This window comes from Gobio gobio (genome assembly GCF_949357685.1).
Source record: "Gobio gobio genome assembly, chromosome: 1".
NCBI classification, from domain to species: domain Eukaryota; kingdom Metazoa; phylum Chordata; class Actinopteri; order Cypriniformes; family Gobionidae; genus Gobio; species Gobio gobio.
Window position 1 is genome coordinate 71,452,532 of NC_137097.1, and position 72,089 is coordinate 71,524,620.

At 38.0% G+C, this 72,089-nt stretch overlaps 1 protein-coding gene across 2 annotated transcripts; it reads left to right on the plus strand.

The window, feature by feature from the left end:
• The first annotated feature begins 7,610 nt into the window (after positions 1–7,610).
• On the plus strand, positions 7,611–49,093 carry elac2 (elaC ribonuclease Z 2). Of its 2 annotated transcripts, none has more exons than XM_079813662.1 (24): positions 7,611–8,006; positions 8,772–8,822; positions 8,929–8,999; positions 19,891–19,955; positions 20,089–20,146; positions 21,721–21,789; positions 21,980–22,126; positions 25,006–25,061; positions 25,163–25,221; positions 25,344–25,416; positions 25,524–25,636; positions 25,717–25,815; positions 25,896–26,034; positions 29,996–30,081; positions 30,192–30,313; positions 30,630–30,720; positions 32,062–32,200; positions 32,485–32,523; positions 35,558–35,667; positions 35,832–35,931; positions 36,953–37,073; positions 41,606–41,684; positions 44,143–44,287; positions 47,291–49,092. In XM_079813662.1, the coding sequence occupies exons 1-24, from the start codon at positions 7,753–7,755 to the stop codon at positions 47,531–47,533; spliced, it is 2,529 nt and encodes an 842-aa protein (XP_079669788.1). In that variant the 5' UTR covers positions 7,611–7,752; the 3' UTR covers positions 47,534–49,092. The 2 variants fall into 2 exon arrangements, with proteins under 2 accessions (XP_079669788.1, XP_079669787.1); XM_079813661.1 differs by lacking the exons at positions 7,611–8,006; positions 8,772–8,822; positions 8,929–8,999 and adding exons at positions 13,610–14,403; positions 15,169–15,219; positions 15,326–15,396 and having other exon boundaries at positions 47,291–49,093.
• Positions 49,094–72,089: the final 22,996 nt, after the last annotated feature.

Below are 72,089 nucleotides of genomic sequence, written 5' to 3' on the forward strand. Positions count from 1 at the left end.
TATTTTGGATTAATGTAGAATATTGATTTAATATGTTAAGTAGAACCAAAATTAACAGAGAAAAGCTTCTGATTCAACGAGGCTGTGAATATTAATGATTTTAAATTAGGGTTGAAAGTTTTTATTATTTTAATAATATAAAGTGCTCGCCTTTAAATTATGCACAATCTATTTCTATATAATATAACACAAATATTAGAAAATCACATTTCATATTATTTTCTTAATATTACCTTAAAAAGACAAAACATAGGGTAAATCATCTCAATAAAAAAATCGCATATTATACATCTGCGTTATAAATCACATTACATATTTAAGGCTTTGTTTTTTCTTTCTGTTGATAAATAAAAAATTTAATATGACTAATTAAAATATGTTTTTTTATTTTTTTGATCTTTTTATTTATTTATTATTGCTGATAACGGAACCATACAAAAAAGAGGTGTACATCACATAATATCAACTATGACAATAATAAATGTGACAACCGCAAAAATAAAAAAGAAAGAAAGAAAAAAGATAAAGAAAAAAGTCTATGGCTGCGTTCGAAACCGCATACTCATTGAGTAGGTACTCATTTTCAATAAGTACTTACTCAACGAGCTCTAAAAGAGTAGGTACTATATTGCCTGATCTCGTTAAGTATGAATGCGATCCGCACTTTATGCGCCATGTTGACGTTATCATGTGACCTACGACGTTATCTCAAGCGCAACAACTTGAAAGACGAGTGACAGGTTTAATTCATCGATCTATAAATATCTTAATATTGATTAAACTTGCTAATTGTGTGGGCTTGTTGAAGAAACAGCTGCCCATTTATTTTGTGATATTAACCCTACTAATCTGACCCAGTTTTATCCTTACCAAAACCCACAATCGTGATCTCTTAAATAGGTTGTTAATTTCTTTATTTTATATGCAAAACATGTCATCCACAAGCAAAATTGGCCTAAATCTCCTTTATATTTTCCTTTTTAAATTTAACTCCTGTTTTATCCCTCAATCCCTTATTCAAATATATCTAACCTTGTTATTGTTTTTTCTTTGTATATAATGTATGCAAACCCATGATATTTGTTTTATTATTAGGATTGTTAAAGATACAACCATGTAATTATAAAATAAAAGATAGGCCTATGAGTGACAGGTGCAGTAACAGCTCAAAGCATCAGTAACTCCACCGCCCGACCTGTGCGGTTTCCCGCAGTCTGCAACGAGGACCTCTTTCAGCTGCTCGAGGATCTCACCTTGGGAGAAAACTGTTGATTTTATACTCTTAAAATGTAAGTTATCACTATTCAAAATTAAGATTTCCTCAGAATGAATTGCATTGCTAGCCCACTAAAACACTTACAATAATAATAATAACAAATGCTGACCAATACTTAATTATATTACTTTTTCTTTTTACTGAAAATTATATTGTTTTAGTAAAACAAGCAAAATGCAACTTGTTGTCATATGACATAGCGATGCATGAATACACACTAGAACAAATGCAGCCGATGTGAATACCAATTTTCAGTCAAGCAATGAATAAATGCATGAGTTAATAAAATATTTTATTTACTGACAACAATAGGAAACATGAATTAATGAGTAAAAGAATGAATAAAAGTAAACATCACAAATGAATAAGTCACCATGAAACAAAGCTTTATTCAAACGTATTGTTCTAACAAACCATCACACATTTCCCGGTAAAAAGGAGTGATGAGATAGTTAGCAGACTATCATCACTCAATGGCTGGTTGTCTAAGTGGTGTCTGCAAAATAACATAGGGTTCATAGACAATTGGAAAAGTTTTTGGGGCAGACCTGACCTGTTGAAGAAGGATGGCATCCATCCCTCTTGGGGTGGTGCCGCTCTTCTCTCTAGTAATCTGGCACATAGTCTTAGAGCTAAACCTTGACTCACTAGGGCCCAGGTCAGGAAGCAGACAAACTGGCTAAACCGACCGTCTGCTAGCTGTCTCACGTTACCGGAGTCAGATAAATCCCAGCACATAGAGACTCTTTCACCTAGATATTATCATATAGAGACTGTGTCTGTTCCCCGAATTAGTAAATACAAAAAAACATCAAAACCATTCAACAGTAAAAATTTAATTGACGTCCAACAAATAAACAAAATATATAATACAGATGAACAATTGATAAAGCTTGGGTTGCTGAATATTAGATCCCTTTCCCCAAAAGCGCTTATTGTTAATGATATTATTACAGATAATAATCTAGATGTGCTCTGTTTGACAGAAACCTGGCTAAAACCTGACGACTACATTACCTTAAATGAGTCCACCCCCCAAGATTATTGTTATAAACATGAGCCGCGTCTGGAAGGTAAAGGGGGAGGGGTTGCTGTAATTTATAATAATATCTTCAGTATTACTCAGAAGTCTAGTTTCAAATATAATTCCTTCGAAGTTTTGGTGCTTTATGTAACGCTATGTAGTGTACATGATAAAACCCGTTCAACATTTGTGTTAGCTACTGTATACAGGCCACCTGGGCATAATACAGACTTTATCAAAGAATTTGCTGATTTTCTATCAGAGTTAGTACTGGCCGTAGATAAAGTACTAATTGTTGGTGATTTTAATATCCATGTTGACAACGGAAAAGACGTATTGGGATTAGCATTTAAAGACACACTAAACTCTATTGGAGTTAGGCAACACGTGTCAGGAGCCACTCATCGCCATAATCATACTTTAGACCTAATATTGTCACATGGAATAAATGTTGATACCGTTGAAATTCTGCAGCAGAGCGATGACATCTCAGATCATTACTTAGTATCATGTATACTTAATTTAGCTAAGGTTGCAAAGCCGCCCCCTCGCTTTAAAAATGGCAGGACAATCACTGCCGCTACTAAAGATTGCTTTTTAAATAATCTCCCTCATCAGTATCATCTGCTCAGCATCCCAGATAGTATAGAAGAACTCGATGTTGCAACAGAAACTATTGACTCTCTCTTTTGCAGTACTTTAGACACAGTTGCTCCTCTGCGCTTAAAGAAGATTAAAGAAAATAGTCCAACGCCGTGGTACAACGAGCACACCCGGGCCCTTAAAACAGCAGCCAGAAAAATGGAGCGCAGCTGGAAGAAAACAAAATTAGAGGTATTTCGTAATTCGTGGAAAGAGCACATGATCACATACAGAAAGGCTGTAAAAACTGCTAGATCTGCTTATTTCTCAACTCTCTTGGAAGAAAACAAACACAACCCAAGGTATTTATTCGATACAGTGGCTAAATTAACCAAAAATAAAGCTTCAACTTCTGATGATTGTAAACAGCACAGCAGTAATGACTTTATGAACTTCTTCACATGTAAGATTGATAATATTAGGAAATTTTTTTTAACCATGCAGCCGTCTAATACAGCATCACATCAGACAGAGCATTGTAGTGTCACTGAGGAAAAATTACACTCATTCACTGCTATAGGAGAAGAAGAATTGGCTAAACTCGTTAAATCATCAAAATCGACAACATGTATGCTCGACCCTATACCAACTAGGCTATTAAAAGAGATGCTACCAGAGGTCATAGATCCTCTTCTTAATATCATTAATTCATCTTTGTCATTAGGATATGTACCGAAAACTTTTAAGTTGGCAATTATTAAACCACTTATTAAAAAACCGCAACTTGATCCTACAGATTTAGTCAATTATAGACCAATCTCAAATCTACCCTTTCTGTCAAAAATACTTGAAAAGGCAGTGTCTTCACAATTATGTTCCTTTTTAGAAAGAAATGGTATCTGTGAGGATTTCCAGTCAGGATTTAGACCGTATCATAGCACTGAGACTGCTCTCGTCAGAGTTACAAATGATTTGCTCTTATCATCCGATCGTGGCTGTATCTCTCTATTAGTGTTACTCGATCTTAGCGCTGCATTTGATACTATCGACCACAACATTCTTTTGAATAGACTCGAAAATTATGTAGGTATTAGTGGAATTGCATTATCATGGTTTAAATCATACCTATGCGACCGTTATCAGTTTGTAGTAGTAAATGAAGATATGTCACACCGATCGCAAGTTCAGTATGGAGTACCGCAAGGCTCAGTGCTAGGACCGCTACTCTTCACCCTGTACATGCTACCACTGGGAGATATCATTAGGAAGCATGGCGTTAGTTTTCATTGTTATGCTGACGATACTCAGCTCTATATTTCTTCACGCCCTAAAGAAACTTACCAATTCACAAGATTAACGGAATGCATAGCTGATATAAAACATTGGATGACTGGTAATTTCCTGCAACTCAATTCAGAAAAAACTGAATTTTTAATTATTGGACAAAAAAGCTCCACAAGTAGTAACCTAGAATACTGTCTAACACTTGATGGCTGTTCTGTCAAGTCCTCGTCGTCAGTGAGGAACCTGGGTGTGCTCTTTGATACCAATCTTTCGTTTGAAAGCCACGTTTCTAGCATCTGTAAAACTGCTTTCTACCATCTTAAAAATATATCTAAATTACGGCACATGCTCTCAATGCAAAATGCTGAACAGTTAGTTCATGCGTTCATGACCTCAAGGTTAGATTATTGTAATGCTCTACTGGGTGGTTGCCCTGCTCGCTTAATAAATAAACTCCAGCTGGTCCAAAACGCAGCAGCTCGAGTTCTTACTAGAACCAGGAAGTATGACCATATTAGCCCAGTTCTGTCAACACTGCACTGGCTGCCTATTAAACATCGCATACATTTTAAAATCTTACTTATTACTTACAAAGCACTAAATGGTTTAGCTCCCCAATACTTGAGCGAGCTCTTAACATATTATACTCCATCACGTCTACTGCGGTCTCAAAATTCTGGCCAGTTGATCATACCGAGAATATCCAAATCAACTGGAGGCGGTCGATCGTTTTCCTATTTAGCACCTAAACTCTGGAACAGTCTTCCTAACATTGTTCGGGAAGCAGACACACTCTGTCAGTTTAAATCTAGACTAAAAACACATCTCTTTACTGTGGCATACACATAAATCACTTTTTCAATGAAATGATTGTTAGGCTGCATTAACTAGGTCAGCCGGAACCGGGAACACTTCCCATAACACCTGATGTACTCGTTACATCATCAGAAGAATGGCATCTACGCTAATGTTAGTCTCTCTGTTTTATCCCGAGGTTTACTGCAGTCAGCTGGATCCGGGCCGTATCCAGATCAGATGGTGGACCTGCGCCCAGAGAAGACCAACACAGGACCCCGAAGTGTCTGGGAGACCGTGATTAGACGCCCCCTGAAACTGCCTCATCGACACGGCATCTCAATAAACCCGTCTCCTGCGTGTTGCCTCCGATCATTCGAATATTGCACTTTAATAATTATTTAATCAACATCATCCTCAATAAACCCGTCTCCAGCATGTTGCCCCCGGTCCCTCGAATATTCTGATCTATTATGACCTCCGAGCTGTAAAACTGCCAGAATAATAATAATAATACGCTGTTTGTTAATTGGCCAGAGGAGAACTGGCACCCCGACTGAGCCTGGTTTCTCCCAAGGTTTATTTTTCTCCATTGGGTCACCTAATGGGGTTTTGGTTTCCTTGCCACTGTTGCCTCTGGCTTGGCGTGCTCAGTTGGGGACACTAAATTTTTCAACTAAACATCGAAATACATCTAAATAATAAACTAAATTAACCATTTAAACTAAATTACTGATCAAATTATTGATCTAAAGCCCACACTGTCACTGTATGATACTTGAAATTTTTCCAGAATGGCTATACAGCTGAATAAAATTATGCTGCATTATTTTTCTGTTTAACACTGTAAAGCTGCTTTGAAACAATCTACATTGTTAAAAGCGCTATATAAATAAAGTTGACTTGACTTGACTTGACATTTACAGACGGTGAACCCCACATCTGCTGCCATCTCAACACAGCTGTGCCAATTCTGTGGCTTTATGTTGATGAAGCAGTTGAGCACCGTGAACACCTTCGCCTGTCCTAGCCGTCCATCATGTTCCTCCTGAACCCCACAAACCTGAAGCACGAGTGGAGAACATGTGCGGGACAATCTCTGACTGCTGATGTGTCTGCTCCAAACATCCGTGTGCCTGCTCTCCATCAGCATGACTACTTAAAACATTTTACAATTCATGTTGTCAGCATCCCATTTCTTGCCATATTTGATTTAATATTTTTACAATTACATGCTACTTGTATTGTAGCTTTATGACTTTTGTGGTGTAGTGGGCTAAACACTGAACTGATAAGCAGAAGGTTTCTGCTTGGATCTCCGCAGTCGTCACCACCAGTGTGTCCTTGAGCAAGGCTCAACCACAGAAGCTCTGCAGCAAATGCACAGACATCAAGAATCAGAAAAGTGCTGAAATAACTCTGTTTGAAATTAAAATAAAATACAACTTAAGATTTAAATGTATGTTTTATTCATTTCTGTAGTGTACTCAAAGCCTTTGATGACAGGCTTCCTTCATCAGCCTCTCTCCAGTCTCCACCAGATAAACACACACACACACACACACACACACACACACACACACACACACACACACACACACACACACACACACGTGCTCTTCTGCCCCTGTAACATCAGACAACTTTCATGTTACCTGTATCTTAAACAACACCTTGATAAAAGCATAAACGTTTATGTGCTCAATAGCCTTAAATGTTGAGGTAGTTGCTGATGTGTTAATGTTCCTCAATTCATCAACAGTACTAATGGACAAATAAAAAAAGATAACTTATGTTTAGTTACTTTATGTAGATCTATTAACATTACTGACGTTCATGTAAAGTAAGCAGTGATGACAACAGGGAACTCTACATTATAGCACACACACATCACTCTGATGATCAGATGTCTATTTCATGCTGTGATGTTATCGAAAATGTTCCTGTCAGATGTTAAATAAACATTTAGTAAGCATCTTTATCTTTAAGTATATCGTTTATGTAAATCCACTTTGGAGACGTGTGTGTGTGTGTTACTGGAGCTCATACATAATAAAACGTGTTTTTACAGCCCAATCACAACTACACTATACTGTCTGTCGTCTTTACACTTTTAACAATTCAACAGTTTAACTTTACTCTACAGTAGTCCAACAAATGCGATTTTTAACACAAGGAACGGTGATTTTGGTTTGTAATACTCACATTTGATTGGCTTTTCTCCGCCTGACGTATCCTTTCCTGTGGCCTCATGGGAAGGCAGGGATAGAAAAGTATCCGACGATGGGTACTTCACAATCTGGGCGGAATCAGTAAGCCATCCGGGAACTTCTCGCCTACTCTTTTATGATTACTGAGGTTTCGAACATACTTCTCCTTTCACGTACTGTTTTCGCCTACTATATAGTAGGTAAGTAGGCATATTCGAACGCAACATCAGTATACGCACGTCCGAATCTCGCGAGAAATAGTCCAAAACCCTGGTAGTTCTCGCCTACTCTTTTATGAATACAAAGGATTCGAGCATACTCTTCGCTCGCCTACTGCTTTTTACATACTATATAGTAGGGAAGTATGCGGTTTCGAACGCAGCCTATAAAAATATGTACGCGTCATTCCACCCCTAGCGTCTCGACGTCATAGTCACGCGCCGGAAGCGCGTCCAGCATCGATGATCAACACACACACATGTGTGAGTCCTCCACAGAAACTAGCAGATCATTCTCCCGACAGTTGTTTAGCGTCCGTCGAGCGGATGTTATGAGCCGCTTCCCGTAGCCGCTCGGTGTTTATGATGCTCGCGCGCCTGCGCTGCTCTTTCCTCACACACAGAGCGCGGAGAGTCGGCGCACACACTCTCACACTGATGGACACACACACCTCCGGGAAGAGCAAGCCGCTGAAAGACACGCGGAGGCATGTGAAGAGCCGGGAGAACCGCCGGCAGGGCGAGCTGCACGGGCCCTCCACCGTCTATGTGCAGGTGGCGGGCGCCGGGAGTCGCGATAACGGCGCGTCGCTGTACGTCTTCTCCGAGTATAACAGGTACGCGCCGGTGTCACGTGACAAACTAACTGTCATGACAACCATTACTTTATAACAACACTCATCGATAATCATGATGATTAATAAATAATAATAATTAATAATTATAGTGCCTAATGTTACTATACATGTAGTAACAAATAAAGTGAAGGTAACGCTACATAAGTTAAGTTTCAAAAATAACAGTATCAGACATTTGCACTCTTTGTAATGATTAAATCAGTGTTTTATAAACATAAATGTGCATTACATACATGTATGAGGAAATCTATTCATATATTAATATATTTGAATATACATGAACCACTGACAATCTAAGCAGTATATAATCTTCAATTAATTAATAATAGAAGTTACTAATAAAAGAGAAACAAATATAAAGGTAAAAATTCACGAGTTTCTTAAATAAAATTAACAAACATTGTCACATTTTGTAATGCTTAACAAATCTGTAGTTTAATAACATGCGTATGCATTATATACTTTTATATAAATATGTGAATAAATGAATAAAATTTATGAATATGATTATAAATGTAGTAACAAATAAAGTGAAGGTAACACTGTTTGATTTATATATGTTAAGAGATCAGTAATGAATGATCACAAATAAACTTTGATTCATATGTTTATTTTCCAGTGTAAATGCATTTCTATATTTTCATAAATATTCATTTATGATTATATACATGAACCTCTGAACAGCTAAGCAGTTTATATCTGTTGAGTTATTAATGATATTGATTATATCTGTGTGGCGTTCAGGTATCTGTTTAACTGTGGTGAAGGAACACAGAGACTGATGCAGGAACACAAGTAAGAGATCGACTGTCACTGCAGATTCATTGTGATGTGACGGAATGACTCTTCTGTGTTTGTATGGCATGTTCATGTCATGTGTGTGTTTTGATTGTGTATCCAGGATGAAAATTGCACGCTTGGACAACATCTTCCTCACCAGGATGAGCTGGGAGACGGTCGGCGGTTTATCAGGTGCTTAAGGATTTTATTCTGTCGCATTTGAAGCTTTTACAGTTTTTATTTTCTTAAAGGGTTAGTTCACCCAAAAATGAAAATTCTGTCATTAATTCCTCACCCTCATGTCGTTCGACACCCGTCAGACCTCCGTTCATCTTCAGAACACAAATGAAGATATTTTAGTTGAAATCTGATGGCTCTGAAAGGCCTCCATTGGCACAATGGCACTTTACACTCTCAAGACCCTTAAAAGGCACTAAAGACGTCGTTACAAAGTCCATCTCACTACAGTGGTTCTACAATAACTTTATGAATTGGCGAGAATAGTTTTTGTGCGCAAAAAAAAACCTAAATAACGACTTATATAGTGATGACGATTTCAAAACACAGCATCATGAAGCTTTGAAGCGTTATGAATCAGTAGCCACGTTTCCATTACCCTTCAAATTGCGCAAATTGAAATTGCGAATTGAAAATATGCCCAATGGAAACGCGTCGATTTCGCAAAAACTCCCATATATCGCAAAAAAGTTTTTACGCTCGCATGAGGTGGTTTTTCAGGCAATTCGAAAAAGGAAATTTTCGCAAAACTGCAATGGAAACAGTTTTTTCGCATTTACAGGTCACCTGGTACGGTCACGCATTGCTCTCACATAGGGCCAACATATCATTTTTTTCCCACTCAAGTATGTACTAGATCTTACGTCGTTAAAACGACATATATTTTCTCCTAATAAGGAAAGTGGCGTAACTTCTTCACATGTAAGATTGATAATATTAGGAAATTTTTTTTAACCATGCAGCCGTCTAATACAGCATCACATCAGACAGAGCATTGTAGTGTCACTGAGGAAAAATTACACTCATTCACTGCTATAGGAGAAGAAGAATTGGCTAAACTCGTTAAATCATCAAAATCGACAACATGTATGCTCCACCCTATACCAACTAGGCTATTAAAAGAGATGCTACCAGAGGTCATAGATCCTCTTCTTAATATCATTAATTCATCTTTGTCATTAGGATATGTACCGAAAACTTTTAAGTTGGCAATTATTAAACCACTTATTAAAAAACCGCAACTTGATCCTACAGATTTAGTCAATTATAGACCAATCTCAAATCTACCCTTTCTGTCAAAAATACTTGAAAAGGCAGTGTCTTCACAATTATGTTCCTTTTTAGAAAGAAATGGTATCTGTGAGGATTTCCAGTCAGGATTTAGACCGTATCATAGCACTGAGACTGCTCTCGTCAGAGTTACAAATGATTTGCTCTTATCATCCGATCGTGGCTGTATCTCTCTATTAGTGTTACTCGATCTTAGCGCTGCATTTGATACTATCGACCACAACATTCTTTTGAATAGACTCGAAAATTATGTAGGTATTAGTGGAATTGCATTATCATGGTTTAAATCATACCTATGCGACCGTTATCAGTTTGTAGTAGTAAATGAAGATATGTCACACCGATCGCAAGTTCAGTATGGAGTACCGCAAGGCTCAGTGCTAGGACCGCTACTCTTCACCCTGTACATGCTACCACTGGGAGATATCATTAGGAAGCATGGCGTTAGTTTTCATTGTTATGCTGACGATACTCAGCTCTATATTTCTTCACGCCCTAAAGAAACTTACCAATTCACAAGATTAACGGAATGCATAGCTGATATAAAACATTGGATGACTGGTAATTTCCTGCAACTCAATTCAGAAAAAACTGAATTTTTAATTATTGGACAAAAAAGCTCCACAAGTAGTAACCTAGAATACTGTCTAACACTTGATGGCTGTTCTGTCAAGTCCTCGTCGTCAGTGAGGAACCTGGGTGTGCTCTTTGATACCAATCTTTCGTTTGAAAGCCACGTTTCTAGCATCTGTAAAACTGCTTTCTACCATCTTAAAAATATATCTAAATTACGGCACATGCTCTCAATGCAAAATGCTGAACAGTTAGTTCATGCGTTCATGACCTCAAGGTTAGATTATTGTAATGCTCTACTGGGTGGTTGCCCTGCTCGCTTAATAAATAAACTCCAGCTGGTCCAAAACGCAGCAGCTCGAGTTCTTACTAGAACCAGGAAGTATGACCATATTAGCCCAGTTCTGTCAACACTGCACTGGCTGCCTATTAAACATCGCATACATTTTAAAATCTTACTTATTACTTACAAAGCACTAAATGGTTTAGCTCCCCAATACTTGAGCGAGCTCTTAACATATTATACTCCATCACGTCTACTGCGGTCTCAAAATTCTGGCCAGTTGATCATACCGAGAATATCCAAATCAACTGGAGGCGGTCGATCGTTTTCCTATTTAGCACCTAAACTCTGGAACAGTCTTCCTAACATTGTTCGGGAAGCAGACACACTCTGTCAGTTTAAATCTAGACTAAAAACACATCTCTTTACTGTGGCATACACATAAATCACTTTTTCAATGAAATGATTGTTAGGCTGCATTAACTAGGTCAGCCGGAACCGGGAACACTTCCCATAACACCTGATGTACTCGTTACATCATCAGAAGAATGGCATCTACGCTAATGTTAGTCTCTCTGTTTTATCCCGAGGTTTACTGCAGTCAGCTGGATCCGGGCCGTATCCAGATCAGATGGTGGACCTGCGCCCAGAGAAGACCAACACAGGACCCCGAAGTGTCTGGGAGACCGTGATTAGACGCCCCCTGAAACTGCCTCATCGACACGGCATCTCAATAAACCCGTCTCCTGCGTGTTGCCTCCGATCATTCGAATATTGCACTTTAATAATTATTTAATCAACATCATCCTCAATAAACCCGTCTCCAGCATGTTGCCCCCGGTCCCTCGAATATTCTGATCTATTATGACCTCCGAGCTGTAAAACTGCCAGAATAATAATAATAATACGCTGTTTGTTAATTGGCCAGAGGAGAACTGGCACCCCGACTGAGCCTGGTTTCTCCCAAGGTTTATTTTTCTCCATTGGGTCACCTAATGGGGTTTTGGTTTCCTTGCCACTGTTGCCTCTGGCTTGGCGTGCTCAGTTGGGGACACTAAATTTTTCAACTAAACATCGAAATACATCTAAATAATAAACTAAATTAACCATTTAAACTAAATTACTGATCAAATTATTGATCTAAAGCCCACACTGTCACTGTATGATACTTGAAATTTTTCCAGAATGGCTATACAGCTGAATAAAATTATGCTGCATTATTTTTCTGTTTAACACTGTAAAGCTGCTTTGAAACAATCTACATTGTTAAAAGCGCTATATAAATAAAGTTGACTTGACTTGACTTGACATTTACAGACGGTGAACCCCACATCTGCTGCCATCTCAACACAGCTGTGCCAATTCTGTGGCTTTATGTTGATGAAGCAGTTGAGCACCGTGAACACCTTCGCCTGTCCTAGCCGTCCATCATGTTCCTCCTGAACCCCACAAACCTGAAGCACGAGTGGAGAACATGTGCGGGACAATCTCTGACTGCTGATGTCTGCTCCAAACATCCGTGTGCCTGCTCTCCATCAGCATGACTACTGAAAACGTTTTACAATTCATGTTGTCAGCATCCCATTTCTTGCCATATTTGATTTAATATTTTTACAATTACATGCTACTTGTATTGTAGCTTTATGACTTTTGTGGTGTAGTGGGCTAAACACTGAACTGATAAGCAGAAGGTTTCTGCTTGGATCTCCGCAGTCGTCACCACCAGTGTGTCCTTGAGCAAGGCTCAACCACAGAAGCTCTGCAGCAAATGCACAGACATCAAGAATCAGAAAAGTGCTGAAATAACTCTGTTTGAAATTAAAATAAAATACAACTTAAGATTTAAATGTATGTTTTATTCATTTCTGTAGTGTACTCAAAGCCTTTGATGACAGGCTTCCTTCATCAGCCTCTCTCCAGTCTCCACCAGATAAACACACACACACACACACACACACACACACACACACACACACACACACACACACACACACACACACGTGCTCTTCTGCCCCTGTAACATCAGACAACTTTCATGTTACCTGTATCTTAAACAACACCTTGATAAAAGCATAAACGTTTATGTGCTCAATAGCCTTAAATGTTCAGGTAGTTGCTGATGTGTTAATGTTCCTCAATTCATCAACAGTACTAATGGACAAATAAAAAAAGATAACTTATGTTTAGTTACTTTATGTAGATCTATTAACATTACTGACGTTCATGTAAAGTAAGCAGTGATGACAACAGGGAACTCTACATTATAGCACACACACATCACTCTGATGATCAGATGTCTATTTCATGCTGTGATGTTATCGAAAATGTTCCTGTCAGATGTTAAATAAACATTTAGTAAGCATCTTTATCTTTAAGTATATCGTTTATGTAAATCCACTTTGGAGACGTGTGTGTGTGTGTTACTGGAGCTCATACATAATAAAACGTGTTTTTACAGCCCAATCACAACTACACTATACTGTCTGTCGTCTTTACACTTTTAACAATTCAACAGTTTAACGTTACTCTACAGTAGTCCAACAAATGCGATTTTTAACACAAGGAACGGTGATTTTGGTTTGTAATACTCACATTTGATTGGCTTTTCTCCGCCTGACGTATCCTTTCCTGTGGCCTCATGGGAAGGCAGGGATAGAAAAGTATCCGACGATGGGTACTTCACAATCTGGGCGGAATCAGTAAGCCATCCGGGAACTTCTCGCCTACTCTTTTATGATTACTGAGGTTTCGAACATACTTCTCCTTTCACGTACTGTTTTCGCCTACTATATAGTAGGTAAGTAGGCATATTCGAACGCAACATCAGTATACGCACGTCCGAATCTCGCGAGAAATAGTCCAAAACCCTGGTAGTTCTCGCCTACTCTTTTATGAATACAAAGGATTCGAGCATACTCTTCGCTCGCCTACTGCTTTTTACATACTATATAGTAGGGAAGTATGCGGTTTCGAACGCAGCCTATAAAAATATGCACGCGTCATTCCACCCCTAGCGTCTCGACGTCATAGTCACGCGCCGGAAGCGCGTCCAGCATCGATGATCAACACACACACATGTGTGAGTCCTCCACAGAAACTAGCAGATCATTCTCCCGACAGTTGTTTAGCGTCCGTCGAGCGGATGTTATGAGCCGCTTCCCGTAGCCGCTCGGTGTTTATGATGCTCGCGCGCCTGCGCTGCTCTTTCCTCACACACAGAGCGCGGAGAGTCGGCGCACACACTCTCACACTGATGGACACACACACCTCCGGGAAGAGCAAGCCGCTGAAAGACACGCGGAGGCATGTGAAGAGCCGGGAGAACCGCCGGCAGGGCGAGCTGCACGGGCCCTCCACCGTCTATGTGCAGGTGGCGGGCGCCGGGAGTCGCGATAACGGCGCGTCGCTGTACGTCTTCTCCGAGTATAACAGGTACGCGCCGGTGTCACGTGACAAACTAACTGTCATGACAACCATTACTTTATAACAACACTCATCGATAATCATGATGATTAATAAATAATAATAATTAATAATTATAGTGCCTAATGTTACTATACATGTAGTAACAAATAAAGTGAAGGTAACGCTACATAAGTTAAGTTTCAAAAATAACAGTATCAGACATTTGCACTCTTTGTAATGATTAAATCAGTGTTTTATAAACATAAATGTGCATTACATACATGTATGAGGAAATCTATTCATATATTAATATATTTGAATATACATGAACCACTGACAATCTAAGCAGTATATAATCTTCAATTAATTAATAATAGAAGTTACTAATAAAAGAGAAACAAATATAAAGGTAAAAATTCACGAGTTTCTTAAATAAAATTAACAAACATTGTCACATTTTGTAATGCTTAACAAATCTGTAGTTTAATAACATGCGTATGCATTATATACTTTTATATAAATATGTGAATAAATGAATCAAATTTATGAATATGATTATAAATGTAGTAACAAATAAAGTGAAGGTAACACTGTTTGATTTATATATGTTAAGAGATCAGTAATGAATGATCACAAATAAACTTTGATTCATATGTTTATTTTCCAGTGTAAATGCATTTCTATATTTTCATAAATATTCATTTATGATTATATACATGAACCTCTGACCAGCTAAGCAGTTTATATGTGTTGAATTATTAATGATATTGATTAAATCTGTGTGGCGTGCAGGTATCTGTTCAACTGTGGTGAAGGAACACAGAGACTGATGCAGGAACACAAGTAAGAGATCGACTGTCACTGCAGATTCATTGTGATGTGACGGAATGACTCTTCTGTGTTTGTATGGCATGTTCATGTCATGTGTGTGTTTTGATTGTGTATCCAGGATGAAAATTGCACGCTTGGACAACATCTTCCTCACCAGGATGAGCTGGGAGACGGTCGGCGGTTTATCAGGTGCTTTAGGATTTTATTCTGTCGCATTTGAAGCTTTTACAGTTTTTATTTTCTTAAAGGGTTAGTTCACCCAAAAATGAAAATTCTGTCATTAATTACTCACCCTCATGTCGTTCGACACCCGTCAGACCTCCGTTCATCTTCAGAACACAAATGAAGATATTTTAGTGTAAATCTGATGGCTCTGAAAGGCCTCCATTGACACAATGGCACTTTACACTCTCAAGACCCTTAAAAGGTACTAAAGACGTCGTTACAAAGTCCATCTCACTACAGTGGTTCTACAATAACTTTATGAATTGGCGAGAATAGTTTTTGTGCGCAAAAAAAACCCTAAATAACGACTTATATAGTGATGACGATTTCAAAACACAGCATCATGAAGCTTTGAAGCGTTATGAATCAGTAGCCACGTTTCCATTACACTTCAAATTGCGCAAATTGAAATTGCGAATTGAAAATATGCCCAATGGAAACGCGTCGATTTCGCAAAAACTCCCATATATCGCAAAAAAGTTTTTACGCTCGCATGAGGTGGTTTTTCAGGCAATTCGAAAAAGGAAATTTTCGCAAAACTGCAATGGAAACAGTTTTTTCGCATTTACAGGTCACCTGGTACGGTCACGCATTGCTCTCACATAGGGCCAACATATCATTTTTTTCCCACTCAAGTATGTACTAGATCTTACGTCGTTAAAACGACATATATTTTCTCCTAATAAGGAAAGTGGCGTAACTTTATAATGACGGACCCCGGTGCAAACACAAATATCATAACTATCTATAGGCCTGTAATTATGACGTATGTTCAAGAAATGTATTAAAACAGAAAGACGCTATAGTTTCAGCCTTGCTCAAAGACTAGGTCAATCCATTCCCGACGATCTTGGTTTGCTTCTTATTTATTAAATATAGCCTACAGCCAAATAGTTGATTAAATATTGATCAAAATTAAAAGACAATTTATTCAAAACGAAATTCATTTTAAAGAAAGACTTTCCAGAAAACAATTCAATTGTGCTCAAAATCCATGTCTCCAGACATATGCGCATCTGATTTGCCTTACTCATGCTGCTCACTTTTCATAATCAACATATGAAATATATAATATAATATAAACGATTATAATAAATATTTAGATATTATAAATAAATATTATTATAATATGTAGACATAGCCTAACTATATATGAAACTAGGCTACGTTTTCTTTAACCCCCGACGTTGGCGCCTTTTGATGGATTTTTTCCTTATTCCAGGAAACTCTCAATATTCAGATTCATTTTTAGCCATACAGATGTGCAAGACATAATTATAAACAGTAAACTCTCTACTTTTATTTGTGTACACTCACGATAACAGCAAAGGCCGTGGACTCAGGGAACAGATTATTTTGCACTCCACTCCAAACGCTGTCTTCATTTCAAAAATATATTTTGTTTATTAAACGCAAAGTTTTTCATTTCAAAAGCATTTCTAAATTCAGTTTATATTTCCAAAAAACGAAATTCCGAGCCAAAATAACGAAGTGGTAAAAAAAACCTTTGAGCTACCACCATGCAAATTCAAACTTTTTGCTCGTCTCTGTATGTGGCAATGCGTCACAATAACCTGGCGTATGTAAAAGTGTATCATTCTATACAGATGATGGTATGTTTGGACAGAAGACGAGTTCTTTATTAAACTCATAAAAAAACAATAGAATACAAAATGCCACAATTTATCATAACACCTCATATGTGCCGCTCAAGTATAAGGTGCTTTCTTTGCCATCAGTGCTTGGATAACACGCACGTCTCTTACCAGTAAAAATAATGGCGTGCGGTGGCTGGGATATACATAAACCTAACAACATACGTAGCATGATTTTTGGAATGATTTATCACGAGAGGGAAAAAATGGTTTTAGTCGCATAATGGAAACGCTGTCATTTCGCAATATTTTTTTGTCGACTTTTAGAAAATATCGCAAAAGTTTTGCGCAAATCTGTAATGGAAACGCAGCTAGTGAGTCGATTCAGCATTTTGAATCGCCAAAGTCACGGAATTTCAGCAGTTTGGCGGTTTGACACGCGATCCGAATGATTCGACTCACTGATTCATAACGCTTCGAAGCTTTACACTTAGTTTTTTTAAGGTTTTAGTTTTTGTTAACTATAATAACACTGTTAGTTGTAGAGGTCTTCACGGGTCTAAAAATCAATACCCGAACCCGAAGAGACCCGTAATGTGCTTAACGGAACCGACCCAGACCCGTCTTTTATTTAAAAGCTGGAACCGAACCCGGCGTGAAGACACAGACCCGACTGGACCCGATTGTCACATATTCCACAATAACTGATATTAACAAGTCAATAAACAAGTTATGAAAAATATAACTTTTTGTCTTACCTATAGCCGTCGTCCCCCTTCCTTGTAACGTTACTTGTGATGCATTAACGTTACATCCTTGCCAAAAAGTTAAATCCATGTTATTCCTCGCTTGTTATTCCAAGCATGCTTAATTCACTCATCATTTGAGCTTTAAAAGTCCACTTTATGTCACAGTGACGGGTGACAAATGCGTCTTTGCAGATTTGCATTTCGCCAAGTTAACTCGCATAATAACTTTGACTGTTTGCCTTTTTGAACTATAATAACGATTGCTCGTTCGGTGGCCGCTGACGTCCGCATTATTTATTTGCTATAATGTGAGCCGAGTCTGACCACCAAAACTTTAAGAAATAAGACGGTTCATTCATATTATTATTAAAGTCAATCACAGAGGAAGCTCGGGTTGCCATAGAAACATGACACGCGCTTGAGACTGCACATGCGCGGTGGCTGGAGCAACCTGAAATATGAGCTTTTTTACGCAATTTGAGCATCATAGAAAACATTTGTGACAGTTCACCTGAGATTTTGTTGCTGATTTGAAATATATTATTTAAATATAAGTTCAAATCAAACTTCAACAGTGCGTCACACGTAGACAGCACTTACTTCTTTCTCATGTTTGTCCACAATATGCATGAAGGATGCCCGGACAGAAGAGGTGCCCGTGGGTTTAACTTCTTTATATTCGTAGTTTTTTTAGCTTTTTTCGCACATCACTCATGAAGGTAACCATTATTATTACCTTGCGCTTGCAGAGAGAGCGAGCGCGTGAGGCGAGCGAGCAAGAGAGAGAGATCGCTCGTGTTTTTCTTCTTTCTTTTTTTTAAACCTTATTTCCCAGCTCACACTTTTCTTATCCTAATTTTACAGTTGCAAGTTACAAAAAGCACACAAGCAGTGCTGACTCAGTGCTGAGTATATGCTTCATTAAAGGGATAGTTCACCCAAAAATGAAAATTAGCCCATGATTTACTCACCCTCAAGCAGGGTTCCCACTTGTCCTGGAAAACCTGGAAAGTTGATGACAAATTTTCCAGTCCTGGAAAACACATGGAAAATTAGAGAAAATGTCAAATGTCCTGGAAATTATTGTTGTTGTCTGGGAAAATTCTTTAAAAAAAAGTTATTTCTTTAGCAGAGTATAAAGAGTTTATCGCTGGCCCAAACTATTTGCGCTAGTTGCAGAAAGCACATGATTTGATACGTGTGAGTAGTATTTTCAATAATGATGTTTAGTCTTGTGTTGCCGCTTGCAGCCGTTAGCTAATGCTATTAACTGCTCAAATGTATGCAGTGAATGTTAACTCGTAAGCTGCTACCTAATCGCATAATTTTGATACAAAGTCACATTTGTGTGTTTAAAGTCAGAATTGCAAAATATAGTCAGAATTGCGTGATATAAACTCGCAAGTCTTTTCTTCACAATTGACTTTTTTGCGCAGTTGCGAGTTTATATCTTGCAATCCTGACTTCTTTTCTCAGAATTGTGAGATCTAAACTGCAATTGCAAGTTATAAAGTAAAATTCTGAGGAAAGAAGAATTGTGACAATTTTCGCGTTTATATCACAAATATGTAAACTCGCAATTGCGAGAAAGTCATGCCTTGCCTTGCCTTTATTAAAGTAAAATTTTATTAAAGTCGTAGTAAAATTGAAAATGTCCTGGAAAAGTACTGGAAAATGGTTGCTGAAAAAGAGTGGGAACCCTGTCAAGTCATCCTAGGTGTATATATGACAATCTTCTTTCAGACGTCATGGGCTAATTTTCATTTTTGGGTGAACTATGCCTTTAATGCAGCTGCTCATTCAAATTCGGATGAGGGAGATAAAATATGCGTTCTTACAACCGTATACAACATATAAAAATATAAACACCATAAAGTAAACCTGACAAACCTGTATTGTGGCCATCCACGTGATGTAAAAGATCTTATGATCTTACATTTAAGAAAAAACTTGCACGCATGCTCCAAAATACATTGTACAGTTCGCACGCATGTATCTTTAGTCACACATGGGTGAAATGTTTGTTGAAGCAGGATTTTGCATTAATGTGTAAAGACTGTTGTAAATCTCGACAAAGGTTCATGACTCTTTAACTCTGTGTTTTGTGTGTGCAGGGATGATCCTGACCCTCAAAGACACGGGAGTCCCTCAGTGTGTCCTGTCAGGACCGCCACAGCTGGTACGTCACACATCTGACAAGCCAAACTATCCTTTAACAGCTCTCTCTATAATGCATGTGTGTTTTATGCAGATCTTTGTGTCCGTTTGGATATGAATTGGCTTTACTGAATTGTGTTGTTCGGTTGTTTCAGGAGAAATACTTACAGGCCATACGAGTGTTTTCAGGACCGCTGGAAGACATTAAACTTGGTGAAGTCCACTGTTATCATTCTGCTCATATTGATTATATATGCAGTGTTGGTATAGTTTAATAAAAGAGCATTCACTTTAACCTCTTAACTGTCTCCCCCCTTTTGGAAATGGTCAAGAAAATGCACTATCCAAACTTAAAGGGCTGTAATTCAAGAATGCTTTGGAATATGCTTTGAAACCTAAGTTTGGTCTTGATTTAAAGAAGACCGACTATTGCTGAAGTGAAAGCAATTCAAAATATGAAAGTATGAAAAAGTTATGGAAGTTTAAATGTACTGTAAATGAAAAATACTGTAATAAACATTTTTATTGTATAAAAATATATATTTTACAAAAAATGTTTTACTCTAAAATTGCTATAAAATCAAAGCCATATGTCTGACCAAGTTGTGTTCCAAATTTGAAGTTTATATCACAAAAATTAAAGTCCCCATGAGATTTTGTTTAGGCGCTGTACCAAAAACAGCCACCGGGTGTCATCCACATTCCATTGATTGTTTTTTGATGATCAATTTCTGTCCAAATATCACTTCCATCACAAAACAGTCACCAAATATGGACCCTTGAGACTCAGACCTTTCCGACGATATGTCAAGATTAGAAAAGATTTTGATTATAAAGTAGTTAAAATACATTTTGTCATATGAAACATGACGCCGCCCACTAGGGGGAGGAGCCCGCTAGAATAATTTAGAGTTCCGTTTCCATGGTAACGCAACATCAGATTTCAAAACGGGTTTCACAGGATGAATTTTGCGTTTGCAAGCTTTCAAATGATACCTAATTTATGATAATTACTAAAATATATGAAATGAAAAAAGGCGATCAAAAAAGAGCGCCAGGCTTCCCGCCAGTGAGACGGTGACAGTTAAGGGGTTAAAATTAATAAAGCTGACATAAAATATAAATGTCAGATGAAAAAGCTCAACCTAAAACTAAGTTGATGTACTAAAATGAGATGAAAATAAAGAAAAAAGTAATACAAATGACACAAGCACATAACAGAATTACTAAAACTAAAATTAAATGATTAATAACATACACTGCCTTGCAGAATTTTTAAATCTGTAAGGTTTTTAATGAAGTCTCTTATGCTCACCAAGGCTGCATTTATTTAATTAAAAATACAAAAAAAAGTAATATTGTGAAATATTATTAAAATGTAAAATAACTGTTTACTATGTGAACACATGAATGTAATTTATATCACATAAATAAATTTTTTAAATATATTACGATAGAAAAACATGATTACACTTTATTTTAAGGTGTCATTGTTACAGTGTAAATATATATTTAAGTAATATTTGGTAACTATGTGTACTTGCTATAGGGTTAGGGTTTGGTTGAGGGTTAGTTGCATGTAATTATGCATAATTTACTGTTATTACTATAGTAAGTACATGTAACAAGGACACAGTAAAATAAAGGTTTATCGAAAACAGTTATTTTACATATACAGCAGTGTAAATATAATACATAATAGTATATAAATGATACTAAAATACCATCACACAGTGCCTTCTCACAGCCGAACTGATGCTGTCTGTCTGCTTTTCTGTGGTTTGCAGCGGTCCGACCGTATACTGAAGCTCAATATAAAGACAACACCATGACCGTCAGCCAGGTTCCTCTCTTCTGTGAGTGACGCCTCATCTTTACACTGTTCTCAAGCATGAGCGTTTAAAACCCTTCACGTGTAAAGGATCCATCTGTACTGTGTGTGTGTGTGTGTGTGTGTGTGTGTGTGTGTGTGTGTGTGTGTGTGTGTGTGTGTGTGTGTGTGTGTGTGTGTGTGTGTGTGTGTGTGTGTGTGTGTGTGTGTGTTAGCTGAGCGTAAGGCCGAGGCCGGTGGACGTTCCCCAGGCTCTGGGCGCAGCAGCAGTCCTAACAGCAGTCAGAAGGGGGCACTCAAGAGACTGGAGGACCAGGAGGAGTGTCCGAGTCTGAACACTGGCAGAAGATCAGCGAGTCCAGGCAAGACACACACACACACACACACACCAGTTTATGAGCTGCTGGATGCATCCACCTTATTTTTAAATGTAAGTGTGAGCATGGCCATTTGTGAGCACGGTCTCATCCGCTTCCAGTTATTTTCAGCTGTACTAAAACTTATTTTAACGGACTGTTATAATCATAAACACACTGGTTTGTAGCACAAATAGTTTTTTCTTGTTATTCTAGTTATTTACAAGGGGTGTAACGGTTCAAAATACTCACGGTTCGGTTTTTATCACGATTTTAGGGTCACTGTTTCAGTACGGTTCGTAACTGAATAAAGTGATGAAATTTGTTTAATTTTGCAGTTGCCCTGCAGCTGGAAGTGTGTTTGCATACTTGTGTGTTTTCTTTTTGATTTTGTTTCTTTTTGTAAACGCTATGGGATGCGAGACAGAAATTCCAACAATAAAGTGAAATTTAAATAAAAAAACTACACAGTTTAAAGGGGGAAATGCCTTGGAAATTAGAATTTTATTTAAAGGGATAGTTCACCCAAAAATGAAAATTAGCCCATGATTTACTCCCCCTCAAGTCATTCGAGGTGTATATGACATTCTTCTTTCAGACGAATAAAATCTGAGTTATATTAAAAATGTTCTGGCTAATCCAAGCATTATAATGGCAGTAATAGTTCCTCTGTTTTTGAAGTCCATAAAAAAATGCATCTGTCTGTCATATAACTGCTCCACACGGCTCTGGGGTGTTAATAAAGGCCTTCTGAAGCGAATCGATGCGTTTGTGTAAGAAAAATATCCATATTTAAAAATGAATTTCATTTTTTTCTATGGCTCTGCATCAGCCGCGCCATCACTTCCGGCGAATAAGGTCAAAATACATGCAAAAAACCGGAGCGATCATAGACACAGATTCCTCATTAGTGCTGCGCGGATCGGTCGAATGAGGCATCTACGCATATATATCTTTGATCGCACCAGTATTTTGACCTTATTCACCGGAAGTTATGGCGCTGGGAAAACTAGATGACATTCGTCTGATAAGAGGCAAAAAAATTACAAATACTGTTCAGTTTCTCGCAGAAACCGATGGTTTCGTGTCTTAAAGGGTTAGTTCACCCAAAAATGAAAATTCTGTCATTAATTCCTCACCCTTATGTCGTTCGAGACCCGTAAGACCTCCGTTCATATTCGGAACACAAATGAAGATATTTTTGTTGAAAGCTGATGCTGAGAAAGGCTTCAGACAGGCCTCCATTGGCATTCAGTACACTTATACTCCCAAGACCGATAAAAGGCACTTAAAATGTCGTTACAAAGTCCATCTCACCACAGTGACTCTACAATAATCTTACAATGCGACGACAATAGTTTTTGTGCGCAAAAAAAATCAAAATAACACCTTTTTCCAACTTGTTACTGCCTTCCGTGTGTGCCTCCACGACGCATGCACGAGAATATGACGTAGCGCCGGCGTTCGGACACATGACCCAGAAGTGATTTGTTTACAATCAGAGGAAGACGCGCGTATCTCAGCTGTTGGATTCTACATTGATCGTGCTTTAGGTCTCGGCGTAGTTCTCAAAATGGGGCTTAAGTGTGCATTTCATGGATTCCCGAACCCCGGCGCTACGTCATATTCTCGCGCATGCGTCGTGGAGGCACACACGGAAGGCAATAACAAGTTGGATAAAGGTGTTATTTTGATTTTGTTTTGCGCACAAAAAATATTGTCGTCGCATCGTAAGATTATTGTAGAGTCACTGTGGTGAGATGGACTTTGTAACGACATTTTAAGTGCCTTTTATCGGTCTTGGGAGTATAAGTGTACTGAATGCCAATGGAGGCCTATATGAAGCCTTTCTCAGCCATCAGCTTTCAACAAAAATATCTTCATTTGTGTTCCGAATATGAACGGAGGTCTTACGGGTCTCGAACGACATAAGGGTGAGTAATTAATGACAGAATTTTCATTTTTGGGTGAACTAACCCTTTAAGACATCAATGTGTCGCCACGAGCCGCATGGTTTAACAAGGATTCGTATGTCTATGTGTTTTTACTCTCATTGCTCTCATACTCTAAAATATCCCCATTGACATGCGTTATACGACTATCACACTGCAACGGTTGAGTTAAAAATCTTCATTTGTGTTCTACTGAAGAAACAAACACACCTACATCTTGGATGCCCTGGGGGTAACAGATAAACATAAACATTTCGTTTTTGGGTGAACTATCCCTTTAATATATATTTTATTTATTTTAATATGCATTTTATTTAGGCAAGGTGAGTTTATTTATATAGCACATTTCATACACTATGGTAATTTAAAGTGCTTTACAAAGAAAAGGGAATTACACAAAATAAAAATAAGGAAAATTAAAACGGTTATAAAAATTAATTAAAAGAGAATTTAAAGTATTTATAGTGTTATTTTATTGCTTTACTTAATGACATTAGTGTTAAATAATAAAATGTAATGTAAGTTATGAGTAAAATGTGTTTTTATTCCATTTGAACGTCATTGTTTGTCGATCATTTAAAAATAATTAGTCCATTATATTGTTATTGTCTAATATAATAATAATAATGTATTGCATTTGAATTACATAATTTGTTTTAATCAAGAAAAATCTTTTAAATCAATTTTATTTTGCCCATTATATTGTTATATAATATTTTCAATAATAATAATAATTCAAGTGAGTAAAATAATAATTTCCATTCCAGTTGAACTACATTTTTATGTACGTTTCATGGAACAAACATATCTCATTTGCAAGGCTAATGTTTGCATGTCACGTGCCTCATATTCATATTTTGGGGTTGTGTTGCGGTGCACTTAAAGAGAGTAGCACTAATGTGTTTCATCAGAAATGTGTTTTGTTTTTCACAGAAGGCAAAGGAAGGATCACTAGAGATTCATCTCTCGTGGTGGCTTACGTGTGTAAGGTCAGCAGAAATAATCTGAGACGGAATACATTTATTAATAATGATAATATTTAAGATCATACAGTGCTCAGTAGTTAATTTTCAATGTAATGTTTCCTCAGTTACACCCCAAGAAAGGAAACTTTCTGGTACTGAAAGCTAAAGAGATGGGCCTGCCGGTGTGAGTATCTCATATATATAAATATATATCTATATCTCTATCTCTATCGGTTCAGTTGTGTGTGTGTTCAGGACTGAAATGTATCACACATATAAACATATGACCGTTTTCTTCACCTGTAGAGGAACAGCAGCCATTGGGCCCATAATCGATGCTCTGAAAGCTGGAAAAACTGTCACACACGATGGAAAAGAGGTGATTCTTCCGCTTTCAGCCTGTTCTGCACAGATGTTTCAAAACGTTTATAGTGTGACTAGAGACGTCGCACTGTAGGATCTCGATGTTTTCCATCTGTGTTTCAGATCCGGCCCGAGGAGCTGTGCACACCGGCTGATCCTGGACCTGTCTTCATAGTGGTCGACTGTCCGTCAGAGGACTTCATCCAGCCGCTCTGCACCAATCACATCTTACAAAGGTGAAGAAATGTCTCCTATAGAGACACGAGGCCCACTTTCTCCGTGTACATCTAATAATGTCTCGTGTGTGTGTGTGCAGGTATCAGAGCGGCGGATCTGAGGACTCGGCTGCTCTCGTGGTTCACATGACTCCTGAGTCGGTGCTGAACACGGATCAGTACAAGAGCTGGATGGAGAGGTAGAGCCGGACTGCATTAATCTCAGGGATCTGATCGTGTGTGTGTGTGTGTGTGTGTGTGACGCGTCTGTGTGTCTCAGGTTTCCCAGCAGCACGGAGCATCTGTTGATGAACGAGCAGACGTTCACGCCTCACAACGCCCGCAGTCACAAACTCCAGACGCAGCTCAACCTCATCCATCCCGAGATCTTTCCTCAGCTCAAACTCTACAAGAGCAAAGTACGCCAACACTCACTCATGCCACATTTACCATCGTCTTAGTTAACATTCATTCTGACGTCAGACAATAATCGGTTTCAGGTGTGTTTTCTGATTTCAATTTATTCTGATTAGAATTTATTATTTTAATGTTTTTAATAATTTTTTCTCATTTAGTGTTATTAGATGCTAATTAGGGGTGTGCATTAGGGATGCCGCATATTGAACCGTTCGGTACGGCATTCACGGTTCAATACGCGCTTGTGAATTTCGGTTTTTCGGTTTTGCATTGAATTAATAATTTTTCTGCAAATTCTATCATTTTCCTCCATCCCAATACTGAACAACGCGACATACATTCACATCACATGTTAGTGGTGGAGTTATACTCACAGAACACTATAGTTATTCATTATCACGAAAGTTCATTATTTGCATGCGTTTTAAAGCCTTTCTGGCTCATTTGCGCGCGCGGTTTTAACATGCGCTTTTCCGAGCGCGCGCACTAAACGCCTGTCAAACACGTTATTACTGGACTATCGTCTTACTGCGCTAATACTGTCAAATACACACAAGGTTAACATAAACACAGTCGGTTATGTCTAAAGAGAAAGTAAAATCGCGTGTGTCTGTATATTAGTATATACTGTATACTGTATATTAGCTGCATTAGAGGTCTTAAACTGACATCAGCGCAGCCTAGTGAACACGCTGTCCTTAAAGGGACAGTTCACCTCTAAAATTGTGTCATTATTTACTCACTCTAATATTGTTTCAAACCTGTATTCATTTCTCGATGACAGAATTGTCATTTTTGAACGAACTATCCCTTTAATGTTAATACAACAACAAAAGACAAAGAGAAAATCCCTCACTGCTCTTGACTGAAGAACTTTAATACAGTAGCTTTAATAAGAATCAATGTTATTTTATAGTGAAGTCTATGTAGTGTTTTATTTTTACATTTATTCATTCAATTTCATACTTAAATGCTGCTGTACAGCTCTGAGCTGCCAGTGTAAATCTTTATATACATTTATTTTATACAATACACTAGGAATGTGTACATGTTTTTTTTTTTTAAGTAAAGTTCTAAGTTTAAGTAAGGTTTTTCAATTCTTTTAAGTAAAATAAAGAAAGAGTATTGCAATAAAAAATAGTCTTTTTTCTCCTTAACCTCTTGCTGTTCCTGTCGCCTAAGAATAGAATAACAAAAAACCGAAGTAAAACCGAGGTATGTATTGAACCGTGGACTAACTGTATTGTTGCATCCCTAGTGTGCACGAATATTTGAATATTCGATCTGTAATTAATAGTCGAAAAATAAAAATACTATTCAAATTTTACTATATTGCTTTGCTGGCCGTAAATGCAATGAATCCATGATAAATCCCTCTAAAACTCGCAGTTATAACTAAATCCACTGGGTGGCGCTGTGGATCGTGTTAATAAGTTAAGTGTATTTGATCACATAATGTCCTGCCTCGCGATGTTTGGAATTACTCAGATGAACATTGAAAATTATCTTACAAAATGGAGTTACTTTTGATCAAATGAATTAATGAAATCACATCAAATCCAAACACCAGCCATCACTGCATCACGAGTGCAGGTAAGCACAGAGAGAGATAACCACAGCTAAATGATCGAGAGACAAATGCTTCCTTTAAGTTTTGTCGAGGGTTTAAGAACAGAAAACACAAAGTGCTGTTAGAAACATCACTTAACACCGTTATCAGTGTCTCTGCAACGTCTGTCAGCGGGGCACGTTTCTCACCCGAGAATATCATCATCCACATGATATTATTGTTTTTTTCAACATTATAATGTGCAACAGTATAAAAACATGATAACCATATTCTGACTCGTGTGTGTATATGTAGCCTATGTTCTGTATTATAACTGGCGCGCTCTGCTTTATTAGTGTTTTTTCGCTCGTGCTGCTTGAGCTTATAATGCTTTTGTTCTTTAGGCCTATATTTTTGGTTTACACACATTGTTTTGAACTGAATGAAAACCTTAAGATATAACGTAAGCTTGTTGTGTATACCTAATCATAAGTTTGTTCAGAAATGGTGATGACAACTTGATGAATTAAAAAAAATTACGTCTTTCTCCTTTTCTCAAAATAACGTCATATTCGAATATTCGTTTTTTATGAGCCCAAATATTCGAATACAATATTTCGGAAAAATGCCCATCCATAATGCTAATTTCTAATTTAATATTACATAAGCCCTATTCGAATGGTAATTGTTTCTCACATGGATGTCCGTAAAAAGTGATTTGCATGCCACCTTTTTTGTTTTGCGAGTGAGTTTTGTGATCGGGAACGCACTGCTCACGAGGTCAATAACATGATTGTATGCTGTAAATAAAGTGTCATATGCTTGGTATAATAAAAATAAATGCATATTTAATTTAATAATAGGAAAATAATGTCATAATTATTATTTCATTATTTAAATCTGTTTAAAAATAGGAAGATATATAGACACATTATAGTTAAAATGGTTTTCTGTCTCATTTTATTCCACATGGAAATGAGCAGAAATAAGTTTATACAGCCTCTTATTAACATGAGGTAAACATTCAGCATTTCAGTAATAAAAGTCTAGATCTTTAAAATGCATCCAAATTACAGTGAAGCGCAACCGTACGGTGCTCTGCAGGGGTCAAAAAGGATATAAACAGTGAATTTTGAAGTGAGATATTCTTGAAAACTCAGAGATGTGGATTCGGACAGCAATTAAATTACCACACGACCTCTGTGTTTGTCTAAAAACAGTGGGTAATTCGGCCGGGGATTTTTACACGGGTGGTGGGAGAAAAACACAGCCATTCTGGATTCGGATGGCAATAAAATCACAGTCTAGCCCCCGACATTGATGAAAATACCTTATGACCCAACGAGAAACAATTACCATCCAAATAGGGCTATAGTCTCTGTTACAGTTTGGTCAAATAGATCATCACCAATGTTTTTATATATATATATATATATATATATATATATATATATATATATATATATATATATATATATATATATATATATATATATATATATATATATATATATATATATATATATATATATATATATATATATATATATATATATATATATATATATATATATATATATAATATATAATTGTTCTATTATTATGATTTGATTTTTTTTTTGTTAACACATATTTTTTGTTAACACATTTTTTTTCAATTAATACTTTTAACAATTCTTATTTACTTTCATATTTTACAATTTAAATAGTCTCTGTCACAGGTCAGGTTAATAATTTTAAGATTTTCATTTAGAACTTTTCAATTATTTATGTAATTTAATATTTTCTTAATTTATTTTTATTTAAATGTTTTGCATTTCCAATTAAATAGTTTGTATATAAATATATACAAATATTTTTCCAAAGTATTCATTGGATGATTCCATATTTAATGCGTTGTTTTATTTAATTAAATATTTATTAGTCTCTTACGGGTCTTTTTTTTAATAGATTTAAATTGTATTTATTATTTGTCAATTATTTGGTGTAATTTATTATTTACGTAATGTATTTCAATATAACATATTCTATTCATTCTACCTATTTTTATGCAAAAATACATACAAATTATGTATTTTTTTGTAATTTAATATTTGTAATTTTATCTCTTTTTTTTCCTGATTTAATTTCATGTTTAATGCTTTTTGTTAATTCATTTTTTTTTTTTGTCTCTGTTGGTCAGTTTGGTTGGATTTCAATTATTGCCAGTAGAAACTTTTCAACAATTTATTATTTGTCGTGTTTTTTGTGATTTATTATACATAATATACATTTATATATCTGATGTATTTTTGTACTTCAATATAGTTTTTTCTGATTTAATGGGTTATTTTTTGTAATGTTCTTTTCTAGTTTAATATACTATTTTAGTGCATTTTTTTTGTGAATATTTTTTTATTTTTTGTCTCTGTTAGGAGCCGCAGGCGTCTCTAAACGTCCCCAACGTCCGAGCCGAGTGTCTGCTCAAGTTTCAGCTTCGGCCCAAACTAGAGTGGCAAAGGTCAGTTCAGGTCATTGATTGACAGTGTGTCACACAGCTGAACTAGTGTTTGTGGTCCTCATATACCTCAAATACTGTGTGTGTGTGTGTGTGTGTGTGTGTGTCTGCAGAGATGCCATCCAGTCCTGCGACTCTGAGGAGTTTGTGAAGGAAGCAGCCGGAGTGCCAAACTTTCTGGATGAAGTTGAGGAATGCAGAAAGTTCCAGGCGGCTGCGCCTGTCTCCACATCTGGTGAGCTTTCTACCGAATCTGTGAGAGCGAGAAGGAGGGATGAAAGTATTGAATTAGAAGAGACGAAAGACAAGAACACGTCCACAGCTTGACATTTAATTTCCTCAGAGTAAAACTTTCTCCACTCCTCGCTTTCACTCTCTCCTGTATCACACGCCTCAGATCGTGCCAGAGTAAATGGGTTTGTTCTTCTAAAATGGACCTCTTCTATATGAACTATAACTAAAACACTTTTTTTTAGGCTCTTATTGTGGGTGTGTGGGCTGATTTAATTCTGTTTTCATTTGATTATCGTGTTTGTTTGTCTTCTGTGAAGGTGAGAAGTTTCCTGAGATTGTGTTTTTGGGCACCGGCTCGTCTCTGCCGATGAAGATCAGAAACGTCAGTGGCACTTTAGTGAACATCAGGTAATACTTAAAATGTTCAATTAATTTATTGGGATGTTTCAAATATTAAACATTACAAGGGTTTTTCCTGGGTCAAAAATGGTCTTCGGTGGTGGCTGACAGACATGGTCATCCATACACACACACACACACACACACACACACACACACACACACACACACACACACACACACACACACACACACACACACAGTAAAAAAGTCCCCTACCCAAGTGATCTGCAAGCGCAATACTGACAGTAATTTTTAAGCAAATTAAAAGAAAGTTTGTCATTTTTGCTTATCTTATTTTAATACCTTGATGTTTTTATTCCTCATTTTTACACTATTTACAGATCATTGTTTTGGTATATGATCATATAAAAATTAAAAAGTAGTATTAAAAAAATGAACAAATAGCCGAATTTTCTAAATTTCCTAAAATTATCAGCTAGCTAATAATAACATTGTTCTGGGTTCACCTCACTCCAGTCTAAACTAAATGATTTATAGGCTATTTATTTTACTACACATTGTGAACATAAATAAGCTGAAAGACTGTGGATAATTCAAACTAACTCTTACACCCACTCTTGCTAAATTGCGTAAGCACACTTGTGTTCTCATTTCAGACGTGTTCTGAGTAAATGATTAAACTGATTCGTGAGTTCAGTGTTGGACAGTTCAGTTGTTCTAACCAGTCGTTAAAATGATTCGGTTCAAAGGAGTCATTGGTTTGCGAATCGGACATTAGCAGACGTGTTGTGTGCGAATCCCGTCTGTTAGAACATAGCGAAAGATTTGTCAACACACAGAAAACACTTCATAACCAGATGTTTCCCGTTTATTGAAAGTATGGTTTATGTCAGCTGGTCAGAGAAGAGTCAACGTTTTTTGAGCGCAATTCACACCCAGCGGTAATTAAAGGAAAACATCGTCTGATAGCGCCACGTGCAACATGGATTCGGTCTTCCGGCCTTTTGATTTTGATTAACGTAATATGTGAAATATTAGAAAGCTAAGAATGCTTATTTTGAAGACAGAGAGAGGGAGGAGCTCTCTGATCGTTCTCTCTGTCACTCAGTTAACGCAAGCGCAGCAGTCATCTGTTCTACGTCAATCATAAATCACAATAACTCATCAAATAAGGCTTTGGCGGGACAAAAATTTGGTTTGGCGGCCGCCAAAAAAATGTCAATGTAGGAAAAACCCTGAACATATCACTAGCTAGCTAAATATAATACTTCTTAACTGTGGTAAAATCGCAGTAACACACAGTCTTGTGTGTTTTATTGCTATAATGTAGTTCAGCGAACTTGATTTTAATGCAGTGGTGTGTCTGATCATCTCTCTGTTCCTCAGCCCGTCTCAGTCGCTGCTGTTGGATTGTGGTGAGGGGACGTTTGGTCAGTTGTGTCGTCATTATGGCAATGACGTGGACGAGATGCTCTCCAAACTCTCCACCATCTTTGTGTCGCACCTGCACGCAGATCATCACACGGTGAGACCGTCACAAACAAGCTAAAGTTACAGTCAGCTGTTGAGGTTAAAACATAAACCAGTGTATTTTGCCATAAAACATCCTGCTTATTATATGGAAACTTACCAAATGATTAAATAAATGATCAGTTATACAACTGTAGAATCCCAGAGCCGTCAGAATCATAGAGAGCTGAGAGATAAATGTATAAAAAGTATGAATAGTATATTAAATAATAATCGAGTGTTTCTAGAATGCCATTTATCACTCTGCTGACATTGCTGTATGTTTTGTCGTCCACACAGGGTTTGATTCATTTATTATTGGAGCGAGAGAGAGCTCTGGTATGTCATTTTTTTTATTCTGAGAGTCTGTATTAGTGCTGGGCGGTATGATCAAAAAATTATATCACGGTATTTTTCAAAATTATATCGGTTTCGCGGTATATGACAGTATTTTTTCCCCTATTCATGACCGGGTGTTAATCACATTTTCTACTGATTGAGAGAGGAAATACTGCAGTAGATTGACTAGAATGCCCTGTTTTACTGTCATGGCGAGTGAATATTGTAGAAAAACTCCACACTAGAGTTAATACAGGTTTGCAAAGCCCCACAAAATGATGCTGTGCGGAGACGACAACCAATAAAACACAGACCTGCAACACTCATTACACACACATGAATATTAAAATATGACCATGGAGAGAAAAAAAGTTGAGGGTACCTTAAGCATTTTAAAAATCTAACCCTATATAACAACAAACTGACAAAACGAGGGAGAAACGCAAGAACATTTTAAAGATATTTTAAATACATTTAAGAGTCTACAGTCTCTGAACAAACGACACACGCCAGTATAAAGCCTTGAACACACCAAGCCGACGGTCGGACGTTGGACAGTTTACGTTCGTCGTCCAACTAAGTTTTCTCTGTGTGTTCCGCACTGTCGGCTGACATTGGTCCTTGTCGGCTATTTTTCAGCCGATTCGACATGTTAAATCGGCATCGGCACTTGTCGGTCAGTCGGGCCATCTGATCGTTCTGATTGGCTGTTCTGCTAGCGAACCAGTGCACGAGGAAAAAAAACAACTGACTGTCTGTGGTGAGCGAGATTATGAGGTGCTTTGTTTATATAGGGTATACGGGGTAAGTCTTCCGGTTTCCTGCCTTGAATAACGAAAACAGATACTGCCACCAGCTGGTACGGAAAGCAATTTCCTCTTATGCTGCGTTCACACCAAACGCGAATAGAGCGTCAGGAGCGAGTGATTTTCATGTTAAGTCAATGGAAAGGCGCGTTGACGCGCGTTTGGAGGTCCTGCGGCGCGATAAACGCGATTCCACCTCATTCGAATGACGCGAATTGGACGCAAATTGAGCGTCTTGTGCGATACATGCGTTATGTGCGAGTGGTGCTTTGTGTGCATTCACGCGTTTGAAGCGAATTCGCGTCTGACGCCCGAGTGGAAAAATCTGAATCTTGGTGTCATTTCGCGCCGCGTTAACCAATCAGGAGCCTGCTCGCTGCTGTCACATGGTAAAGTGACGTGATGAGAAACCCTGCATAAATTAAAAATACTACTATTGTGTCACAAAAGGTAGTTTTAAGACTTTTCCAGGTGGAAATGTAGTTGTTTAAAGCTCAAATCTGTGCTTTATTTATAAAGAGAGCGCCTAATTTTTTTTTTTTTTATAATCTTGCGTTTTTAGAGTTGTGAGATCCAGGTGATCACCGGGCGCTCAGCGCTCATTAACCCCGGCGAGAGCAGCCTTTCCTCGGCCAGTCCTTCTGCTGTTTGATGTCCTGTAGTGGTTCGTCTTGTGTGGATCTAACGGCCGGTCTTTGGTGTCATGAATCTGTAATTTGTTGTCTGCCAAATCGTTTTGACTGAGGGCAAAGGGAAGTTTCATAACTTTATTTTTTAAGGATATTTAAATATACATGCAGTGAAGATAATGTAGTTGCTTGGACCACATTTCTGTGACTATTAATGTTTAATATATATATTTAATGAAAATGTAAAGTGGCAGAGTGGTGTTTTATGACATATTTCTCCGGGAGTGGCTTGAACGCGCATCTATTTAGCTACAAACTCTCGATTTATTTGCGCGTCCAATTCACCGCGAATGGATTCAAAATGTTCAAGATGACGCGATTTTGACGCTCTATTCGCGTTTGGTGTGAACGCAGCATTACGCAGGCGCAGAACAGACGTGCTACTTGGCCGTTGGACGTAGTTGGTCGGCATCGGTTTAGTGTGTTCCTTGCTTCACACAGAAAGAATAAAGGCACACTCTTTTTTTTGCCCATTCTTTGAATTGTCAGTCTATTAACTTACATCATTGTCTTCGGTGTATCAGAATAATCCATTGTGTCATCGCGGTTGTGATCAGACGTACAGTTGTATCAGTGTCCTTATTTGCACATAGGCTATTTCATTTGAAGAAGACGTGATGAAATATGTACACATACACGGTGCTGGTACATGTTTAGAGCACTAGAGGATATGAAATATGTCCATAAAAAACTTATGATCCATGTGGTGAGCGTTGTTAATCTCATCACGGCGCTCCGCTCTCATGCGCGTGCCTCATGTTGTTTGAATTCTCCGTTTTTAATGCGATCTCAGCTGTGTCCTCACTACAGTGCGTCAGAACTAGTGTTGTCACGATACTGGAATTTCTAAATTCGATACGATACCTAAAAGATTATCGATATTCGATACCATTTTCGATACCACGGAGCAAAAAACTTTTATATACTGTCAAATAGATATTTTTAATATAATTTAGTTTTTTGTCCGTCTATTGAACGTCTAGGCAATAAAACATTTCTTCAGAAGAGATCACTTTATATGACAAAGCTTTTAAGCTTTTTCTCATATATAAACGTTGATCAATTACCATTACAATTATCTCACAAATATTTGCTAACTAATTTTGTTGCGATAGCTTACATACAGCACAAGGAAGCTCAAATTTAATTTAAAAAGACGAGTAAACAGTAATAAAATAAGAACAAATTACAAACAATAGCACAAATAAATTAGACTGTAGGTCTAACAGTATTCAGGTAGGAAACTGAATTTAAAAACAAAACAAACATTACTGTCAGATACTGTTGAAAAGGAGTATCGTATCGTTTTAGATATTTCCGTATCGATACATATCGAAATATCGATACTTTTGACAACACTAGTCAGAACGTTGTTTAAGCGACATATACCGGTATTGTGGTATATTAAAAATTCACATCATAACAAAAATAAATACCGGTATTCGGCATGAACCGGTATACCGCCCAGCACTAGTCAGTGTTATTTTTTACTTGTGTGTATGGATCATTTCCCTGTTAACGTCATCTTCTGTGTTGCAGATGAGTCTTGGTAAAGCGTTCAGTCCCGTGTTCCTGATCGCACCCGTACAGATCATGACGTGGCTGAACCAGTACCACGACCACTGCCAGCAGATACTCAGCCAGATCAAGTACAAGAGAAAACTACCACTCTTATTTTATCTCTGTCTGTCTTTCTGTACGAGCGTCTATGATTCTCACTATTGGCAGTTAATACATTATCATTTGTAAAAAAAAATGTATATCAACGTAAACAATGATGTTGCTTATCGCTTCTGTTTTTGATTTTTTCCAGTATTATCCCATCAAAGTTTTTATGTGACGGTGCCGAGATCCCCAAAGTCAAGACCAAATCCTTCATTCAGACCGTCCTGAAGAAGAATGACCTGGTCAAGGTCTGTGTGGACTGATAATCTAAAAAATAGTTGTGTAACGATACCTTCATGTCACGATTCGATACATATCACGATACTGAACTCACAATACGATATTATTTCAATACTCCAAGACATATGGTTAAAAAACTGTTGATTAAAATGCTAAATCTGGTATTACGTTGGGGTGGAAATGAATTGAACTTACATAGGACACTAGACTAGATTCTGAAGCTGAAAATACTGAATTATTTTAGACAAATATGCTTGCACTGTCCCTAACTAGATATATTTAAAATAATGTAGGCCACTTTTAACTGGTAACACAAGACATTTGGCCTTATCAGGACACATTGCATTGTTATACATTATATTCAACATTATATATAGTAGTTTAATGTAGTATTGGCACTAAAACTCTGTACATTTTGATTTCTTTCTCACACAGTAATTTTTATTTTGGGTGGACTATACACAGTACAGATTGTCACTATCCACGATACATATTGTTGCATTTTTGTATTGCAATATATTGTGACATGCTGCTATATTGTTACACCCCTACTAATTTTTTTATTGTACTATGTACAATATATATTTTAATATTTATGCATTTACTCTAAATATTATCATGATTTCAAGCAAACAGTAGTTGCGAATAAATTTAATGTTTACATTTTTTAAAATGCAAAAAAGAACATAAAGTAACTAATGAATCTGCTAACTAATCTGTTTATTTAAATGCACCAATGTGATAATTAATCAAACTTGTTAATCTAATGCTATCTAAATATTTTTTTCTGTCTTCTAGCACTTTTTTACTCACAAAGTGGGTATGGTTTTGGTTTTTACGAAGCTTAATGGTTAAGCTTAAAAATTAAAATCACAATATTTAAGATGTTTATTTTATGTCACCAACAAAAGTTATACATAAATCTTTAAAATATCTTTTCTCTCTCTCTCTCTCTCTCTCTCTCTCTCTCTCTCTCTCTCTCTCTCTCTCTCTCTCTCTCTCTCTCTCTCTCTCTCTCTGTGTGTGTAGTTTCAGACCTGTTATGTTCGTCATTGTAAGAACGCGTTTGCCTGCGGTTTGACGCATCAGTCTGGTTGGCAGCTCGTGTTCTCTGGAGACACCATGCCCTGCGAAGCCGTCGCCAATATGGGTAAAAACCACATACATGCGATGACCGCTGATGATTTTGCAAACAAGTATATGCATATTATATATAGGGGTGGGCGATATGAGTAATTTTATTTCACCACAACGATATACATCACATATGGTTGTTTTTGCTTTAAATAAGGTTTTTATATCAAATTATTATTGAAATTTCATCATTCTTATGACCATTTTCAATGTCATTGAAAAAAAAGAATACTAGCCTAAAAAAACTCACTGAAGAAGTGATAAAGAAAGGGCAAAGAAAACCAACTACAATAGAATAAAGACATGAAATTAACTTATAAAAAACACTGCATAGTCTTCACTGTGTAAATTAAATGTACATGTATTCTTATTAAAGCTACACGGTGTAACTTTTTTAGTTTATTCTTAGCTAAAAACACTTAGTTCTTTCAAAAATATATGTGCTCATTAATGTATATTTACTTCTTTCAAGTAATAAAGTATTCTCGTAAGTTTATAATATGCCATTGAAAATACATACGGGTGTGGGGGTTCGAATGCGGGTCGCCATGTTGCCCCTCCATCTTGAAAGTACATTAACCAAAGAGGGACATACCCGTTAATTTCAAGCTTCGCCTTTCGCGTTTTAACACTCGATGGCACCGTGTCGAATGTGGACGAGGTCGAACTGGAAGCCATGTTAATCTTGGACTAAATCGGCCACCGTAGGAGTTAAAACGAAATCGGAATTGAGAGGAAGAGAAACGGTATATGGATGTTCATATACCTTTTCACCGCTAGATGGGGGAAAAAATCACTCAGTGTAGCTTTAAAGTTACAAAAGTGATTCAGTCAAGCGCTCTCTTTTCTCTCTTTTTTGTTGTTGTTTGATTACTATTAATAAATGAACAGTTGAGAGAGAACTGAGAAAAAGCAACGCACGAATATAATGGATCCGCCGGTCTTAAAGCGGCTGCATCCAAATTGACCTGGTCATTATAAATGATAGGGCTGGGTAAAAAAATATCGATTTCTCGATTTTAATCGATTCTCATTTTTACGAACCGATTCTTCGATTATTCATCCTGTTTTCAGTTGATGAATGAACATTATAGCGCGTCTCCCATCCAATAAATCACAATCATCTTTGTGCTTTGTTAGTATTGAAATTAATTCAAATTACATCCATTTTATTACGAAATTCAAACACATAAATTCTTTGTTTTGCTTCGGCGCTGTGGCATGAGATCGCTCTGGCTCAGCTCAAGAGAAGCGGCTCATGAACTGATATTCTCTTACGCTTTAAAGGTCCCATGGCATTAAATTTTCATTTTATGAGTTTTTTCAACATTAATATGAGTTCCCCTAGCCTGAATATTGTCCCCAAGTGGATAGAAATGTTGATCGGTGTAAAACCGAGTTCTGGCTGTCTTTCTCTGCCTTTGAGAAAATGACAGCCTCTGAAGTCTCCTGGTTTGACGTCCAAGCAGGAACGGTTTCCTCCCTTTCCTCCACCCAGAGAATCTGGCACGCCCATGCAAGCGCTCCAGAGAATAGAGATCATTGCTTGTGAACGAGTGAACGCTGGCAGTTTCTCAGTGTTTGGATGTACAAATGAAAACCTAAGTCTTTTTTCAGTTCCTTCTGATCTGTGATCAGTGATTTCTGATGTGTAGCTAATTATTTATTATTCGTGCACACGCTGCGGCTTCTCTCTCTCCCGACAGAACGGTGTTTTCTATCTTGTGAGTCAGTGTTTTTGTACGTCCTCATCGCGTCTATCGGTTCTAAAATGTGCATACAGTCATGAGTTTCTGCTCAACATCGGCAGAGTCAGATCTTTAGAGATAAACTTCACACAAGCCGAAGCTCGGGCTGCACTGGCCGTTGGCCTTCAACATCCCCGACCCCCAGTACTGCATCTGGCCCACAGCGGAGGCACCAAACGCGGCGTGAGATTAAGCAGAAGGAGGGTAAGCGTGAGCATATCCGGGCTAGCCAGCTTTCCCCACAATAAACTGGATTACATTCGATTACTGCTGTTGTGTCTTTGTTTGCGCTGTGTACTCAACGTGCGTCACTGACGCTTTTATTTTATTTTTAAAAATAATGCTATTATCAACACTTACTTTTAACTCGTTCATCTCGACAGCTGTAATGGTACATTGCATGTGTTACAAAGTTAGTAGTAATGATGAAGACGGACTCGGTGTGACTGGGACTCGTGTTTATTCAGAACTCTCAGATACAAACACAGTAAACTCGCGCTGACTGACAGCGCTCTCATAACTCAGTAGTTACTATAAATAACTTTGTTAGCAATCGCTGAGCTCCATCTCTGGTACATTAGTGATGTCCGGTTCGCGAACGATCTTTCTTTTGAACCAGTTCTTTTTAGTGAACCGAATCAGTTCACCAAATCGGACTGAATCGTTCTAAACGTTTCGCGTCTCCAGTCAGCGCTGATCCATAATTTACTAAAGTTACTAACTTTCTGACATGAGTGAAATAGACCAATAACCTGAAGTATATGCTGTAACTACAACAGTTCAGACATGCTGAGAACTGATGTGAAGTGAACTCAGGTCCATCCGTCTCTCTGGCAGCAGCTCGTGCCTGCTCCTGCCTCGTAGACCTCGTTAAACCACGCCCCCTCCGCTCATTTAAAATGCAAAGATATCAGCCAATCACAACAGTGGGCGTTTTTACTGAAGTCTCACAGCAGACACGCCTCTTGAAGCAGGGCATTCAGCCACAGGGCAAACAGCAGTATAGAAAAAAATGCCTTTTATTTCTAAATTATGACATTTTATGATGTAAAAGTCATACTAACAATATAAGTACACCTCAGGAAACATTATAAAATAATAGAAAAATGCCATGCCATGGGACCTTTAATTCCAGTTACAGCGTGAAATAAATATGAATGAGCATCTGAAAGTGTTAAAAGATAGAGTAAAGCTTACCGAAATCTGTATCAACGCTCCGTGTTTCAACCACAGAAAGACGTCAGTAAAACAGCTTGTAAACAATGTCACATAACGTCACATTTTCCTCAGAAAAACCATATCTAGTGTCCATAAACTCATTAGTCAGCCATAAAAATTGACTCTAGAGAGGAGCATTTTGATAAATATATGCACCAAAGCACATACTGATTATCATTTTTAATGTCCTTCAATATTTAATGCATGTTTGAATAAATCTGGCAAGTTTTTATGACAGCCACCATTTAAATGTTTATATTTCATATAACTTTATTATTATAAAAATAAATAAAAGTCTAATTTAAGTGCTTGTATACAAATCAGTTAATCTTTACTTTATATTATAGTAGGCTAATGAAGCCTATAGGCTACAACTGACTCTCAAAGTTTACAGAGATTTGTTTTCCTTGAGAGAATTTGGCATTTATTGTACCTGATATATATCCAAAATAATCATTATTGAATCTTTATATATATATATATATTTTTTTTTTTTAAATATGAAGTAAATATGAATTCAGGGATGTTGTTGTCCTTAAAAAGCGATTTCTGTAAAATAAAATATCTCCCTTTGCATTGAACTAGGGCTGCAACTAACGATAAATGGTTAACTATGTAAATTATATTTTATATTCAAATTACGTTATTATATTAAAATTAACATGAACTAACAGTGAAAAAACTTCTAAAAGAACTTATTAATCTTAATATTAATTCCAATATTTGTTAATCATTAAAATCAAAAGTTTGATCGGTTGTATAAACAATGAACAGTTGAATTTTTATTAATGAACATGATCAATACATTAGTTACAGAATTAATTCATTTTTGTTAATGTTAGTTAATGCAATGTTACCTATAATAGGACCTTTATCGTAAAATGTTACATAAATTATTTATCATTCAATACAAATTTGCGGAAGAACAAATGTCATTGATTCTATTGATTTTGAACTGAAATGTGAGCCGGAAAATGTTCTTGATGGGTTTCTTGAGGTTTGTGAACCCACACACACACTCACTCATTAAGAGTTACATTTTGCATGCCATTAGGTTTATAGTTACACGTTTATGGTTGATTCTCAGTCTGAACTGTTGGACAAACCCTCAAAATATTCCATTATTCTGAATCCGGTCATTTAAACGGGCCGTCAGTCCAGTTGTAGAGAGTCTGTAATTGCGTCTGAATCTCTATAGTAGCTCAGGGATCGATACGAATGACGCCTGCGTTTAAATGCTGCTTCCTGTCTTTATCAGCTATGTAATCGATCACTTCAGCGCTGTTCTCCGAGTCACAGAAACCTCTTTAATGGCTCCTGAGGGAGTCCGTTGGTGATGGAGGGTATTCAAGCTTCCCCTCCTGAGCGCTGGAGATGGTTCGGTCCGCTCGTCTCATTAGGAAAGGCCTTTGTTGTCTCCGCGCTTGTTTGGCCGCTGGAGTTCTCTTGATTGATTTCTAAAGGGAAAAATGGAGTATGTGTTGGTGTGTGAAAGAGGGAACAGCATGTCAGCTGTAATTTATCTGTGTGTGTGTGTGTGTGTGGCGGAGAGAGTTTGATTCATCTCTCGGTTTGTTCTCAGGCAAGAATGCCACACTTTTGATTCATGAAGCCACGCTGGAGGATGGGATGGAAGAAGAGGCGCTAGAGAAGAGACACAGGTACATGAACACGGGTTCAATGACACATCCAGATGCTGAAGAAATTCGGCGCTACAAGGTCATATCAAATGTTTTTTTGTTAAGTCTTTAGCTTAGCGTTTTTCACAACCAATTCCAACACAAGTTTTACAGGTACAGCAGCAAAAAACAGCCTCTTTAGTTCCATGTAAACGCCTAGTCTTTCTATATTTAGGGGTATTTTATGTCAGCCAAATTTTTTTTTTTGATCAATAAACTAGGTGGTTGAATAATATATGCCCTTAATGTGCTAAATTAATTATTTGACAAGCTTAAGCTCTAATGACTTTTTAAATATGTTAATGAAAATTTAACATTTGATTCATTATTTTGTCAACTGTGTTACGGACAAATGCTGTGTCATAAATCCACAGTATGCTGAATTTAGTATTATTCACCATCCTTACCCAAGATTTCCATCTCCAGAGATATCCCTATCTATTTTTCTGACAGTTTAGTTCACATTTAAAATATTTATGACATAAAAAACCACACATAACACAGTTTACAGGAGTAAAACCGTTGATACCGTTAGAAGGAAAAGAGAAAACTCTGTTTAAAAGGATAACTTTCTTTTTATTCAATAAATGTACATGCAATGAATTGCATTTCAATTGAATTTTCAACCATGTGAATCCTTGTTACAGTTGACAGGTAACACAGTTGACATTTCGGCCATTTAAGGGTCTTGTGCAAACTGCTGGCCTTGATTAACTTATGTTTTTATATTCTTTCTCTACACATTTATGAATATAACACGTGACGCAAGTTCACCAGAACATGTTGATAACACAGTTGACGGTCAATTAATCTACTCTAAATGCAGACAATAATATAGATCATATAGTGAAGAGGAGAAGTTATGACTTAACACACTGTCATCAAATTTCCCTCCAAAAAGGAATGGCATCACGTGATGTTGGACATGTGACTTTGGAACAAACCATTGCTGATTTATAGGGGGTTTTATAGGGAGTAACACAGTTGACACTGATTTCTCGGATTTAATGTCACTTCACCACGTGACAGCAGCAAGCAGGCTCCTGATTGGTTAACGCGGTGCCAATTGATGCCAAAGTTCACATTTTTCAACTCGGGAATTCGTCAGACGCGAATTCGCTTCAAATGCGTGAATGCACAAAAGCACCACTCACGTGTAACACGCGTATCGTGCAAGGCGTTCAATTCGAATGAGGCAGAATCGCGTATATATCGCACTGCATGACCTCCAGACGCGCGTCAACGCGCCTTTCCATTGACTTAACATTGAAAGCAATCGCTCCTGACGCTCTATTCGCGTTTGGTGTGAACGCTTAACGCTTTAGGAGTTATGAGCGATTTCATACTTTTCACTGCTGTAGCGTCCCCTTGGTGACGTTGTAGTTGGTGTAAATACTTCCATCCCTCGAAGTTTCAAGTCTCTACAACTTAAGGTTTGGTCTGCCCAATCAGTTTTAATGGGGAGAATGCTGATGCTTGGAAATTAATTACAACAGGGTTTCAGCACTATGTACTAAGTACATTTAAACAATATATTCACATAGAAAACGAATGTTATAGTTTTTACTGTATTTTTTATCAAATAGATTCAGCCTTTCTGAGCAAAAGAGTCTTCTTTTCAAAAACATTTAAAAATTTAACTTTTGATTGAGTAATGACGGTTTTGCCTTTTCATTTTGGCTCAATTTCCGTCAACATTGTTTCAATGTAATGAATGCATTTCAACTTACTTTACATAAATATTGCCAGTGTTAATCAGCAGCTCTTATCAAACAGTTCGACATTTGCCTTAAGTGAAGAGGTTGCATTGGACATGTGCAAACTAACAAAACAGGCTAGAAGATAAACCCTCGTTTGATTTGAGAGCTAAAAAAAACACTCAGTCGCAGGCAGAAGGAGAAAATCTTCTGAAATGAAAGTGGTCTGCTTTCCCAGAGGATAATGCGTTCCCTGATGGAGGACTCATTTAAAGCGGGTCTCTCTTAAAGTTCTGGGATTCTCCTCTTAGATGAGCATTGATTGGGTTCCTGGTCGTTTGCTGGAGTTCTGGAGCGCCGGGTCTCTGGATGAACTGCTCCGTGTGTCACGCCTGGGGCCTTTTCCAATTGAAGAGCTGAATAACTCGGAGAACTTCTGAGTGGAATTGATTGGAGATTTTGTGGGGGATTCATTTGGGTTTCAGTGAGGAATTGATTGCCTGAGAGTGTCGTCCAAGTCAGTGAAGCTTCGGTTTAGCTTTATCCGCTGAAATGCACAAATTTACAGATTTGAGTTTCAAGCTTTGTAGAAAACAGACATGAGAATTGGGTGAGGAAAACCGAGTAGTTAGGGTCCATGCAGACTTTCTAATGCCATTTACTGTGTATATAGAAGTTGAGACCCGCTTCCGAAGGAGTTGCATGATTGTGTCAGCGATCGTTGAATCTGAATCTCTTTCCAGCACCACGTCTCAGGCTATTGGCATTGGGGTGAAGATGAACGCTGAATTCATCGTGTTGAATCACTTCAGTCAGCGCTACGCTAAGATCCCTCTCTTCAACGACGACTTCAACAGCAAAGTGGGCATCTCGTTTGACCACATGAGGGTGAGGAGACACATACTCTCAAATCACTACCAACTCATTCTTCTTAACTAAAGTCCATCCTTCCTTCATTTTGTTCTTACTTCCTTAGCTACTTGTATTCTTCCATGCTTCCTTATATCCTTCCGTCCTTAGTTATGCGTCCTTCTTGCATTACTTGCATCATCATTCCTTCCTTAGTTATTTTCCTCCTTACTTTTCTTAGTTACTTCCTCTATTACTAACATCATCATTCCTTCCTTAGTTATTTTTCTCCTTACTTTTCTTAGTTAATTCCTGCATTACTTACATTATCATTCATTCCTTAGTTATTTTCATCCTTACTTCCTTTCTTAGTTACTTCCTGCATTACTTACATCATCATTCCTTCTTTACTTTCTTAGTTATTTCCCTCCTTACTTCCTTAGTTGTTTTCCTCCTTACTTCCTTTCTTAGTTACTTCCTGCATTACTTACATTATCATTCCTTCCTTAGTTATTTTCCTCCTTACTTCCTTTCTTAGTTACTTCCTGTATTACTTACATCATCATTCCTTCTTTACTTTCTTAGTTATTTCCCTCCTTACTTCCTTTCTTAGTTACTTCCTGCATTACTTACATTATCATTCATGCCTTAGTTATTTTTCTCCTTAATTCCTTTCCTAGTTACTTCCTGCATTACTTGCATCATCATTCCTCCTTTACTTTCTTAGTTATTTCCCTCCTTACTTCCTTAGTTGTTTTCCTCCTTACTTCCTTTCTTAGTTACTTCCTGCATTACTTACATTGTCATTCCTTCCTTATTTATTTTCCTCCTTACATCCTTTCTTAGTTACTTCCTGCATTACTTACATTATCATTCCTTCCTTAGTTATTTTCCTCCTTACTTCCTTTCTTAGTTACTTCCTGCATTACTTGCATCATCATTTCTTCTTTACTTTCTTAGTTATTTCCCTCCTTTCTTCCTTAGTTGTTTTCCTCCTTATTTCCTTTCTTAGTTACTTCCTGTATTACTTGCATCATTCCTTCTTTAGTTATTTTCCTCCTTATTTCCTTTCTTAGTTACTTCCTGCATTACTTACATCATCATTCCTTCTTTACTTCCCTTAGTTATTTTCCTCCTTACTTCCTTTCTTAGTTACTTCCTGCATTACTTATATTATCGTTCCTTCCTTATTTTCTTATTTTCCTCCTTACTTCCTGCATTGCTTACATCATCATTCCTTCCTTAGTTATTTTCCTCCTTAATCTTCTTAGTTTCTTCCTCCATTACTTGCATCATTCCTTCCTTAGTTATTTTCCTCCTTACTTCCTTTCTTAGTTACTTCCTGCATTACTTACATCATCATTTCTTCTTTACTTTCTTAGTTATTTCCCTCCTTTCTTCCTTAGTTGTTTTCCTCCTTATTTCCTTTCTTAGTTACTTCCTGCATTACTTACATCATCATTTCTTCTTTACTTTCTTAGTTATTTCCCTCCTTTCTTCCTTAGTTGTTTTCCTCCTTATTTCCTTTCTTAGTTACTTCCTGTATTACTTGCATCATTCCTTCTTTAGTTATTTTCCTCCTTATTTCCTTTCTTAGTTACTTCCTGCATTACTTACATCATCATTCCTTCTTTACTTCCCTTAGTTATTTTCCTCCTTACTTCCTTTCTTAGTTACTTCCTGCATTACTTATATTATCGTTCCTTCCTTATTTTCTTATTTTCCTCCTTACTTCCTGCATTGCTTACATCATCATTCCTTCCTTAGTTATTTTCCTCCTTAATCTTCTTAGTTTCTTCCTCCATTACTTGCATCATTCCTTCCTTAGTTATTTTCCTCCTTACTTCCTTTCTTAGTTACTTCCTGCATTACTTACATCATCATTTCTTCTTTACTTTCTTAGTTATTTCCCTCCTTTCTTCCTTAGTTGTTTTCCTCCTTATTTCCTTTCTTAGTTACTTCCTGCATTACTTACATCATCATTTCTTCTTTACTTTCTTAGTTATTTCCCTCCTTTCTTCCTTAGTTGTTTTCCTCCTTATTTCCTTTCTTAGTTACTTCCTGCATTACTTACATTATCATTCCTTCCTTAGTTATTTTCCTCCTTACTTCCTTTCTTAGTTACTTCCTGCATTACTTACATCATCATTTCTTCTTTACTTTCTTAGTTATTTCCCTCCTTTCTTCCTTAGTTGTTTTCCTCCTTATTTCCTTTCTTAGTTACTTCCTGTATTACTTGCATCATTCCTTCCTTAGTTATTTTCCTCCTTATTTCCTTTCTTAGTTACTTCCTGCATTACTTACATCATCATTCCTTCTTTACTTCCCTTAGTTATTTTCCTCCTTACTTCCTTTCTTAGTTACCTCCTGCATTACTTACATTATCGTTCCTTCCTTATTTTCCTATTTTCCTCCTTACTCTTCTTAGTTACTTCCTCCATTACTTACATCATTCCTTCTTTACTTTCTTAGTTATTTTCCTCCTTACTCTTCTTAGTTAATTCCTCCATTACTTGCATCATTCCTTCTTTACTTTCTTAGTTATTTCCCCTCCTTACATCCTTTCTTAGTTACTTCCAGCATTACTTACATCATCACTTACATCATCATTCCTTCCTTACTTCCATAATAGTTTTCTTCTTTACTTCTACCTCTTCCTTAGTTATTCCCTTATTTATGTACGTCTTTGCTTACATCTTTAATTTCTTACTTTGTTACTTCATTCATTCATTCCTTAATTTCTTAGTAATTTCCCTCCTTACTTGCATCCTTCGTTTCTCAGTTACTTCCTTATATTACATACAGTATATCCTCCCTTGGTCTTCCTTTTTTATTTCCTTCCTTCTTTCTTATTTCCTTTCTTTACAATATTCCTTGCTTGCATCATACCTTCCTTAGTTTTACGTCCTATCATCATCTTTATTCTTCCTCCTTTTCTACCTCACAGTTTTTAGTTGAGAAATGCTTCACAAACAAAATTGAATTTCTATTCCACCTTGAATCAAATGGAAGGTTTGATGTGTTGTTTTCTTGTGCTCACAGATTCGATTTGGAGATTTCCAGATGCTTCCGCGGCTCATTCGGCCTCTGAAGGCATTGTTTGCTGAGGAGATTGAAGAGATGGAGGAGAGGAGAGAAAGGAGAGAGATGAAGAAGAGCATCGAGCCTCCGTCTAACGGAGAGTCCGGAACGAGCCGCCAACTCGAAGAGACGAGCAGAGGTGCCAAGAGAGAGCAAGATGACCTCAACCAAGAAGCAGCTGTCAAACGACTTAAGGCAAACTGATGGGCAACCAATCAGGGTGAGGGTTAGATCAGCCCAACCTAACAGAATGCAGGCTGGGGAAAAACTGAACCAGTGGGCTATGAACTTAAAAAATATATATCATAAAATCCATGTTGGATAGAAGTCCAACTGGGTGAGATTAAAGCAGCTGGAGATTAATCCGAGTTACTCTGAAATGCAGTGTATTGGTTTCTGGCTGGGATCAGAACTGAAATCTGTCCCGCTGCTATTGATTCTGCTTCAGGTTTGACCATGGGTGCTGGTGGGGAAGTACACTACCATAGATTTTTAGGAATGTATGCCATTTTAAAATATCTGCCTTCCAGCCTCTTTAAACCTGAAACAGAAACATTTCAGCACTGGAGAAAGACATTTACGTTTGTTGTTTTATATATATATATAGTGATGGAGTTATGGAGAATTTCACTTCAGTTTGAATCAGGCAGGTTTTTTGCGAGTAATCTGAGTGCAGTGGCATGTGAAAAAAAAGCACTTGTACATTTTCTGTATGTAATTTAATTTTATGCCCATGAAATGGCTGATCAGCTTAGGCTTTTCTAATTATTTTAGGGAAATAAACATATAAACCTGGAAACTATTGGTCATTAGTATATATATATATATTGTATGTACCCCCTTCCCCTTTATTTTATTAGTGCAAACACCAACATTTTCTTTAGAAGATTTAAAAAAAAATACTGTGTTACTTGAATTGTGTGTTACAGATTTTTTAGGGTGATTTATAAAATATGAATTTCATTATAGCTATAAAATATAATTTTTGACATGCATATAGTTGTTTTTGCATAAATGCCACTTTCATTGTTTCCAGCTACAGATTTTGAAGTGTGTATTAAACATGATACAACTGATGTTTTAAGTTGAAAATAGAGCTGAGAGCTGAATGATGAGGTTAAATGTGTTGGTAGAAAATTCATATAAAATGGATGAAAGGACCATCAGTAGAGATCTACTTTCACAACTCAAGTGGTGTTAGTCAATATGAAAGAGTTTTTGCCTTTTTTTTCAATGATGTAACATATTTCAGTGTGAAAAGGAAAAAAGTGACACATAAAATCTATTTATTGTGAATTGATTGGATGATGAAAAGTGTCAGGTGGTTAAAATGAGAGGGCTTGGAGACATCAGATGAAAAGTCATTTCAGAGATGGAGCAAGTTGATTGCTGAATTATTCATATTCACAATAAGACTAGGAATGTGTATTAAATTTGACATTAAATAATAACAAACCCCACTGGGACAGATGCAGGACTATGCACTTATTTAATTGTAGTTGAAGACAAAGACTGCATCATTTTTTTTCCCCCAGATGGGAACTGATGAAGTTGTCACTACTAAAGTGGATGGTGCAGTCAACTAACAAAGCTTATGATTTAATGTCACGTCTCTGGGTTTGATGGTTACTCTGTCATTAAGTGCTTCCCAATGGGAAAACATATTTGCTTTGCCGTTTATGCACATGTCGGGCACTATCTGACATCTAATCAAATTTCTCCTCTGAAAAATAAACTGAAGTGATGTAGCTCAAAGACGTGGGAAAATAAGCAATGTCTGTTGCATCTGTCTGATACTGGTATCAATTTATTACACAAAGCCCGAATGTTTCTGATCTTGTCGACAGCGCTGTGCCCCGGTGTTCACTAGGTTTTGATCTAATATTCATCATAACAGTTCAAATGAAGTTTGGTTTGTTATGAATTCAATTACAGTGGGAATTATCTACATATAACAAGATTCGTCATAGGCTTTCTTTCATTCAATGAAAAACAAAACAATGAAATGAACATTTATTTTGAAGATGTGGATTTTGGATATCCTCATGTTGGAGTCGACTCTGGAAAAACATACAGAATTCATCAAATGTTTTAAGGTGTTTTTGTTTTATAAAACGTGAATTCTGAAAGAAATGTCCTGGATTCAAGCAGTTATGTCTACAGTAGGGCCGTATAGACTATCATCGATTACCACAGAATATGATTATGTTACAGTAATGCACTATTAATCTATGGGACAATGGCGGTGATGTTAAAGCAGAAACACAGCCTTTTTTTTGGTTAAAGCTCTTATTTTGTACAGAAAAGACAGTAATTGACGAAATTCTTTTAACTGTGGGTCTACTTTAGTAGGCGGACGAAATTATACTGACGTAGCGTCTCTTTCTGGTATCCTTGCATATACACAACATTTATTTGTGTATTTATTTATTTATTTATTTTACGTCCTCTTGACTGTTTATAATGTAAAAAAGTAGAAAGTAGCTGATTTAATCCCACTCTCATATATTAAAATCGTTTATTCCAGTACAAAGCCTTGATCTTTCGTTGTAAAGGCGCGTCCACACACCAACCGACGATAATGGTAAGCGTTTTTAAATCTAGATTAGAAATTTGATTCGCGGTCAAAGTCTTTCATCGTTTTCCTGCTGAAAAAAAATCCATATGATATGAAGAAGATTCCATATCTTTCTTCTGTCGTTGTGGTGTGGACTCTGATAGTCTCTTATAGTTAAGGCTTAGGCAATATTTAGTTCTTGGTGAACAGGCCATAAAACGTGTCCTCATCACCTTGCAGGTTTGTAGTTATTTTTCTTATTCAAAACTCCGTTCACCACTTGTTTAATTCACAGATATTTGCACAATGTTGTATTTTGCTAATTGTTCATAACATTCCTGCAGTTGTCTGGACGCATTTCCCTCTTCCACCAGCGGAGGCCGCAATTTCCTCATAAATTACTGCATGTTTCCCACTCATTGCTTACCTCTGAATGAAGAAAGTTATTGATGAACTAAAGACTTGATTAAGATGATGACGAAGTCAGGCAATTGGCTATCTATTAATTAGTCCAGTCACTTCTCAAAACCCCACTGGACTGATAGGAGGACCTGAGAAGTTTTTTTAATTGTTTGTGATGTGTTTGAGACCAGAAACATCTTTCTTTGTAATCTAGCGTCTCTTATTAACAGGACAGATGTCCCTGTTGTCCAATAGAGGATTCATTGCTCCTGGTAAGTAAGTGTAACAGATGTTTTATTTACAGTGACAATCCCACTGGACAAACCTCAGGTTTCAATTGAAGAAAAGCTGGTTCTGGGCCAGAAAAATAGGCTGTCACTTTAAACCTGCTGATCTTATAAGAGGTATCAGTGTCCCGTTTCAACATAACAGTGATGCATAGTTAAAATATTCATGTATTTGCACCTGCTGGTCCAGCCACAGACATTCAGGCTCAGTATGTCCGGTTGCTAGCCCAACAAGTCAGACCCACATCAAGATGTTGGGTCTGGGAACACACCATTGGCAGGGCCCAATCCGAGGGGCGGCATAAACGGTTGCCTTTCAAATTCTCTCTGCACACAATAGGATAGTGCTACAACCAACCAGAGCAACTAAGAAGGTGACGTAGACGTGTTAGCTTGATATAGCAGAGCTAGTTGATAGATTAAACTTTTGCCGTATCCGGTCGGCAAAACTCCGAACACGTCTTCCTTTTTTAAGAATGAGTCCAGTGTCGTGGCCAAAGCCGATTCAAATGGCTGGTGTTCGTCAGCAGCAGCCATCTTCTTTTTTTCCAAGTAGGGAATTCACGCGAAACCGTCGCAACTGTGCCGTCATTATGTAAAGCCCGCCCACCAAATCTATACTAGTGATGTGTCGTTCATTTGGAACGAATCTTTAATATGACTCGAGAACAATGGTTTGTCTCAGGGAGCGATTCGTTCATTTTGTGTTGACTACGCATGCGCAACATCCCATATGTTCTGTATAGGAAACAGAATTGATTAGTTCACCAGTCTCGAGTCTTCGGGTTTGAGTCAGTCGTTCATCAAGTCCCAGCCCCATGGGCAAGGCTATGCAGTCACCGGAAACAGAAAATATTAGTTAATCTCTCAAGTCTTCTCGTTCAAATCGTTCGTTCAAGTCCCCATAGGCTGAATGTAGAAACAGTTCATCTCTCAAGTCTCGTTTTTTTGTCACGTGATGTGACAGCCGTGTTGGATACAGAAATTAGTTAATTCCTTTACAGTCTAAGGTTAATTCACAATTCCTTACAAACAAGTTAGTAGTTTTTTTTTTATTTTTGTTTAATTGATTTTCCTATGTAGCCTGGACACATTGGGTTGTTCAGAACGGATAGGCATAACAAATGTTTATTGCACATCTGATGATTTTATAATAATAAATATATTACAACATGCAGTCAATAATACGACTGTAATGTTTTATATGTTGCGAGACACTGAACAGTGAAGCGGTCACGTGAAAAACTAACAAACGACTTGAACGAGAAGACTCGAGAGATTAACTAATCTTTTCTGTTTCCGGTGACTGCATAGCCTTGCCTATGGGGCTGGGACTTGATGAACGAATGACTCAAACCCGAAGACTCGAGAGATGAACTAATCTTTTGTTTTTACGGTGACTGCATAGCCTTGTCAAGGGGGCTGGGAATTGATGAACGAATGACTCAAACCCGAAGACTCGAGAGATGAACTAATCTTTTCTGTTTTCGGTGACTGCATAGCCTTGCCTATGGGGCTGGGACTTGATGAACGAATGACTCAAACCCGAAGACTCGAGAGATGAACTAATCTTTTCTGTTTTCGGTGACTGCATAGCCTTGCCTATGGGGCTGGGACTTGATGAACGAATGACTCAAACCCGAAGACTCGAGAGATTAACTAATCTTTTCTGTTTCCGGTGACTGCATAGCCTTGCCTATGGGGCTGGGAATTGATGAACGAATGACTCAAACCCGAAGACTCGAGAGATGAACTAATCTTTTCTGTTTCCGGACGCATGTATTGCATATGAGGCTGTCACGGCCCAGATCAGACATGATGACCGAACTAACGGCTCATACCCGAAGAAACGAGAGTTAAACTAAACTTTCCAGGGAACAGACTTGTTGAAATGTGAAGTGACAAAAGAAAGAACGATTTGGATCGGGAGGTGAGGTGAACTAACAGACTGCATACATAGCCTGAAGCAAGCTGATTCATTAATTAATCATTTCTTTCTCAAAGTTTGGCCATGGCTACATTAGCTTATAGTTTATTTTTTATTCCAAAAGTACTAAATGTCTTGAAAAATATAGCATGTAACATTTTAATTAGATTCTGCTGAAATGAACGAAATTACTTGTAAAAAGATTTGTTAATTTTGCTGAACGATATTCAAAGATACGAGTCAGTAAAATTATCCGAACTTCCCACCACTACTCTACGATATGATTGGCCTGACTAGAGTTTGGTTTTTCAAGCTCACAAGCCAACGGAGAGTTGCTAAACGAACCTGGCTGCAAATTACATTTGCTGCCGCTAGGGTGCGTCTAAATTTCTAGGCTATCCGGTTGCTGTTCCTCCTGATCTTTCTCCCTTCATTCAGGATGTGTTGTGATGTGCTATGATTTTTTCTTTTTAACATGACACAACCCCATCATCTTAGTCTCTCGAGTGATCTGTGTGTTGTTCATATAAAAGCATATGCGTGTATCTCCCGCTGTGATCCCGCTCGTGTCTTTAAGCAGGTGTGTTTTCTCAGCATCTCTCTTTACAGTAGATATTTGTGGATGTGGGTTTGGCCCCTGAAGGGATCCTTTCTAAATTCAGTTGCATGGAGCTCAGCTCTACTCTTCTCTGCTCAGATGTTGCTCTATCATCGCTCTCGGTACTTAGTTATGTTTTGTTTCAACTTTGTCTCAGCTATTTCTTTTAGACTTCCTTCAGACAAAAATTAAAACGGACACATACGAGTCACTTTCTGTCATCCAGTAAGAGTTTAGAGAAATACAATTGATGTGAAGCAGCTCAGATCTCTTGAGCTGATGAGAAATGTTTGAGTTCATATTGTGATCTTGCGTTTTGATATTAGACTTTTGTATTTTGACAACTAGAGGAGACGCATGAGATTACTGGGGTGTTTTTGTTTCAGCAGAAAAATCTCAGAGAAACAACTAAGACATTGAAGAGATCTTTATTTCCAATAAAGGACATCTTTCTTGATTTTATGCTGACAAATCGGCAGTCGGATGAAGGTTTTATTGCTCAGAAGACTTAATGGAGTATTATGTCTCAGTATCATCTCAGATGTTTCTTTTAATCTGTTTTAGTTGGAAATGTAGATGTCAGCTCGTAACGTCTGATCTTGAGAATATGTTTCTCATTCATATTGAGATCTCTTTGGTATCTTGGCAAGTTTGAGCACAGTTCGGGAAATTAGTGAGAGCTCTTCTCAAACTCTGGAGGAGACGCATGAGATTACGGGAGGTTTTTTAGCAGGAGAAACATCTACGGAGAAGACTTCAGCATTTCCATTTGCACTCATTTAATCTCATATTTGTCTAGTAGAAAGAATTGAGATTTCGTTTGTGATTTTCTACTTTTCCCCATGTATAATGTTACTGTCTCTTCCCAGAGGAGGAGGTAATTGCTCAATGATTGATCTTTCATACCTCAGGTCAAGTTAATGGTGTTCTCAGTATAAACTTTAAAGTCCTCATGAAATCAAAATTGACCCCATTTACTTTGTTAGCACACAGTACAGGTCTTAAGTCCTGTTCACACTGGGACGATTTTTGTGCGCGTTTATAGACGACGTTTAACGCCTTGTGACTAAACAAAGGGCGCCAATGTGAGGGTGCACACCCAAACGCTAGGCATAAAAGCGTTTACATTTTTTCGTTTTGATGCGTTAAAAACTGTCCGACCAATGAGATCGGCGCTTTTGTTGACGGGCCTGGAGCTGCTGAAGTTACAGTAAAACACGACCTGGTGGCGCTCAAGCACAAAACGGTCTTGCCGAGCAGACATTGATATGACGAAGAGGAAGTAAGTAGACAAAAAAGAAAATGAGCTGCTAATGCTGCTTAGCAAAAAGTGTGTGAATGGTTTTGGCAAGCATGTAAATACTGTCTCTCTCCTTCTCCTGTGTGACAAGCGCGTGTCAGAAGCGTAAAGTGGCGCAGCACCACCTTGTGTAAGGGGAGCGCCATCTACTGAATTTGCCCGTTCACTCGGCATAGCTTCATGCATTCCTTTTTTATCAACATTTAAATATGGGTAAGTTTCATCAAAAAAGCAAAAAAAAAATCAAATTTTGTGAAAGACTAAATCCAGATCAGATTCAGAGCGATGATCAAACACAGATGGAGTAGATCAAGTCCATCAACACCCCAAAAGCTTCACAGTCCTATAGCTCGTCCTGGGTTGACATTTCATTCAGTAACATTAGGCAGTTTTGATGTATATGATGTTTAATGTTGATGATCACGTTATTTTACATATGCATCTGCTTACATAAGATCGCTTGTTTTTTTTTGCATCTTCTTCATCTGTGTTTTGATCAGGAGAGTCTGTACTCATTCAGAAGATGCATAATAGCGCCCCCTAGCGTATAACAGTGAAAACACAGAGAATTCTGTGTTTGGCAGGGAAGCATTTTCTCACAAATAACGGAAAATTCAGAGAGTTAATCAAAATAACTTCTGGTCAAGAATGGCGTTACTTCTCAGATGACGTCAATTTGACGGTTGGGTTTGAATATCCTTAACCACTCCCCTCCAACCATTAGTCTGCTATGAGTAAAACTGAAGTAAAACTCTGCCCTCTATTCAATATTCCATTTCACTTGGAAATACATCACAGCACTGAATAAAACTCAGTTGTTACTTCTGGTTCACTGTGACTTTAAGTATAATGTAAGAATTTTAGACATTTTTTTCCTAAAAGTCCTTAGTAGAAAAGTTGCTTATTAGAATGCATATTACTAGGATATTGGCTGTTTATTAGTACTTATAAAGCACATATGAATGCCTTATTCTATAGTAATAAGCAGTAATTAGGAGTTTACTGAGGTAAAAGTCTTAGTTAATAGTGAGACTTGGACAGGAATCTAAACTGTGACCAAATTTTGTAGCTCAGATCATTTAGTACTGGAAGAATCTGAGAAATGTTTGAGTTCATATTGAGATCTTTACCTTTTTAATTGCAGATTTTGTCATTTTGTGCAAATCTGAGCGCAGTTTGAGACTATGAAATTCTCTAGAGGAAAAGCATGAGATTAATGAGGAATTTTCTTTAGGAGAAACACCTGAGAAGCAGGACAGCCCTGCAAAATCTTCTCATTTGTGTCTAAAATCAACAGTCGAGAAGTTAAAGAGAAGTTTGAGTTGTCTTCCTCTAATGCAATGCCTCATTTTCTTTTCCCAAATGAAGATGTTATTGCTCAGTTTGCACGAGATCCTCGAGAACCAATGACGTTTGATGCTTATGGCATTAGGTGTGCGACAAAATATCGATAGGGCAATACATCGCTGTCCTATACAAAAATCGATATGTTGGTGCCAAATATCGATATTTTAGGGCGTTTTCACACCTACCTTGTTTGGTCCGGATTTTCGGACTTTTCAGTTTGGTCCGAATCAAAATTGCAGGTGTGAAACCTCCCCCGTACCACGGTCCGGACCAAACAGACGAAATTTGGTCCGACGAAAAGAGGTAGTCTCGGTCCGGATCAAACTGAACAAAGGTTTGGTTCGTTTCTAGTGTGAAAGCATTTTCTGTATGGTTCGGACTTTCAGACCATTTACAGGAAGTTCCTGTTTATGTTTAAATATTATAATGTTATTTTTAAATTCAATCTAGGCTACATTGATTATGAAAAGTGAAAATATGCGCAATATGTCAGAAGACAGAAATTCAGAAATAATTTTGAACGAAATTTTGTATGATTTTGCTTAGAAAGCATTTCTTTAATGGGAATTTCGTTTTGTATAAATTGTATCTTAATTTTAATCAACGTTTAATCAGATAATTGCCTGGATTTAATAAATAAGAAGCAAATAGTCTATAGCAGACAATAATCGCGGGAGCGATCACATGCTTTACACATGAACTGGAGCGCATCTCAAATAAAACGAAACTCAGCAGCTACTTGCCTCACAAACATGAGAAATATATGTATATAAAGCTTGAAATGTCCACTTTTAAACGTTACGAATAAAAAATAGTCAAGCAATGCGCACTGTTCAATAGGGGCAACGATATGCGTCCGTTCATTCATTCTTGTCAAAGACGCTGGCGTCAGACGCACGTCCGTTTACAAAACAATCAATGTCCAGATGCCGCCCACATAGATGATGACGAGTGGACACAAGTGTGTCATGTAAAGTTCTTTAGTGCGCTCGCATAACTGCAATGTGAAACCAAACCAAAACTAACCGAATGTATAAAATATATCAAAACATGAACTTCGGTTCGGACCTTGGTGCGGACTTTCAGGTGTGAAAACGCCCTTAATTAATAAAAAAGGGCTTTAAATAGATTTCCCTGCTCCCAGAGTTGCTACTTCATGGCTCCTCGAGGTGGCGCTCAACACATGAATGAGGGAAACGTCAACATAAGTGTTCTAGCCTAAGAAAAAGAGGTTTTTAACGGGATGGCGGACAGCAGTGTGAGTGAAATATTAGATGCCCCAACCACGTTTAAGTCCAAAGTCTTGAAAACCTGCACTTAACCTTTTCACAGGCATTTTGTTTTCATAGTTAGACAGATATCACGATGTATCATTGTAGAATTGTCTAGCAATATATTGATTATCGCAGAATTACTGTATTGTGATATTATCGGTATCGTGAGCCATGTATCCTGTATCGTATCATGAGCTACCCTGTGATTCCCACCTCTAAATTTCATCAAATCTGCGCAAATTTAATTTGAGAGCTCCATAATAATTTGCATGAATGATTTGATTTGAGAGTCTGTCTGTCCATCCGTCCGTTCTTTCTAGAAGTCGTTCTGTCTAGTGTTCTCACCCTATCATTCTTCCATTCAGTTGTTCTGTCTATTGTTCTATCCATGCATCTATCTATCTATTGTTCTCTATCTGTAGGTCTGTCTATCGATTGTTCCATCCATCCATCCAATCCACCCCAATCCATCCAATCCATTCCATCCATCCCATTCCATCCAATCCACCCCCTTCCATCCATCCATCCATCCATCCATCCATTCCAGTCCATCCATCCCATTCCATCTAATCCATCCATCCAATCCATCCCATGCCTCCATCCCATCCATCCATCTATTTCATTCCATCCATCCATACATCCCATTTCATCCCATTCCATCTAATCCATCCCATCCATCCCATTCCATCCAATCCAACCCATTCCATCCCCATCCATCCATCCATCCATCCATCCATCCAGTCAATCCTCCCATTCCATCCCAATCCATCCAATCATCCCCCATCCATCCATCCATCCATCCATCCAGTCAATCCATCCATTCCATTCTATCCATCCATCCCATTCCATCCCTCCACCCATCCATCCAATCCATTATATCCCATCCCTCCATCCATCCATCAATTTATCCATTCCCATCCATTCCATTCCATTTCATCCGTTCCATCTAATCCATCCAATCCCATCCATATTATTTTGTTCTGTCGTTTTATTGTTCTGTCTATCATTCTAGTTGTTATTGCTCAGTTGGCAGCTTTCGAATCAAATATGTTGCAGCTTCGGCGTCATGATGTTTGAGCCCGAGATCCTCTGATGCTGATGACATCAAACCTGCGCAAATTTGGTTTGAGAGCTCCATAATAATTTGCATTAATATGAGAGTCAATAAAGATTTAAGTTTCGAAACCATCGGCTGGCTTCAGAAGACTTGACATATAGCGGCATGATAGATGTGGAAAAGAGCTGCGTGAAGAAAGTACAGGACGGCAGTTTGGAACAACATGAGCGTGAGTAAATAATAACACGATTTGATCTCCGTTTAATTACAGTGTTCTAAGAGAAACAACTGAGATATTAATGTAATTTAATGTGTGGTTTGCTTTGCTTTCAGAGTTACACAAACACAGGTAAAAGAGTCGGTGGCCGACCCAATGGGCTCCCTAGTGTGAAATTTGTTTCATTCTTCTGGTGATTATAGAGTTCTTCAAAACCTGTCAGACATTGTCTGTTCAACCCCTGTTCTGTCTCTCTCTCTTTCTCGGTGTTCAGTTGAGCGGGCACTGATGTGGACGCATTGGTGTGTGTGTGAGTGTGATTACACCGGAGATCATCGTCTAATTCCACAGCACTTCAGCTCACCTGGACAGGCCGGTAATTGCTGGTAGACTCCAAAAACTACCTGACCTGTCCGTCAGATACAGATCAGCGTCAAACTGGAGACACGTCACACCTCCGCTCGCTGGACTCTCATGTCTTGTTCCTAGAGAAAAGTCAGACTCATCAAGCGAAGCCAATGCAGGCAGGTCTTTGATAGCTCAGCAACTACGTCAATATGGCCTTCTTGGAGGTTTAAAGAGCCAGGCGCCGGACCCGCGCGTGCATTGCGTTACGGGCGGCATGGCGGAGGACATTAGTATTCTGGATGGTTGGTGTGGTTCGCTCCCTTGTTCCCGCAGCAGGCAGGTTTGTATTAGCAGACTGTCGAGAAGCAAACCTCATCTCTGGGGAGCGAGTCGAGACCAGACGCCCTGCTGGTGCTGCATGAGAAATCAGCCCTGTTCTGCTCCGGATCACAGCGTTCGGATCTGCTCGAAGTCTCAGTGCAGAAATGACCTGCAACTGCACACAGAAAGATAGCAGAGACAGAGAGTTTAAGATCTGATTGATGCTCCTGTACTGACTAACACTGCACTGAGACACTACTTCTGACTCTAAACACTCTAAACTGTGAACGCAAGAGGATCTATCTATCTATCTATCTATCTATCTATCTATCTATCTATCTATCTATCTATCTATCTATCTATCTATCTATCTATCTATCTATCTATCTATCTATCTATCTATCTATCTATCTATTCTTTTATCTATCTGTCCGTCTATCGTCTGCCGTTCTATCTATTTATCTGTCTATCTATCTATCTATCTATCTATCTATCTATCTATCTATCTATCTATCTATCTATCTATCTATCTATCTATCTATCTATCTATCTATCTATCATCTATCTATCTATCTATCTATCTATCTATCTATTTATTATCTATCTATCTATCTATCTATCTATCTATCTATCTATCTATCTATCTATCTATCTATCTATCTATCTATCTATCTATCTATCTATCTATCTATCTATCTATGTCTGTCTGTCTGTCTATCTGGTTCTATCTATCTATATATTTATCTATCTGTCTGTCTGGTTGTCTATCTATCTATCTATCTATCTATCTATCTATCTATCTATCTATCTATCTATCTATCTATCTATCTATCTATCTATCTATCTATCTATCTATCTATCTATCTATCTATCAATCTATCTATCTATCTGTCTGTCTGTCTGTCTGCCGTTCTGTCCATCCATCCGTCGTTCTCACCCTTGGTTTGTTCTGTCTATTGTTCTAACCATTCATTCATCTATCCATTGTTCTCTGTCTATTGTTCTTGCTCTTTCATTATTTTGTTCATCCATTGTCCTCTCTATTCTTCTCTCTATCTATTGTGTTCTATTTATCCTTTTCGTTCTATCATTCTTCCATTTGGTCGTTCTGTCATTTTTTTGTCTATCTGTCTTTCATTGTATCTATCATTTAATTTTTTCATTATCAATTTTACCATTTTTGTAGCATAAACACCATCAAACCGATGAGAGCTTCAAGATTTTCCAATGTTTCTCTATGGCACTGACACCTAAAGATGTCCGAGTTCTGGTCCCAGCGCGACTGATACTCAACTGCCATTGGCTTCTGGGATCTGGATCTGCGTTCGAGGGGCGGGGCATACCGATAGGTCAATTGTATAGAGTATGTTTCTGAACTCAGACGTCAACTGCAGAATCAATCCCCAATTTAAATTTCAGACAGGGTTGCATATTAAAAGCAGATCGAGCTTGAATGTTTTTTCTTGAAACTATTTTTAAAATCCCAGACTGCCTGGAGAGAACAGTCAATACATGCTGCGAGTCCATGATTCCCTAAAGAGCACTCGCTCTGAACCGTGCTCCCTGCGTAGTCTAAATCAAAGCAAGACTTTTGCTTAACACCAATGGACTCGACATAAAAATTTAAAAAAAAAAATTACAACTTTTGTAGAGCTTTTGTAAGCCAAATGTAGAGAGAGCAACCCGAGTTTAAGCTGAAGTTAATATGGAACTGTCAATCTAAAGATTTAGGATTCTGGCTGCATTCCTATTTGCATATTTCAATTCACTAGGGAAGGTCATACATTTCTGTATGTACCCTACTGAAAAAGCCTCGCGTTGCTCTCACGGCTCTCGCTCGCCACAGTTACTTTTTAAAGGAGTAACACAAAACCATTTTTATTTCAGATTGGTTGAATGCATGCAATATTGAGACATACTATAATGTCGTCACAATATCTTGGTCCTGGTAGGCATTTGCCTTGATACCAAACTCCTCTTCTAGCACAAGCGGTTGTGGTAATACTAGCCCTAAATGCATGCACAGATGCTTACTAGTACACCGTCCTGGCGCATTTGACATACTATTTTCAATGTGCTATGAATTCAGTAACTCTGATCTGAATCTCACAATCAGAAACCGTGTGCATTTGTTTTTTAGCTACAGGAAGCAGCTCTGAAGTCAACGTTCTGTGGTGTTGGTTATGGACTGCCATTAAACTGTCTTCAGCTGTAGATCGTTAATTTAAACAATCTTTTGCAGGCTCAGAAACTTTGGTTAATCCTCCACTCGTTAGAGAGAGCCGTGTTTCATATTGGTTCTTTCTCACTGGTTTGCTTCATCAGCGTTTCAGGGCTCCACTGAGACACGTTCCTCTCGGTCTCTCTGAAATAATTGCTTTCAAGCCCACCGTTTTGTTAAACAGAGAGTGCAAGAAATCCAGACTTTAAAATGCCCTCGAAACTCATGATGGAAAACATACTTTGTACTGCGCTTTAATTAAGCCTTTACAATTACACTGTTTTCTTGCGTTCAAATGAACTCATACTTTCACGAGTCTGTTATCTTAGTTTAATTAGTGGCATTTGCTAAGTCAATCACATTTAGCCTACTATTGTTCATATTTCGCATTAGTTGTTGCATGGAAATCATAACTCTAAGTATTAGACTGAGTAAGCCATTGTTTATGTGGGATATCACAAGATGGTGTGTCTGATTTTTGTCACCTGTCGCTGTCTGATGACCCATATGGATTAGATGATGTGATCCGTATTGCTTCAGTTTCTCACTTTGAGAATTAGTGATAATGAGACTTTCAGCAAAACACTTGTTCTCTGTCTGTGTTTCTTTCTCTCTGTGTGTCTTCAGGTTTTTCCTCTCAACTCCAACTGGACACATCAGGCTTCAACGTTTTATTCCCTTTTCGGAAAGGCGAGTTTTTGAAGCAACGCTGGCCGCTCTCTGAAGATTATTTGTGCATTTGGCAACAGGTGATTTTACTTATCATGATGAGAAAATAATGGAAAATTGTACATCTTAATGGCCGGAAAGCTGTTTAATTCTGAAGTTTGATATCATGGTTTCAAGAGGTGCAAGAAAATATAGAGATAATGAAAGAGAAACGAGTGGAGAGTTAATAAAAAGCATCTCATAATGGCGCTCGGATGAGCATGTGTGGGTGAGAAAGGTCACTGCTCAATTTTATTATGAAAATTATGACTTTCCACGGCTCCACACCACAAAGTGAGTGTGGCAAAGGTTCATTTTTATGAAACAGGAAATATTCTCAGAGCTAACAGTAAAACAGCCGTCAGCTTCGGTTTCAATGTCATTGATTTGTCAGAATCGATGGCATCCCGCTATTGTTGGCTCACTGCAATCTCTCATTGCCCTTCACAGCGGTGGTGCTACTCAAAAACAGCCGTGTTGATTTTAAACTCTTCAATAATGCATCCAGTCTGTGTTTGACTAATCGTACCACATTGGTTGGCTTCACTGCTAACACTCCCTCATCTTGGCCCTCCTCTCGCTTACAAAACCTTTTACTGTGACTAATAATTCACTGCATTTAAGTGTCTTGTGTGTCTTCAGTGCTAGCGGCACTAAAACTCTTCTAAAAGTGTAATGCCCAGTACAATTTTTGGGCCGTCCCAGATGAAAGATGACCAATCGTGGTGATTTTCTGTGGTCTTGACTCCTAAATGGTGGTCCTATGTCATACAGCGAGAGAGGTTCAAAGACAGCGTTGTCACGACCAAAGATAGCCTGCGATCATTTTCTGACAGTGTCAGAGCTTTAGCATGTTCATCTCACAGTGTGTTTGCTGCTACGACCTACGTCTACTGACTTGCCAATAAAAAAAGCTAAAACTGCTTAGGCCTACCTCAAGCTCCATTTTCACGTTTCCCTAGTTATGTCCACATCCATATTCTCCTCTTTCGCATCCTCCTCTTTTTTCAGCTCACGTAAAAACCACAAGTGCCAAAGTGCTCTATTTGTTTACCACAAGCGCCTGCTGATGACGTTTTATGCTTCTATACTAAGGGTGTGTTCACACTTGGCATGTTTGTTTTGATTAAAACGAAACCTAGTGATATTGCTCTGTTAGTGCAGTTCATTTGAATAAGTGTGAACACTACCATCTGAACCCTAGTGCGGACCAAACAAGCGGGAAAAATGGGTCTCGGGTCCATTTCCAAACCAACTCTGATGCGGTTCGAATGAAATATGAATGCAACACGGACCAAAGCAATGTAAACGAACCAAAAAAATGAGAAGAGGAGACCCTAAAAAGAACAGAATGCTGAAGCATACCTGTTTTTTCTTGTCATAGTCGTGATGTTGCCCATCACAGTTCAATACAGGCATCAGAACCACGTCTCCTCGCAGCAGATCTTAGTTTGTGTGTGTGACGGCGGGATTCCTTCCGTTGTTTTGACTCCTTTACACATTTTATAAGCTCTTCACGAGTTCTCAGCTGGTCAAAACACCATCATTTGTAGCAACGCACATACAACGAGCGCTATTTGGCCAAAAACACAGCATTGTGTTGGATGTTCGGTAACTTTCGTTGTGAAATATGCGTAATAAAAGCCGATCAATCAGGTTGTGAACGTATCAATATGCCTTTAGGTTCAGTGTTAAAATGCCAATGGGAACTAAGCGGACCAGGACTATATATTTTTTTATTTTTAATTTTTTGTCTGGACCAAACAAACCAAGCAAACCGAACTACAAGTGTGAACACACCCTTACTTGCGTCAAAGCCTACAATTCAATAAGTGTCATCATCGTACAGTCTACATACATGTCGTACCCAAGTTTATTAGATCCATGTCGTACAGTGTGATTTGTAATGATCTTACAGGATTGCCAAAATAAGTCTGTAGCAGGCATAAAAGAGAGAAATGGTCCAGTGCATCCATTGTTTCCAACCAAAATCACACCATAATAGCAATTTTTGAACTTCCCAAGACTAAAAATAAGGGTACTATTGCCATCTATGTTTCCCTGAAGAACTTTTAACATTGCCAGCAGCCATATCACCCTGTAGCCCAAGACTGGTTTCCCACTGAAGCTAAGCAGGGTTGGGCCTGGTCTTGGATGGGAGACCTCCTGGGAAAACTAGGTAGCTGTGCTGGTAGAGGTGTTAGTTAGACCAGCAGGGGGCGCTCACCCTGTGGTCTGTGTGGGTCATAACACCCCAGTATAGTGATAAACACTATAGACTTGGTCGGCATTACTGGGAACGCCCACAAAACGTCATATCCGCCATATGCTGTGGGGGAAAACAAGCCATTAGAATGAATGCAAGTAGACTTTGTTAGACGCTTTATCTTTACTCTTTGTAATGATTACGATTTATTTTTGCTCTGTGTAGTCCCGAAAAGTTGCCATGTGGTGTCCTGCACCTTTAGTAAGTTAAAAAAACACTGATCTGAAGTTTTATATAGTGCTAAATAAACAGATGGAGCCGTTCGTCAATTCCGAAAGCCTGTGCAATACGTCCATTACAATTAACCATTTGCTCTACATGATGCTGGTATAATTGTAAAGATTAAAAAAAGAGATTTAATTCATTGCAATGGCAAAACGCCAATAAAGTCATACTTGTCATGGGACTCGAACTGTGTCAGAAATGCACTCAATTTATCATTTAGGCAGTTTTTCACGATGAGCGATCTCATAGTCACATAAAGCGTGTGGTTATTAATGTACAAAACATTCAAAAGTCTTCTTCATTTCAAGATGGGAAGGGCTGGGCTCATGCTTGGGCTTCAAGCTGATAGTCACATTATATGTACGACACTTGTACATTTTCTCGTCAAGTAAGTTAAAAAACCCTGATCTGAAGTTTTATATAGTGCTAAATATACAGACGGAGCTGTTTCTTCAATTCCGAAAGCCTGTGCAATACGTCCATTACAATTAACCATTTGCTCTACATGATGCTGGTATAATTGTAAAGATTAAAAAAAGAGATTTCATTCATTGCAATGGCAAAACGCCAATAAAGTCATACTTGTCATGGGACTCGAACTACGTCAGAAATGCAGTCAATTTATCATTTAGGCAGTTTTTCACAATGAGCGATCTCATAGTCACATAAAGCGTGTGGTTATTAATGTACAAAACATTCAAAAGTCTTCTTTCAAGATGGGAAGGGCTGGGCTCATGCTTGTGCTTCAAGCTGATAGTCACATTATATGTACGACACTTGTACATTTTCTCATCATGCATGCTGTTCCCACAAATATTACACGATATAATAGCTAGGCTACTTCATAAATCACCCAGTCTTTTGATGAAGACAGTTGCTATAAAAAAAGTAAACAAAAAAACTTTGCTATCGTCAGTAACTCTAATAATATTGTGACAGTCAACTCCAAATATCAATTTCATAACACAGGACATGTTTTATGATCATTTTAAAATGTTAAATGTATGTAATACATACTTTTAATCCATTAAATTCAGGAACACTGAATTAACGTCTTCATCGAAAGACTGGTTGATTTATGAAGGCGGCATGTCATACCTATATGGTAAATGACACCTCTGGCCATTGATTCCGTTGGGTCGTTTATCAGTCACAGATACTGTACATACAATCTGACCCAATGTGGCTCAGTTTTTCTATAGATCTTGCTCTGTCGAGCGGCAAAAGTGATTCTACACAGGCTAAACTGAGTTAACCCCATGTATTTACATTGTGGGGGAATGGACTGTTTTCCCCCACGTCGACTCCGCTACCAAACCACACCCCCAGCTATGACACGACGCCAACCAAGTCTATACTGTAACAAGCACCGTCCTTCGGATGAGACGTTAAACCGAGGTCCTGACTCTTTGTGGTCATTAAAAATCCCAGGATGTCCTTCGGAAAAAGAGTAGGGGTGTAACCCCGGCATCCTGGCCAAATTTGCCCTTTGGCCTCTGTCCATCATGGCCTCCTAATAATCCCCATATACCGACATATACCATTTACAGGTTACTTTATAAATGTAACAAATTATTATAATTATTATTATAGCGGAAAAAGGTTTTTTAAATGTTATTTACACCAAGTAAAAAAAAAGGCAGATCACTGAAAGCTTCTTTGGGGAACCAAAAATGCTGCATCTATGGCATCACTGCAAAAACAAAACAAAAAAACAACGTATTTTTAAGAGTAAAGGCATCTTGAAGGTGAACAAGTGTTTTGGCATCAAGGTCACAGGACTCCTTAATGTTTTTCCACAACACTAGAACAAACCTCTCACTCACAGGCAGCCCTGCATCTCAGTAAACTCCAGGATATGCACTGATCCCAACAGAGAACTGATCATTATTTGTGCTGTTTTCCTTTAGTTTAGTTTGAATAGTTTAGAGTCCAGCAGTGAACTATAGTGGCCTTCAGCTGCAGCGCAATCTCCATCCTCAGACACCGGCGAAATGACAAATAAGCCCTCCAAACAATCACAAACCCCTGCTGAATTTTCTGCCTTTGTTTTGTAATTTACATGAACAGATTGCGATAGCGGCGCTGGAGTGCTCGAGAAGGCGGCGGGTTTTGTTTGTCGGCTCACTTTTGGGATATTCTCACAAATCAGCGTCTTTTGTTTGCCTGTGTTCTCCGGTCCTCCGGGTCCTCACGTTCTGCGGGAACATTTGTGCCGAAGGAAAGTGTTTTGTCTGTGACAGTTAGCGGTTTGTTCGTCTATTGTGCAGACTGAATAGAACCGGGCATCTTTCGGCTCATTCGAGGACATTTATGGGCAAAAAATGTGATTTTTGCAAAGTCATCTTTTCACTAGGCAAAAAAAATTAATTATTTTCTATCCGCATAATTAAATCAGCCCAAATAAATGTGCGGCCATTTGAGAGATTAGATTGTAATCCTTACAAAACCATTCACATCGAGCAAGGTTTGCTTTAGCGGTCAGTCTTTGCATTTGTACACATTAGTATGACAAGACAAGAGGGTCACCGAAATGGACAAACAGTCTCAGGCGGTGAATGGAAACGGCTGCAGATAATCTAACAGAGAAACAAACTTAGTGAAACGATATGAATCCATAAAGCCGCGTCCCGCGGTAATGAGGTTTGCTGATGTCTCAGCTTTTATTTCAGCCGATGTGCACGATAGAGGTTATTATCCCCGGAGAGGAATGGAGATTTTATCTCTCTCTCAATCACGCCGTGCTCGGATGTCCTTGGATGGTTTTGTTTTAGGGGTGTCTGCGAATATTTTTGGGCTGTGAGACGATTTAAGATCTTCTTGGCCGCATAACACTGTGACAAAATAATGGCTGTTTGGATTGCAATACTTCTGTTACTGAGTGCAATATATAGGCCTACTTCATCACAATTGCAAGTGTTGTCCAAGTTAAAATGGATGTTTTTTTTTCTTTCTCATAATTTGTGTATTAATGCAGTATACAGTTGCAAGGAAAAGTATGTGAACCCCTTGCAAAATCTGTGAAAATTTGAACAAAATAAGAGAGATCATACAAAATGCATGTTATTTTTTATTAAGTACTGTCCTGAATAAGATAATTTACTACATATAGTCCACAAGACAAAAAAAAAAACTGCTGAATTTATTTAAAACCCTGTTTGTTCTTTCAACTTAAATTACTACATTGCTACATTACAATAATGATTCAAAAAAGAGTTGAATCGTGTATAACTTGTAAAGAAAAGTTGAAAATTGCTTTACTTTTTTTGATGTGTTAAAGCAATGTAAAAACATATGTTGTCATAACATGACCATATAATTTTTTTTTACAGTGGGCAGATTTAGGTTATGGGGCAATAACCTTAAAGTACACCTTATTTACCCCTACATGGTGGATATCATCTTGAAGGTATATATTAATATGTGTAATATACCCTCAAGATGATATGCAGGTATGTAGGTATGATGATATGTAGGTTTTTGCCTCAGTATATTATATACACTGAAAAAAATATTTGTACTGCTAAAGCAAAACAATTGCTATACATTTTGTCCTAACTTAATTTGATTGTCTTCAATCCTCTTAAATATAAGTCAAATTGAAGTTTACTTAATCTGTTTGTGTTAAGATTACATGAATGATTTGTGTTGCCTTAACTGAAACTGGGTGGGGCATGTTAGTTCCCAGCATGCTTTGCATACGGCTAAATTGAGAGTTGAAGACCCTTTGGGTCGAAATGTTGTCCTTTTTAATAAATCTTTGGGAGCAGCAACAGATTCTTGTTGACTTCGAGTTAAATGCTTCATCTAATCTACCACCTGCAAAAAGTTTGTTGGATGTGCGCACAATTCTTCTTTGAATCTAAATCAAGAGAGAGTAAATGTTGTTATTTTATATGTAAAAGTGTTATTTTATGTATATTTGAGCAAGATGAGAAAGGAGGAGGCTTGATTGTGTTTAATATTCAATTATGTTGGAATTATTAGAACAATTGAATAGTGGAGCGTTTGCTCAGGCTGTGGACCGTCATAACGGCTTTGCTGTAGGGGCTTTTTAATGCTTGGCTTTTAAGATGCTAATGTGAGCTATTGCTTGCTAAACGTTTGTCATCTAGTTAGTACTAATTCAGGTGTGTAACATTAAAATATGAAATTGAAGTGGATGAATGAATATATGAAATGAAATGCCTGAATCATGTCAGGGAGACATTTAAATTCACATTGAGATACTTAATTCACCCTTCGCCGCAAGTTTGATTGACAGGCGATCTGACCAATCACATCGCCAAATCTGCCGTTTTGTCCAACAAAGCAGTCAGGAGAGTTAGTAGATTAACGTCGGTGGACTTGAACTTGGAAGAACGGTGTGTGCTGGTGTCTTTCCGCGGTTGAAACAACATTTCTTTTAGTGTTCATTCATGTTTATTTCGTGCTTATCAATGAACTAGAAGGAAGAGATGATGGGTTCACGAGCAGCTTTAACTGAGGCGCTACAGCGATCATCACACATTAAAGAGACACAAAACGCTATTTATTGTTTACATTTCTTTTAAAAAATGACACTTTCAAAGTTTAAACTTTGTTTCATATCAAAAGTAACTTGCTCTGTCCTGTCTGTCAATTGGTCGAATGGTCAATTGGGTCACTTAAAATGTATTCATTCCATGGTGTTGAAGTTACAAGAACAAATTATGTTTGTTTAACTTAATTGATTCATGTGGTACCAATGTACACAATTAAATCATGTAAATCCATCACTATTTTATGTTGATATGCATAATATACACCCATAGGGCTAAGGTACAAAGATGAATATTGTGTGTACTGCTCCAGTGTCAAGCTAAAGGTAAAATATTTGCACATTTTTTCTTTCTGAGAGTGTCTTTAATACAAAACAAAATGTTCTAGTTGTTCTTACAATCCACTTGTTTTCATTGCAGAAACACTGAAGTTGCATCAAAAGGCAGGTATGTATGCATTTTTTAAACTGGCAATTAAATTCAACAGTTGTGCGATTGGAACGAGAGCCAAATCAATTGAGTCAGATGACGCATTAAAATTCAGGACAAAATGAGTAAATACTTTCCAACAAAACCAATGGTAAATGCGTCCTTATCCGAGACGGACAGCCTCCGCTCAGGCACAGATAGAGGAAAATTTATCTTCACCTTCCCCGAAAGACGGGTGCTGGTGAAGAGAAAACGAGAATGACAGAAAACACAAATGACTGTCAAGCTGTCAGGAGAGAAGCGCATTCATTAAAATATCTGACGAAAAATGCAGCGTTAATTCTTACCTTAATGATTGACGTGGGGAACAATAGGACGCATTAATTGTTTTCTTTTAAATGATAATGAACGACGTTCTGTGCGTTTGTGGCTTGTGGAAGTTGTCCGGGATTCTGCCGTGTGTGATTTCTGCCAATGCTACATGCGGGAGTAGCGCTTTCCAAACTTTTAATCAGTCCATTTGCACACAAGTCTCTCTTTTTTATTTTAACAGATTAGCTTCTCCTAGGTGTTGGAGGTTTCTCATAGATTGCATTAGAAGAAAATAAGCAGTAAAAGACGCATCCTTTAAAGTGCATTTGCTCACTTTTTTCCTCAGAGGCATTTAATGGGGTTTTGACTTAAAAAGTTTTTTATAATTTTAGTCAACCATAGCACACTAGCATTGTCTTTAATCTTTTGTGCATGCAAGAACCGCTCACACTTCAGTGTCTTCAGTGTCACATGATCCTTCAGAAATCATTCTGATATGATTTGCTGCTCAGCAACATGTATTCTTATCAATGTTGAAAACGGTTGTGCTGCTTCCTATGTAGTGTCCCAAACCGGTCACTCACGAGGATCCATTGTGGATGCTGCTCATGTAGGCGGCGGTCGCTGGGTTTTGGAACAGAATGGGAGACGGTTTCTGAGATATTTTGTGTCTTTATGGGGTCTGGAGCAGCGAATCTATGATCTCCCTGAGGGGAAAAACACAACAGCTTTTAGTAAACAAGACATATACACTGGGAATGAGGGAGGTGAAGTGTGCCGAATGAGAGCGCGGGAGAGAAACCGAGAATGAAGAATGGTATTGAGAGAGACAGCGAGGGGATGTAAACAGTGGTCTTTCTCTCTGTGGGAATAATGCATGATGTGGCCAATACCTGCAAAAATACTGGTTTGGCCTTGTTTTATTCTCTCTTAATGCTAATAAAAATGCCATAATTATTAGTACAAATTTTATATTTTAAATTTCTGCATGCATATGCATTAGCAGTCAGATTAGCAGTGGTTCCATTGGGGAAATAGTTTTGCCATATATTGTTACAGGACAGTCTTTTGACAAAAACATATAGTACCATAAAATACACAATAACCGATCAGGCATAACATTATGTGTAATATTGTGTTGGTCCCCCTTTTGCTGTAAAAACAGCCCTGAGCCGTCAAGGCATGGACTCCACTAGACCCCTGAAGGTGTGCTGTGGTCTCTGGCACCAAGGTATTAGCAGCAGATCCTTTAAGTCCTGTAAGTTGCGAGGCGGGGCCTCCATGGATCGTACTTGTTTGTTCAGCACATCCCACAGATGCTCGATCGGATTGAGATCTGGGGAATTTGGAGGCCAAGTCAACACCTCAAACTCCTTAGCCCTGTTTCCACCGAAATTACCCGGAACATTTTGTACCAGGAACTTTTTTTTACAGGAACTTTTTTCCCCCCAGATCTGCCACTGTCTGCGTTTCCACTGCCGTCTAAAGTATCGTGAAGATAAGGCAAATTAGTCCGGTGATGTAGGACAGCGCGCGACTGCTCCTCCCAGTCAGCGACGGACAGTATTCATTTTTGTGCGATACTGTCTGCAACAATAACAAGTATGGAGGAGATGCAAGCAGCGCTGCTTTTGTTGGTTATGTATTGGTTTACTAAAGAGGTCATTAACAAAACTGCGGAAAAGAGACGAGCACTGATACTAAAGCGTATTCTGAAAGCTCGTAAGGCTAGATTTATAATGACAACATATGTTATCATCTATTACGGACATTGACCGTGAGATTGCTGAGACGAACGCACGCCATCGGACATAAAGAGCAAGACTGATATTTACTGAACGCAGAACGAACCTTGCAAAAGACTTTTAAAAATGCTGGTTGAAGTAAAACGCTGCTTGAGCTCAACCAATCAGCATGTTCAGCGCACAAGTCCCACCCCCGAAAGTTCCTGAACTTTGAAAAAGTACTACCTCGCGAGCAGGGCCGTTCGGAGGGGGAAATATTTACCAGGAACTTTATTTAGACCCTGGTTCCTGCGGTCGAAACACACCAAGTACCAGCCTAAAGTCCCTAGTTCCTGGGGAAAATTCCTGCGGTGGAAACGCGGCTATTGTTGTGCTCCTCAAACCATTCCTGAAGCATTTGTGCTTTGTGGCGGCGCATTATCTGCTGAAAGAGCCACAGCCACCAGGGAATACCGTTTCCATGAAAGGCTGCACATGGTCTCAACAATGCTTAGGTAGGTGGTACGTGTCAAAGTAACATCCACATGGATGGAGGACCCAAGGTTTCCCAACAGAACATTGCCCAAAGCATCACTGCCTCCGCCGGCTTGCCTTCTTCCCATAGTGCACCTGGTGCCATGTGTTCCCCAGGTAAGCCACGCACACACACCTGGCCATCCACGGGATTCATCAGACCACCTTCTTCTTCCATTGCTCTGT

Excerpts from the sequence above, each read along its gene's own strand:
- elac2 (XM_079813662.1), top strand. The coding sequence starts at position 7,753 with ATGATGCTCGCGCGCCTGCGCTGCTCTTTCCTCACACACAGAGCGCGG. Across the intron at positions 30,082-30,191 it reads CCCAAACTAGAGTGGCAAAG|AGATGCCATCCAGTCCTGCG; the intron begins GTCAGTTCAGGT and ends GTGTGTCTGCAG. Across the intron at positions 35,668-35,831 it reads CAGATACTCAGCCAGATCAA|TATTATCCCATCAAAGTTTT; the intron begins GTACAAGAGAAA and ends GATTTTTTCCAG.